The sequence below is a fragment of the Cannabis sativa genome, chromosome 2, assembly GCF_029168945.1.
Source record: "Cannabis sativa cultivar Pink pepper isolate KNU-18-1 chromosome 2, ASM2916894v1, whole genome shotgun sequence".
NCBI lineage: Eukaryota > Viridiplantae > Streptophyta > Magnoliopsida > Rosales > Cannabaceae > Cannabis > Cannabis sativa.
In genome coordinates, this window is record NC_083602.1 from 14,472,309 (window position 1) to 14,544,397 (window position 72,089).

The window sequence follows — 72,089 nt, forward strand, 5'->3', positions numbered from 1 at the left end:
AAAAAGCTTCCTACCTCATATCGAAAGCAGTCCTAGAAGTATCATATTCTCTTATCCTCAATTAGTGATAACTAGATCGAAAATCTATCTTAAAGAAGACAATTTTTCCTTGTAATTAATCAAACAAATCATTAATCATTCATAAATAATTACTCTCAATAGCCAACTTGATCAGCTCTCTGTCATTAATACACATTCGTCATAAATAACTTTGGTGCACCTCAAAGGGAAAATTTTGGTCTAGTGAATCCTAAATCAAATATCTCTTGTAATTGAATCTTCAGTTCTTTTAGTTATGTTGATGTCATTCTTTACAATGCTTGAAAATTGATTTTGTCCCGGGTGACAATTCAATAACAAATTTGGTTTCTAAATATGGAGACAATCTCGTAACTCCTCGGTAAACACATCCAAAAACTCCCAAACTAATCTTGTATGTTCTGATCCAATAAATTGTTACTATCTCGGTACGTAGTATCTACTACGGTAGTTAAAAATCTCATACGAACTTCTTGTAATAGGTCTCTAGCTTTAAATGTCAAAATCAGAGGTACACAAATGGTGCAATTCGAAAGTCACTATTTTCTTCTTAAGTTTATGGTGAAATTGTGCATAGCCAACTAATTTATTCCCAAAAATATATCAAAATCATCCATATTTAACTCATTTAGATCAACAAATAGTTCTCTACTCTCAATAAGATCTAACCCACCTCCTAGGAATTACCAACTTTCTAGAAGGTACATTTTTACCAAAACTCCAAATAATACATCACATGGTCTACTAAAATTATGTATAGTTCTACTTACACATAAAAAGTGTGCAGCACCAAAATAAGTCAATGCAGAATACATAGAGTCATCAATAGAATTTTGACTTCTATAAATAATTCTGCTATGAACACCTATGAGAATAAGCCAATAACAACAATAATTCCAATGTGATGCTATAGTTATAACCAGGCAAACCAAATAAATCATATTTAACAAAATTGCTAAAAAGCATATCTTATATTAAATGACTAAACATACCAACAAATATATAACCATTGTCATGCACTCACATTATTATTATTATTATGAAAAATTACATTATTTAATTCTTAAACAAATACATATATATTTAGTATTCTGATTTCTATATATATCCACACCACAGCAAATAAATCAACAAACGTGAGAAAAAGCTTTTTTCTATTTTCCTTTTTCTAGTGTGTGATGTCTGTCACTCAAGTTGGCCATAAAAATGGGTTGGCATATAAGAATATGGAGTAGGTTATTTCTTTTTCTTTTGTTTCTATTATTTATTTATTAATTGAGATTATCTTTATGAGCATTCCTATTAATCACCTGTTAATATACACTAATGCAACGCTCCATAATTAATTAACAGTTTTCATATTATTTATAATCAAAATATATAAAAGTTTTGATAATATATTTATATATATATAACCCCATATTAAAATACCCTAAGCATTTCTCTTAAATTATTTGAGTGAAAATATACAATGTGCACACATTATTAAAGTTGGGCAGCCCTTTGAAAAAAAAAATATTTTGGGATGCTCACAAGTTGAGTACAGCCATCGATTGGTCGGTTGGTAAGATAAAGTATAAATTAATTAAATAAAAATTGATTATGCTTTAATTTAAAGCCTTTAAATCATGCACCTATATAATTATATATACCAAGTTAAAGACATGTGGTGTATATATAAATTATAATTAGTGACGAATCCAAAAATTTATTCCAGATCTGTTATTATTATGACATCAAAAATTAGACTCCTTAGCTTATATATAAACGGAAAAAAACAAATTTTCTTACTACGAAATTTTTCTTGAAAAATAATTCATCATATTAACTTGGCAATATTTTTATAAACTAAAAAAGTTTAGAAGGTTATAAATTGTACATTAAAAAGAAGAAGATCAAGAAGAAGAAAAATGTAAAATAGAAGAAAATCAACTTCATACGTACATCAATTTGTGCTCCTCCTCTCTCATATGGCTTTTGAAGGTTACAAAGAGAGTTTTACATTGTTAATGTGTGGAAAGATAATAGAATATATAAGATAGATGGATTACTCCTTCCATTGCCAATTAGTTTTGAGATGAAACCACATTCACTTTATCTCAAATTCTAACAATTAACAACAAATACCACACATATAAGGCAAGGTGACTTTGATTGAGAAAATTCTTAATGAAATTAAAAATTAGCCAGCCAAAAGAGGAAGATGAAGAAAAAGAATGATTTTGACGAACTAAAGGTTTTGGATATTTCCATGTGCTAATACTAGCTTGATTAATACAATAAAAAATATAAATAAAACCATTGTGAAAGAGGCTATTAATATAACAAAAGAGCTGTACTGCATTGTAGTACTAGGTGTGACTGTACGTACCCAAATAATAGTTTAAAGTGTACTAACCCTGCTTTTGAAGGAGGCCAGGGTGATGTAGACTTTGATTTGGAGTGGTAATTCAGTTTATGTTTGTGTTATGTTGAGGTATAAGTATTATAAGCAAATGTCAAATTTAAATTTGTTTTATTTATTATTAATCTTGTCAAAAATTAAAAAATAAAAAATGAACTGATTATAAACGGATTGACATGATCTCACCTATTTATATAAAAAAATTATATTTAATTTTAGTTAACTTATCAACTTATTAATATGTATATAACAAATTTAGCATGTTTGTAATATAATTTACATATGTAACACATTTATAAAGAATTTAACATGTTTATGTCCTATTAAATTAAAAAATATAATTTACATATAATAAATTTAAAAATGTGTATTCTTACATGAGTCATTATCATATTATTTTGGGTTAAGTATGTCAATCCAAAAAATGACGTGTTAATAAATAAGTGAGTTGTGTTAACCTAAAAATGACTTAAATTCATTTAAGGCAAACTCAAACTCGATTATTTCTTGCAAGTTTCAAGTCGTGTTATAAATTGCCACCCCTATCTTTGATCTACACTTCTCTTACTTTTTTTTTTTTTTTTGAATGGACACTTCTCTTACTTAATTTCAACTATAAGTGACATTATATTTAGGAAAAATAGTGGCAAAATTCACTAAATTCAGTTTGTACACTTTAACTCCCTATATAAAATATTTAGTGGCAAAATTCCGTATCTTTAAAAATTTGTTGCAATTCACTTAATATTAATTCAAGTGTTAAATTTAACTAAAATGACACATGTCAAATATCATAATGGTAAAAAAAAATTTTAACATATAGTTATAACAAAAATTAAATCAAAATATATGTAAAAAATACTATACTAAACAAAAAAAAAAATCATATAATTCCTAAATATATATAATTTCTAATTTTTTAAAGGAGTATACTATACTTAAAATTAAAATTAAGTAAAAAAATAATTTCTTTTTTAGTATTTAATTTAATATTTTTTACTTTTTTTTTTCTTGATTTCTAGATTGAAAATTATAATTTATTTTTGTTTAAATTTTAGATTTATTATTTAATTTTTAAAAATCTAATATTTAAAAAATAATTGATTTTTATAATAAGTATTGAATGAAAATTGTTTATAGGCCAATATGATGGTGACATGTGTCATTTGACTTAACAACAATGAGTCTATTGCTACAAGAGAAATGCTAAAGGGTACCAGTGGTGTCTGGCACCCTCCTATGTGTCAATATCGCTATTGGTCCAACTAAGTATCGGGTCCCATATAATTTAATATAATAACTTTTAGGGAGTATCGCTAGCAAATCGCAACGCATCATATCGAGAAAGTGCTAGATACCACTAGTGCCTAATAGCAATGCTCTTGCTACAAATTCCCAAACGTAGTAAATTTTGCCACCAAATATCTTACATATTACAAAATGAACTAATTGGGACTTTTGTCACTACTATCCCTCATATTTTATCACCAAAGAATAAAATAGGGTTACTCTAATATTAAAAAAAAAAAATTATTATTTTTCTCTTACTTTTTTTTTTTTGTATTAATTTCATTAATAATAAAAAAATTGTCTTGCTTTCATTTTTAAAAGGCTAATTAGTAATTTTTCTTTGACATGTACTAAATCGTGCCCCCTGAACTTTTTATGCCGTTAAAAATTCCCCTCGAACTATTGAGATTGTTAAATTTAAGGACTTTTGTCTAATTTTAGTAAAAAAATTCTAACATGGATGAAAGTTCAAGGGCATGATTTAGTACATATCAAAGTTTGAGGGGCATGATTTGGTAGATATCAAAGTCTGGGGAGCATGGTTTAGTACATAAACAATCACTGAAACAGTAAAATTGAATGAAATTAGACAAAAGTCCTTAAATTTAACAATCTCAATAGTTCGGGGTGAAATTCTAACAGCCAAAAAAGTTCAGAGGAAAAAATTATTAATTAGCCTTTTTAAAAAAAAATAAAAAATGTACGTTTCGTATTCACTATAATAAGGTTTTATATGTTTTTCGTTTTAATTTATTTTTCTTAAGGGTGGGCTGCTACATGGGCTGGGCTGATCTAAGAATACTTTGGGAAATTTACATGGTATACTAACTTTTGTCATTTTTTTACAAAAATACTGCCAGGCGGTAGTTTTTACTTTTTTACTGTGTTTTTTTATAAGTTTCATACTGCAGTATACTGTGTTAAGTTTTCACTGGTGTTCTATTGGTGTTTTACTAGTGTTCTACTGTTGTCTTGAGTTGTTCTGCTTTGTGTTTTACTGGTGTTTTATAAAAACACAGTATTTTTGAAAAAAATTCCGTGTGACAGTATTCTTGTAAAAGTTAACCCGAATTCTAGTATTTTTGTAAATTTCCCAATACTTTCCATCAGCTCTATATTAGCCCAAATGCTACTTTTCTCTTCTTCTTTTTCTCCTTTAATTTCGGCCCAGTAGTACAATTCTCCAAAATTCCAAAGTTCATCCATAAACAATTTTGCATCACCCCAAAAATCATAGATTTTTTTATGATTATTATTTTTTACATTCAATTATACTCATGGAATTTAAGCATCAATTATTTACCAACACTCAAGCAAAAAGTGAAGAAAAACATGCAGAATATCATGAACTCACCTCCTAAGAAATTGATTTAATTGAAGCTTGCATTTATTAGAGGTTATCTTAAATAAATTTTATTATTTTAAATGAAAAAGATAATATTCAAATTTAAAAAAGATAATATACTTAATGGAATAAAATTGACCAAACTGTAACAACTCAAGACAAGACCAGAGAAGGCCTCGCCTCACAGCGACGGTATTAGCTCTATTGTAAGAATTTAATAAAAAAAATAACTATTAAATAATGGTTAAAATATTTGTACAAAAGATTACGAATAACTTGGAGAAAATAGTAAAATAGTACAAATAATTTAGAACAAGAGCATAAAAATATAAGAACAATATGGAAGAAGATGATTTGAAGAAAAGAATGTCACACTTACACAACTTTTTAAGTTATAGTGGAAATTACCAACTTGAATAAGGTTTAAAATATTTGTTTAAAATTTATTTTCTCGTACTCTCAAAATACACTTAGGGGTTTGGTTGATTTTTTATATTTTTTAAACCAAATCAATATAACGGTTTTTGAATATTAGAAATCTAAACCTACCAATAAATTTCTTAAACTAAACCAAACCCTTAATAATGGTTTAGTTTGGTTCGAAACCACAGTTTGAACAGAATTTATAATTATTTATTTTTTTCTTAAGTAATTATACAATTTTCTCGATTAAATTAATAAATTAAAAATTTTATTTTAAAAAAGTTAAAACACGAAATGTAGTATAAGTTTATAAAATTTAAAATAATTTCAAATAAATACAAGCAAAGGAAAAAAAAAATAAAACAAGTATCAAATTTATGGAAAATATTTTTCTTTATTTTTCTCTCTACTATTTTACCTCTTAAAATTTCCTTTGGTAAAATCTAAGGTCCAAATTATAGAGTATTTTGGTATTTTTTAGCTATATGCTCTCTAAATAGAAGAAGTATTATATTGAATGCTATACATCATGAAAACATATCATTGAAAAATCGTGTTTTAGCAAAAGCCAATAAATTTTTACACAATAACAGTAAAAACACATTTGTAACAGTCTACAGCAGTAGAATGTAATTTTATCACTGCAGAATACAGTTTTGTGAAAACAAACCAGAACCAGAAATAAAATACCAAAAATTAAAATACTAGCAAAAGATAAAAACACTTGATGCAAGAAAATTGTACGTGGTATCAGTGTTCTTTCAAACACTCTTAATCCATGGGGTCACGCCCATAGAATGAAATCAATTAGTAAAGTCTCAAATAATTACAGATACAATTGACTTAAATAAGTTTAGACTCCTAAATCTTTACCGCAATCCTTTATAATTCACTTCACGGATCTAATTTCGAACCACCATCAAACCGCGAATTCCCTTTGTCTTTGATGTGGGAGTGCTTACTTCCTCCCGAAATAAGGCTTGTACAAGTCTCCTCCTGAAGACATTTCTCTTATTCAACCAAGTTGTTCAAACCAACCCTAAGACCACTATAAGAACAAATACATAAGCACTAAAACCTAGCTGAACCACTAGGTTCTCACAAAAAGAACTCTCTCCTCATAAAAGAAAATTATGCAAAAATGAAAGCTAAAAGAGTTGAACTGATTGGCTGCTCTTTAGGTTCTATTGATAGAACATAACAATCCTAAAGACAGCCATAAAATCGATTCCACAGCTGTACAAATTTTCCTAAAAAAATCTTGATTTGCAACATCAGAATCGGGTTTTTGCAGTAGTAAATCAGACCAAAAAGGAAACTTGCTAAATAGGTACCTGATCATGAACATGGACTTCATACCTGTCAAAAACACTGTGCTTGATCTGATCTTATCAAGACACAATTGAACACATTAAAGAAAAAGAGCAATAGTCAAAGTTTCTAAATAAAACTAACTTTTCGTAAGAGAGTTTCTTCTCTTACAAAAAGTTTTCAAAATAAGAAAATTTACAACTGAAAAAGAATTCTTTCCTTTAAAAGAAAAGAGCAATAAAGACACAAAATCAAAGAGAACAAATCGATTTAATTGTAGAAAAAAACTACACAATAAATAAAAAATATTTTGACACATAAATTGCCAAAAAAATAACTTTACAATCATGAATATGAAAATTATTATCAATGACCTCACATGCCATAAATTTTTATTTTTTTAATTTTTATTTTATTTTTTTAATAAATATATTGTCACATCACTCAAAATACTAATTCATGATAATTTTTCAAAATATATAGCATTACTCGACATGTAAAGTGTTTAGGTATAATATTTTACAAATCAAATTACATATATCTCATAATTTTGAATTGATAGAGCCTTAATTTGTTGTTAAATAGATTAAATAAAAAAAAATTGAACTAAGCAGTTGGAACTAATCAAGAAATTTTTTAAGTCTAACGGTTTCGTGATAGCTAAAGTAAGTAATATATGACCAAGTATACCTTGGTGCTTCTTTTAAGCTTTTGTGTGTTTGATTGTAAAAACTCTCCAAACTCTTCACATACATTTTTAACTCGTCATTTACACAAAATGAATATAAAAATTATATCACAACAACTATTAACATTATTGTTGAAAAAAATATATTTTATTATATTTTCTTATAATTAATAGGTGTAATTTAGATAACTATGTGAGTAGTGGTTTGGTTAATTCCTATTCATTAGAAGATAGTGGGATGTGGTGCATGTTTACATATTGAATAATTAGTGCTCCTATTTTTTAGTATAAGTGAAGAGTTAAAAGCTCTACATAAAAAGCTTGGGTTGTATGAATTGGTGTGTGCATAAAAGCAATAAAAAGTTTTCTAATTTACTTTGTTCTATATATAAGCATATATATAAAATAGTAATAGTGGTATTAGAGCTTGGTGAGTTTAAAAAAAACGAGTGAGGTTTAAAAAAAAAAAGAGTGAGATTGTGAGATTACATGTATATACATATATAGTAAAAGCTATATTTTCTATTTCACTTCCAGTTTTGTTTTGTAGCAGCAATGCGGCTGACAATTTTATTCAATCAACAATTTTGTGTATTGATGGCCACTATATGATCATTGGAGCATGTTGATGGAGAATTTTCTGAGATCCAAGAAGTATTGGCAAGTTGTCTTCGAAGGAGTTGCTAAACCAGCAGTCGTCACAATAGTGACACATAGACAAAGAGCAGAGCTAGAAGCACAACGGTTGAAAGATCTCAAGGCAAAGAATTATCTTTTCCAAGCTATTAATCGCACAATCTCGGAGACCATTATTTATAAAGACACTTCCAAGCATATTTGGGATTCTATGAAGAGAAAATATTAAGACTTTACAAAGGTAAAGAGGCAGCAACTTCAATCACTTCATACGAAGTTTGAAACACTTCAAATAAAGACGGGAGAATCGGTGTCAGAGTATCTCACTCGGACAATGGTGATCGTGAACAAGATGCGGATCCACAGTGACAAGATAGAGGACATGACCGTCGTTGAAAAAATACTACAAACCATGACGCCAAAATTTAATTATGTTGTTTGTTTGGAAGAAGAAGCTCATAATATTAATGAACTTTCAGCTGACGAATTGCAAGGTTCTTTATTAGTTCATGAGCACAAACTCAACCAGCAGGAGAAGGAGAAGGAGGAGCAAGCCTTAAAATCATCAGTAGATAATAATTCAAAGCCAAGAGGAGATAGAGGACGAGGTGGAAGCAAAGGCTGAGGTTGAGACAGAGGTGGAAATGATCGTGGAACCCAGCAGCAATACCAAAACCAAGATAGTTATTCACATGACTCTCATGGAAGAGGACGAGGAGATCACCAATCAAATAGACCAAAGTCACCAAAGTCTAATGTGGAATGCTACATATGTCATAGGTACGGACATTATAAATATGAATGTTGTACTAATTTGAATAGACAAAGTGGAGAAAGAACTAACTTTGTAAAAAAAAAAAAGAAGAAGAAATATCACTCTTCATGGTGTGTCATGTCAAACAAGAAACTCAAAAAAAATATGTGGTATTTGGATACTTGCAGCAACCACATATCTCGATATAAGAAAGTATTTTCTGAGATGGACAAATCATTTTGCACCACCGTCAAGTTTGGTGACAACTCCACAATTTTTATCATGAGAAAAGGACAGGTAACTATCCAAACTAAAGAAAATTCTACCTACACTATTTCTAATGTTATTTATGTTCAGAATTTGAAAACCAATCTACTTAGTGTGGGTCAACTACAAGAAAAGGGGTACGGAATTTCTATCAAAGATAGAGTATGTCGAATTAAAAATGCAAATTTGGGCTTGATTGCTTAAGTTAACATGACGGCGAATCGAATGTTCTCACTTTATCTCCACAGTACCACTCATTCGTGCCTATCAGCAAAATTGAAAGATGCATCGTGGCTATGGCATTTTCTCTATGGTCACCTGAATTTCAGTGGATTGAAGACCTTGCAACAAAAGAATATGGTGACTAGTCTTCCTTTAATTAAGCTCCTGCCAAAGTGTGTGAAGAATGTATTGTTAGCAAACAACATCGTAATCCATTTCCATAAGGACAATCATGGAGAGCAAACAGACCAGTGGAGTTGATTCATTCAAACTTGAGTGGGCCAATAAATTCATCTTATAATGGAGGTAAAGGATATATAATTACCTTCATCGATGATTTTAGCTAGATGACTTGGGCTTATTTTTTGCAGAAAAAAACTAAAGCTTTTGGGGCCTTTAAAAGTTTTAAAGTGCTCGTTGAGAAGGAAGTTGGTAGCCCCATCAAAGTTCTTTGCACTGACCGTGGTGGAGAATACAACTCACATGAATTTTCAAATTTTTGTGAGACTCATGGAATCAAGAGGCAGCTCACAGCAGCATACACACCCTAACAAAATGGAGTATGCGAGAAAGAAAAATTGAACTATTATCAATATGGTGCGAAGCCTTTTGTTGAGGAGTGGACTTCCAAAATTTTTTTGGCTAGAAGCAGTCAATTGGAGTATTCATATTTTGAACAGAATTCCCACATTTGTTGTTCAAAATATGACATTCAAAGAAGCCTAGAGTGGACGAAGACCAGTGGTAGATCGTTTGAGAATTTTTGGGTGTATTGCTTATGCCCACATTCTAGACGAAAAGAGAAGGAAGCTTGATGACAAAGGATAAAAATGCATTTTCTCGGCGTTAGTGATCAATCAAAAGCCTACAAGTTATACAATCCTAACACCAAGAGAATCATTATTAGCCGCAATGTAATCTTTGATGAAGAAAGAACTTGGGCATGGAACAAGAATATTGTTCAGCAACAAATTCCAACAAATTTTGATGCTAATGAAGAGAAAAGACAGCAACAGTAGCCTGAAGAGACAATCCAACAACCAACAATAACAATCACTCAAAGTCCACCAGCTAATGAAGCACCCATTGAACAAAGGCCTCAACGAGAGAGGAAAAGGCCGGCATGGATAATGGATTATGAGGTATCTAATTGTGATGATTCTAGAGAGGATCCACTCACGCATTTTTGTTTATTTTCAGATTGCAGTCTTGTTGCTTATGAAGTAGCTGCTAAAGAATCAAAGTGGAGAAAGGCGATGGATGCCGAAATTGTAGCAATAGAAAGAAACAATACTTGGGAGTTGATGGAGCTTCCAAAAGGGCAAAAGACTATTGGTGTTAAGTGGGTGTACAAGACAAAGTTGAAGGAAAATGGTGAAATTGATAAGCACAAAGCGTGACTGGTGGCTAAAGGCTGTAAGCAAGAGCTTGGTATGGAGTACAAAGAAATTTTTGATCCAGTGGCGAGACATGATACAATTAGATTGGCCGTTTGCATTGGTTGCTCAAAACTCATGGCCTATCTTCTAGTTGGATGTAAAAGTAGCATTTTACATGGAGACCTAGAGGAACAGGTATTTATTGATCAACCCCTAGCTATGTTAAGATTGGAAGTGAGCATAAAGTGTATAAATTAAAAAACACTCTTTATGGACTAAAACAAGCTCTACGGGCTTGGTATAGTCGTATTGAAGCTTATTTTTTAAAGGAAGGTTTTCATAAATGTCCATATGAGCACACACTTTTAATTAAATTTGGAGATAGAGGTAAAATGCTCATTATTTGCTTATATGTGGATGATTTAATTTATATTGGAAATGATAGTGTCATGATTAAAAAATTTAAGCACTCCATGATGCTTGAATTTGAAATGACTGATCTTGCACTAAAGCACTATTTTTCTTGGCATAGAAGTGGTGCAAACTAATGATAGTATTTTTATTTCTCAAAATAAATATGTCCAAGAAATTTTAGACAGGTTCCAAATGAAGAATTGCAATCCTATGAGTACTCCAACTGAGGTTGGTTGGAAGCCTATCAAAGATCCAAAAGAAAAGAAGGTTGACAACACTCTATATAAGCAAATATTTGGAAGTCTGATTTAGTTGACAACAACAAGGCCAAATATAATGCACGGTGTGAGTCTTATTAGTAGGTATATAGAATGTCCAAGGGAGATACATCTTCTTGCTACAAAGAGAATTTTTCGATACTTGTGCGGTACAACTGATTTTGGGGTCTTCTACCATAAGGGAAAAAGGTAGATTTAGTTGGTTTTACTGACAGTGATTATGCAGGAGATTTGGATGATAGAAAAGCAGATTTGGCTATCTTTTATGATGGGTTCAAGAGCAGCTTCATGGTCTTCAAAGAAGCAATCAATTGTCACTTTATCAACAACTGAAGCAGAGTAGTAACAGCAACAACTAGTTCCTGTCAAGTTGTTTGGCGGAGGAAGATTCTTGAAGAGTTACACTTCAAAGAAGAGGAGGCCACCATAATTTATTGTGACAATACCTCAACAATTAAACTTTATAAAAATCTTATTCTTCATGGTAGAAGCAAACACATTGATGTGAAGTACCATTATTTAAGGGAGCGCACTGTGGAAGGTGTTATTGATCTTATTTATTGCATAAGTAAAGAGCAAGTTGTTGATATATTCACAAAGCCTCTCAAACTGCATATATTTCAGAAACTAAAGAACATGCTTGGAGTATGTGTTTTAGAAGATCAAGTTAAGAAAGAGTAAATTGAATGTTTATAAACACATCTGTTTAAGAGAGGGAATGTTGGAAAACAATATTTTATTATGTTTTCTTATGGTTAATAGGTGTAATTTAGATAACTATGTGAGTAATGGTTTGGTTACTTCCTATTCTTTATGAGATAGTGGGATGTGGTGCATGTTTACATGTTGGGTAATTAGTGGTCCTATTTTAAAGAGTTAATGTAATAGAACACAAAGTAGAGAGAAAAAGAAGAAGAAAACCAGAATTGGAGAAATAGAATCGAGTATAGAGCAATAACAAGCTAAAATAGAAAAAACTAAGTAACAAACTGTTAGTTGACGGTTTCAATGTCAACTAGCTTAACCACTTGAAGAACTAACTAACATCTTTTACATCCCCCCTCAAACTAAATGGTGTAGATACCATTTGTAGTTTGATTTTAGATAAATAAATCAATTAGTGGTTAAGGACTTAGTTAGGATATCAAAAACTTTATTTATAGCAAGAACATAACAAACTTAGACTTTTTTTCCATGATTTGATGTTGGATGAAGTGCAAATCAATCTCTATGTGTTTGGACCTGGCATGGAACACAGGATTTGTTGTAAGTGCAGTTGCACTTTGGTTGTCAACCCAAATAATAGGGCATTGAACTAAAGGAACTTGAAGTTCAGCTAGCAGAGATCGAACCCACTTAAGTTTAGATGCAGCATTTTCTAATGCACGAAACTCACTTTCTGTGCTTGAGCGAGCAACTACCTGCTGCTATTTAACTAACCAACTTATCAAATTTCCTCCTAGAAACACCAAGTATCCTCCTGTGGAGCGTCTATCATCCACACAGCTCGCCCAATCTGCATCAGAGTATGCATGAAGAGTTGTTTCAGCAGCTGGTTTGAGACAAATGCCTTCTTTGATGGTGCCTTTTAGATATCTAAGTAATCTCTTACATGCTTCCCAGTTCACTGTCGTGGGGGCCTGTAAGAATTGACTTAGTTTATTGACTACGAATGCCACATCTGGACGTGTGAGAGATAGGTGTTGCACTTCCCCTATGGTGCTTCTGTACAGAGTGACATCGTGAAATAGTTCACCATCTTTTAGAGACAGTTTAGTGTTTGCAATAGATGGATTAGAACAAGACTTAGCACCCTCCATGTGAACTTTCAACAATCAGTCAGTGATGTACTTGGTTTGAGACAAGTACATCCCTGTGTTGTCTCTGTATATTTCCACCCCAAGAAAATAGTGAACTTGACCTAAGTGTTTGAGTGAAGCATTTGTTTAGATTAAAAATTAGCCTAGTTATCAGTTTGGCATTTGGTCGAGTTACAAGAATGTCATCTACATGCATAAGGAAGATGACCAAGTTGTGTCCTGAGCCATGAATGAATAATGAACTGTCTGATCTTGATCCTTGAAATCCCCATGAGACTAAGATTTGTCTCAGCTTGTCATTCCAAGCACGTGGTGCTTGTTTGAGACCATAGATTGATTCATGCAATTTACAAACATGTGTTGGGCAATCCTTGTTTTCTAAACCAGGTGGTTGTCTCATGTAAACAGTTTTAGTTGAGGGTTCATTGAAGAAGGCATTTGTGACATCAAGTTGAGAGACATCCAATTGTTTGAAACTGCTAAAGACAATAGTTCTCATTGTTGTAAGCTTAACTATAGGCCTAAATGTTCCCTCAAAATCAATTCATGCTTCTTGGAGATATCCATTTGCTACCATCCTCAATTTGTATATGTTTATGGAACCATCTTTGTTCATTTTGACACGATGAATCTACTTGCATCATATGACATTCATGGATGGATCATGAGGAACTAATGTCCATGTCTTTTCTTTGTGAAGAGCTCCCATTTCTGTGTTCATTGTATTGTTTCAATGTGGATTATTTAAAGCATCCTTAAGATTCTTTGGTTCAGATGGCCGCATAGTTTCTGGTACGGGATGCTTAGTTGCCATGTAAGATTTTGGCTTGGAAATACCATGTTGTGACCTTGTGCGAATGTTATGTGTCCTTGTTCCTGTAACAGCCACGTGTGGTTTATTTGTAGAAGGTGTAGAAGAGTGTGGTTGAGATGTAGCTGTTGGAGCATTGGTGGGTAAGATAGTAAGTATAGTTATGTTTGTTTGTTAGTCATTAGTAATTGAAGGGAACTGTGTTGCAAGTGTAGTAATAGGATTGCTGGTTTGGGTTATGGGAGACGGAGTGGGTTCTGGTGTGGGGTTCTGATTTGCGATGGGTGGAGATGGTTGGCTTGTTGCAGAAGTGGATGGAGCATGAATAGTGGCAGTGACAAGAGTTTTATTTTTGGTTGTGTGTATAGTTTTCTCAGTGACAAATGAACCAGTGTTGTCCACATGAGGAACATATGTGTTAGGAATAGCATTAGGAAACTGAGAAGTTTGAAACACAGCAGTAGGTAGATTAGAGACAGGATCAGATTGTACCTGATGTGTTTTTGATGGTGAGGTTGCAGGAAATGTATTTTCATCAAAGATCACATTTTGTGCAATGACCAGTCTCCCTTATAGATTTTCACACAAATAGCCCTTGTGCATTGATGAGTATCCTAAGAAGATGCATTTTTGTGACCTGAACTCCAATTTGTGCTTGTTGTAGGGCCTTAAATGAGGGTAGCATGCACACCCAAATAGCTTTAGAATGTTGTAGTCTGGTATTTGTCCAAGTAAACACTCTGAGGGAGATTGTAGATTTAACACATGAGTTGGTAGCCTATTGATCAATAAGGCAGCTGTGTGAAAGGCATGCCACCAATATGTGAAGTCCAAACCAAATTGTGCTAGAATAGTAGGTCCCATTTCAGTTATGTGTTTGTGTTTGCGTTCTACCCTCCCAGCTTGTTCATTGGTTTTGGGACAGGGATGTGTGAAGACAATCCCTTGATCAACTACAAATTCGGCAAAAGGTCGATATTTCCCTCCTCAATCTGCCTATACTCTCTTTATGGGAAGATTAAATTGCTTTTCTACCATGCTTTCAAACTTGATGAACATGTCAAAAGCTTAAGATTTGAGCACTAATGGATAGATCCAAGTGAATCTACTATGATCATCTACAAAGTGAACATAGTAAATGTATCCATCTTTGGATTTAATGTGTGATGGACCCCATAAATTTGTGTGTATTAGTTCTAATGGTTGAGAAGCTCTTGAGGTGGAAATGGGAAATGGTAATTTATGGCTTTCGCCCATTTGGCAGGCCTTGCAAAAGTCTAACTGGTCTAAAGAACCAATTTGATGAACATGTTGTAACACCTTGCTTAGGACTGGTTTGGATGGGTGTCCAAGCTTTTGGTGCTTGATATTTACATTAGTAGCTTTGCTAGATTGGTAAACAACTAGACAGATATTGGAAATATCAGAAGTTGTAGCTTTATTCATTTGAGTTTGATTACAAGCATTGTCATTTGTTACATAGCTACTATCAAAATGACTAGTACAAACCATAGCCATGGGGTTACAAACATAGGCCATTTGTTGTCTTGAATTGTTTACCACTAGATCTTTGACGCTGTCTTCAAGCACATAAAGCCCTTCTTTAAATATTCCCTTGAGCAGTGTCCTTGACAAAGCAACATGTTTTATGAAATTCAAGAAACACATGATTATCACGAGTTAGTTGAGATACACTAACTAAGTTTTTAGTAATTGAAGGTACATCAAGCACTGAATTCAATTTAAGAGTTAATGAGTTGATAGAAGGTAATGTGCTTGAACCAATATGAGAAATGAGTAATTTCTTACCGTCTCCTATTGCAAGACCTTCTGAGCCAGAGTATGCAACTGTTGTTTCCAATTTTTCAGTGTCAGAGGTAATATGATTTGTGGAACCAATGTCCACGAACCATCCAGAGTCATCACCAAAGTCAAGGATGAATGAAGTGGCATACACCTGTGGATCATAGTCAAATTCGTGTTCGGTGATGAAGGCATGAGGGGAGGGGTTCGAGGTATTAGATGGTTGACTGTTTATGCCTGGTTTGGGAGGAACCTAATTCTTATCAAATCGATAATGGCACACAGGGGCAGTGTGACCAAATTGAAGGCACAATTGCAACTGAGGCCTATTGTTCTGATTGACCCCACAAAATCCACCTCGACTTCCAATCTTGGAGCATTGGGATGGTCTGTAGGAATTGGTTCTTGATATTGAGAATGCCACATTGGCTTGAAGCTTCATGTTGAGGTCTGTAACAGTGTCATGATGTTCAAGGCGACTCTCATGAGACAAGAGAAGTGGCTGAACTTCCTCAAGTTCTCTCCAATGATCAGTTTCAACCAGTCGGGTACGAGGGAGTTGACTAAGTCTAAACCAAACCTAGTACAAATGTTCAACCCTAGAATTGTTGCACTAAAAATAGTAGATTCTATATCAAATTAGTCAAAAATATACACAAAACTAGTACAACTATTGAAATAGTCTTATTGTTAGTTATCTAATTACAACTAGTAATAGGAATTTAGTTACTTGTAACTGTAACAGATTATATATAAACTCTGTTATGCAATTCATTTGTTAAATCAATGAGAATTACTTCATTCATTTCCTATATGACACGTTTACTAAACTGTAATCAAAATAATTAATAAAAAAATAAATCGATTTAAAATTTAAAATAATCAAAAACAATATTTTATTTATCCAAAAAAAAATCAAAATTATTTTATTTTGTTTATAAGTAAAAAAAAGTAACAAAAAAACTTAAAAAGTAATAAGGATGTTTTAATTTGGCTAAATTACCATGGTAACGTATAAGTATTTTTATTATATTTATTTTTTTATTTTTAATTAATAAAACTTAAAATTAAATAAACTAAACTAAAAAAGAAAAAGATTTTCCAACTTTTTATTTATTTTCTTGTGATTTGTGTGGACAACTAATTTCTCCATTTCTAAAATTTTAAAAACAATTGTATCCGAATCATATCATACAATTAATTAACATTTTCCTAAGTAAACATGCCATTAATATGGTACAAAATTATAAAATTCAAATTACATATTTAACGGTAAATAATTAATTACAATTACACTTATAAATCAAAAGTTATATCTAAGACTAGTAAAAAGTTACGTGCGAGGCACGAATACTAAATTTTATGCTAGTTTTTTTCTACGTTATTAAAAAGTGATACAATTAAAAATTTAAAAAAATATATTATTAGTTATTAGGTTCAACATCATTACCCTGTGTTCATTTTTAAGGAAAAAAAATATTTACGAAATAATAATTTGTTGCAACGCGAGTACAGGCAAAATTCAGAAAATATAGTATTTATTAGTAGAGTATTGACAATTTCAACAGTAAATTAACTGATTGTATACTTTTTTGTCTGCTAACATTAAGCTTTTGATATTTGAGTGGTGAACTCTTATTTGTCCGTTTTTCAAATTTTTTTAACACTCTCATTTTATTCTTCCAACTTTCTGTAGTTGGAGTGATGTCCTTAATTGTTGTATATAGTGTAGTCAGTTATTCACTTGTTTTCAAATAAAACAATAGATATACAAAATAAAATTAAATATAACTAAGCTCATATTAAAATCAATCTCACCTTTCAATATAGTAAAATATTTTTAAATTGATTCATTCTCACTTAATAATAATTGTGACACACCTAACGAATAATAATATTATGTTACCTAATAACAAAATAGGAATCCACCAAACAACATTATGAAAATTTATTCCAGGTATAATTATATAAATCTATTACTCATTGAAGTCTAAGAAACTCTAAAAAGCTCACAATACGAAATTTCACATCAAAAATCTAAAAATGATCAACTATGTAGCAGGAATAATAATACAATAACCATAATTGCCTAGTCATATACAGTCTTAAAACTTAAAAGAGTGGCATTATTCATTCAAGTTTCGACTAAGTGTTTCTGAGTTTGAGTTATAATATTGTGTCTTGTGTTTATGTCCAAATATTAATATAAGTGTATACTTTGTAGTAGGTCATTATTGTGTCATTTTTAAGTTAATGTGTCAACTTGAAAATAATTCATTTAATAAACAGAATGGAGTCAATCTAAAAATATTTTTCTACCTTAATAAGTAGAGCTATAGAAAACAAACTCAGTAACTTTTTGAGTGTTAAAAAATTGTAAATGGTTATAAATTCAGAGTAAGTAAGTTGTGTGTGGCAGCTGGTTAAAGAAGCCAAAATTGAGGTTTATGATTAGAAAGTAGAAGCACCGCTAGAACTTTCATTTTTTGAAATAATAGTATAATAACTAATATTTTTTATTACATATTAATAATTAATTCAAGATGAACTTTTCAAAGTATATTTGAAACATCGTGGGATATATAAATGCAATACTTTTGCATCTTTAGCAATATATATATATAATATATAAATAGTAGTAAATTCTTATTTAATTTTTAATTGTATCATGGCATCAAATTTAATATATAGCTTTTTACTTACCATGCATAGTCGACACCTCAATTGAATAGAGTCCTATTCAATTAGTTTCTATTTTTCGTGTCTTGATTTCAGATTATAAGAAATTGTTATTTTTCTTTGGACCTTGACCACTTAATCTATGATCGTATAGTTTTAGAATAAAATTCTTATATGATCGTAGATGTATATTTATGGTATTGTTTATTAATAATTAAGATATCAAATTAAATATTTTAAACCATGAATTTCTCATAAACCATTTTATTTTTATTAATGAATCATTTTATTTTTAATATAAATATACATCTACGATCATAAACTATATTCGGTTCCCTACTCATCCTTTCAACCTCAATTATCTCTTTGTGATTTACAACCAATTTTGTCATTTTTTTCACCTACAAAATTAAATTTATTTAAAAATCCACCCCATGTATATCTATTATCAAACTGTACATGTATACAAAGGCTTGATTAGTTTAAAATTCAAAAAAAGTTTTATGTTTCTGAAAATTTAAAAGATGAGTCCACACGAAAATTTTTGATTGGTTGGTAGTTTTAAAAAATCTATTTGGTTTGGTTTTGTTTTTACTTTTTAATTTTTAAAATTGTATTTTTCAAAATTAATAAACCATTTTATTTTTATTAATAAACCATTTTATTTTTAATATAAATAAAAAGTCACCCATGAATTTCTCATAAACTAAGAATTCTGTTATATAGGCACACTTTATATAGAATATAAATAATTATATAATATTCTTCGCTTTTATTTATTTATATATATCACAATTGGTATTCTTTTTTTTTCTCTCAATGCGATTCTTTGAGTGTGTTTACTGAGAATATTTAATGCTTAATAATCTCTTTTCATTCTTTCTTAGTTTACTATGATTTTGAACTATATTTGTGTTTTTGCCACTTTTTCTGTTCATTGTGATCTTGAACCACAATGAATTATTCTAAATAATATAAATAAAATGGACGATTATTTTATATATATATTTTTAATTTCTAGAGTTATAGTTGTGATTATATATAGAGTTTAAATATGCTAAATATCAATTCAAATATTAATAGGATTTGTTTTATTATTATTTTATTATATATAAATAATATTTTATTATTTTATTAAATAAAAATAAAAAATCACCCATAAATTTCTCATAAACCAAGAATTTCAGTTATATATGCACACTTTATATAGAATAGATACGGAGACATATGTCGAATTAATTACAAAAAAAAATATTATGTTAATAATTATAAGATTTTGTTAAAATTGACAGAAAAAGAAAACACAAGTTTAATATATAAAAGTATAATTAATAAAAATAGAGAGATCCATGACAAATACTTTTCACTAGTATTGCAAAGTACAAATTCAATGTCTTGGCTTAGGAAGACAATAGAACAAGTTACAAATACATTGATATTGTAGTAGTATCATCAGATTTAAATTTACATATTCTTATATTGAGGGAATGAAATTTATATCCTATCCCATTACATTGTGAAGTAAACAAACATTTTCAGCTTTAAAGAGTAAAACACCTAAACCATACCAGAGTCAGCTTAATGAATATTTCTTCATGAACAGTTTGTGTCGTAAGTGGCAAGCCCCAATAACTCTGGACCTTCGAGTCGAGGGTTGTTCTCAAAGCTAGATAGTACATACACACCAACAGAACAAAAAAGTTATTATAAGAGTCTTAAAGGGCAAAGGCAAAACAATCATACAGCTCTAAATTAAGAAAGAATAGTTCTTTTCTGTGAAGAGTGTAAAAGCAATGTAGAGCTAAAACTTTTCAATCACTTTCAACTATTATTTCGGTTTAAAAGATTAGCTTAACAAGACCCACAACACAAGTATACTTCTGTTTACATCACACTTAATATTATCACATAAAAAGGGAAAAATATATATTTGAGCACCCTTAGCCACACTCTATAACCCAAGCCCCGTTGATAAATTATTTTGTCAAATGTCCTAAAAAGGAATCATCCTTTGTAAATTTTTATTTATGCCATTGTGCATGTATGTGTCTGCATAGGAATCAGAATTTATGTTGCCAACTTCTCAGCTATACACTCACTCAATAGTGTACAGGATCTCATTTTCAAAAGAAACAAAATAAGAAAATACAATAAAATGGTTGAAGCTATAAAAATTCAAACAATAAAAGTAAACAATACCGTATAATCATTAAAGATGCAGTTCAATGAAATTTCCCTGAGATATATATACTGAATGAGTTTAACAAATGAGTTACTACTCTAATTGGTCCAACAAAGATTGTGTAGAGTGTATGTATTCGCATGTATGTGTGTGATTTTTCCTTGTAAGTAGAGGAAACAGAACATGTAACAGTTACTTATTGACACGAAAAGGCATATAACTGAATTAACTAAGACATCTACAAAAGAGAGCCCAATAGAAAGAGTGAAAACAAACAAGAAACAGAGAACACAATTATAATGAGATAAATAACATACTTGTTTAAAGGAATGTGCTCAAATGGTCCACTGGTAGGGATTGTTCCACATAAATCATTGTTTGAGACATCTCTGAAAACAAGACATTGAACAGCATGAATTGATGTTAAAAGCAATATCACAACTGGGAGGTGCAGGGAAACTTGATAACAGCACTTACACTACTTTGAGGCTTGAAATGGCAATGAGATCTCTGGGAACTGGTCCAGTTAAACGGTTGTCATTGAGACGTCTACATGTCAAACAAAAATTAAAATAAGATGAAAGCAAGCAGTGCAATGCTATACAGCCTAAATGAGACATAGACAAGCATTTCAGCATATAACACTTCAAGGACAGACTACAACAAGAATCCACCGTAAGCAGCACAAGGAGGACATATAATGTTGCTACACCATACCAGTTACATGTTGATGCGAACAGAAGCAACCCTTACGAGATTTGCAAAACGAACTCAGAAAAAACCAAACATGATACTCAAAAATTTAAATTATACTCCTAGCTTAGATCAAGCAAGACCCACTTTCCAGTCAATATAGAAAAAGATTAAGCATAATATCAATTTCATACAAATGATACACTATAAGAAAGAACAACTTAGGAATCCTACTATCCGTGTATGATGGGAAACAATACTAAATTAACTAAACTCACAAAAACACAAGTGATTTCAGTTTTCCCAATGAGGATGGAATGGTCCCAGAGATGTTGTTGTTGTACAAGTCCAGGCTAATGAGGCTCTTTAGGTTACCGAGCTCAGATGGAATGGTACCTTGAATGTTGTTTTTGTAGAGTTCCCTATACGAGAAATCAGATACAAAGAATATTAGAAAGCCTCACTAATTTAACTGCTTAGTTAACAAGAAAAGAGAATAATAAGAACATACAGATACTGCAGATGCTCAAGCTTCCCAAGTTCAGGAACCAAATGCCCTGACAAATTTGAATTTCCTAAATCCCTGCCAAATATAAGAAAATAAACTGAACAATGTCAGCAACGAATTATGAATGCTCAAACAAAATGTAAAACTAAAAGAACTACATTACAGATTTTGACCATCCAAATTCATTTTACCCTCCCTCCAAAACATATACATTATACAGGAACCACAATACAATCAATCAAAATTCCTATTTACTATAAATACAGGGCATATACATCAAGATTCAGGAGCCCAATATGCTTAGCAGATCAAAATAAAACTAACTCCAGATTGGATTAATACACAGAAAACAATTAACTATATGAACCAAATAAATTAAAACAATATTCAGAAACCACAAACAGTGAATAAATAATTATATTTCAATGCCGTAGACAGCAACAAATTAAAAGCATTAGAATCAACAAACAAAACTACTAACTTTAATCTGGATTGAATGAATAGATACAACAGGAAATACATAATTGCTCACCAAATAAGCAGAAAAATTTGTAGTTTTATTATTTAATTAATTGAATTAAATAATTAACATATAAATATACATATGTGTGTTACAAAACTGCAATTAAAAAATTAAAAAATGAATTAAGGTTCAAATTTATTAGGAAAGAAGAAAAAATATTGCGCTGATGTTTACGAGAAAATAAAACAGAAAACAGAGAAGTCCATTATAAGGCTGAAGAGGATGAAATGATAAAACAAAACGTCAAAATAAAAAACATAAGGTACACAGAGAGGTGGTAAATCCATTTCATGACATCAATAGTAAGAAGATCGTTTATCATCCAATTATATGTTATTAAAGTAAGAATTTTTTTTCCTAGCAATGAGTTAAAGTAACAAATTTTAATTGCCCACAAACTATACAATCCAAGATCGTACAAAGACATTTTTATAAGTGGATGTTATTTACGGGTTATAAAGCCATTTGATTGGAACAGCAATTATAAGAGCAAAAAACCAAATTAAATAAATACACATTATTAAAGTAATAAGATGTAACCAACTTTTACAATGGCCTAGCAGGATGCGGAAAACATTTTCTTCAATAGTACATTGAGTTTGATTAAATAGAAAGGTATATATATACCTTGTGCAACATCTCAAAATTCAAACAAGACTAGAAACATGAAAAGGATATTAATAGTGATAATGATATTAATGCAAACCATGGTGACACATCGATCTAATTGTCAAACCTTTAAGAAGAAAAAAAATTAGAACCATCGAATTCAAAAGTCCCCACCCTACCACATTGATGACTGAACTAACAAAGCTACAGCTCTAACGAAAACAAAATCCCCAGTATTTTTGTACGAAAAAACACTCCATACTGTTTAGCAATTTTGTGACAGAAGCAACCCATATACAGTTCCATTATGGCTTATATATCTCTGTAGCACCAAACGTGATAATTGCAGCCAAAGATTCATTACCCTCAAAATTCAGTTTCACTTTAAGATAAAATTCCAATAGTTCAAAACAGTGAAATCACATATAAAGTTTCACAGTGCTACGGTCCACGAATTTCCACGTTCATTTTCCGAACTAAAAGACAAAAGCTCAAATACGGGATTCAGTTGGATCAACCAAACTCTCAAAGTGAAAGATGTTCATATTCTAAACAATATGGCTTTAACAAATTATACATGAATAAACTAATAAAAAAAAACACCATATATAGATATAAATTAAAAACATATAGATAAGAGAGAGAAAAATACACTCGAGTAACGCGATTATCCTGATTGCAAGTGACGTGAAACCAAGTGCAAGGGTTTACGAGAGTCGGATCCCAGCTCTGAAGGACGTTATCTGGATCGGAGAGGCTTTTCCGCAGCGTGTAAAGTGCATCTCCTTCGGTGTTTCCACAAACGAATGGAGCTAGGGTTAGACAAACACAGAGCGTAAACACCCAGGAAGTAATCCTAGGAGCCGCCGCCGCCATTGTTGACCACCGACGAATCCTTCCCCAAAACACCAGAGAGATTTAGGGTTAAGCTGCTCTACTAGCTTAAGCTTCGATTGTTAAAACTTGTTTGTCTAGCGAGAAAAAGAGAGGAAATTTGGTGAAGAGAAAATGTGAATTTGGTGAGTGAAGAAGAAAATGAATGAAATAATAATAAGAGGAAGAGAGAGTCAAAGGGTCAAGATGAGAGAGATAGGAGAAAAAATAATAAAGGAAAGAATCGGCTTTGGGAATATCAGAAGAGTAAAACATGGCTTTTTAAACTCAATTTCTCTTTATAAGTTTTTTGATTCTTCTTCACTCTCTTTTTTGTTTTTCTTTTGAACAATTTATTTATTTTTTGACCAATAAAAAAAGTTGTTTTTATTTATAACTAATGGTTAGAAATAATATTGAGGATTGTTAAAATTGTTATTAGTGTCTAAAATCATAACAAATATCCCTAATTAATCATGAAATATTTATAAAAAACATTAGACATTACTAATGCTTGTAACAATTGTTTTCTTTATTTTTGATTATATAAAGTTTTTTTTTTATTTTTTGAACAATATAACAATTAATGATTATATTAGAATAGTCAACTGTAATTTTTTTTTTTAATTACATAAGATTATATATGTATATATTTGGGGTGGGATATTGTTTTAATTTATGTTTATTTGTTAGTACTTGATGGTGGTGTTGAATGTTATTGTTTTGATTTTCAAAATATTAATGGGTTTGTTCTTTAGTGGGTAGGGGAGGAACACACCTTCTTCCCACTAACCAAACAAGTGTAAAGAGATATTCATCTTTTCTTTTATTTTCTTCTTTGACTTTTTGGTCTTTTCGTACTCTTTACTCCTTTCTCTAAATTTTAATTTAGGAAATTTTATTTGTACTAAAAAAAATATATATATACACTTTATTTTATATAAAAAATAAAATTATCTTTCTCTTATTTTCTTTTCGTATTACACTAAAAAAAAAAGTAAATATATAAAGTACAATACATTTAAATATTTTGATTAAAAAAATCAAATAAAAAATATATTATATCTTATTAAATTAAGATATATATATATATCTTTTAGTTATCAAAAAACATATATATATGTCCTTAAAAAAAAATATGATATATATAAAAACAAGATAAAAATAACTATTGAAACCAACAAATAAAAAATGCAAAAGAAAATTATCAAAAAAAAAATTGAGAGAATAGAAATTTTGATTAATATGCAAATTGGAGAAAATAGATTACATGAAGATATAACATATAGAGCATAATTAACAATAATAAATTTACAATAATCAGGAAAAAAACTCTAACAACAACCTGAGGATCTAATAAGCTATTAGTGATCAAGCATCAAAAAAGTATGAAATATACTAAGAATCCAAACTAAATGAATAATTTCCCTTATTTATGATTTAAATAACCAGGTTGTTATGTCTAAATTTTTATCAAAAAAAAAATTAAACTTTTAAATTAATTTTTGTTTAAAAAAATGTTATTATGGATGAAAATTTGGCAGGTAATAAGCGGGGAATGCTTCTCCCGTTCTTATCCTCATTAACTATTTTAATACTTATTCCCACTTATTCTTCGTTGGAGGCGGGGACTCGTTTATTTTTTTAAAAATAAAATTATAATAAAAAAGGTAAATTGTATAAAATTTAAAATATTATATATGTATTAATAATTTAAAATAGACAGTGTTATTTAAAATAAAATAAAAATATTTAAAAATTTACTAATAATAAACTACAAAACACATAAAGATAATGTATAATAATAGAAAATAATATTATAAAATAAATAAACAAAATAAATGGATCCCCGTCAGAGCTGAGGGTGCTATCTTCATCCCCACCTGTTTAATATTTAGAGATAGAAAGTTGTCCCCATTCCTGTCTCATTTTCCATTTAGAGGAAGAGAGAGAGAGAGAGAGAGAGAGAGAGAGAGAGAGAGAGAGAGAGAGAGAGAGAGAGAGAGAGAGAGAGAGAGAGAGAGAGAGAGAGATAAAGAGAATAAAGGGTGGGCAACAGTTGGGTCCTATTACACCATCTCGGAGAATTCGTCAAGGTGATCCTTTATCCCATTATCTTTTCATTATTTGTGTTGAGGGTCTTTCTTCTCTCATTCGATATTAAGAAAATAAAGGGTGGATTAAAGGCTGTCAAGTTGCTCGAGGAGCTCCCAACATCACTCATATGTTTTTTGCTGATGATAGCTACCTTTATTGTCGGGCGCTAGAAAGTGAAGCACAAAGGATTATGACACTTCTTCAGAGTTATGAACTTGCTTCTGGTTAGAAAGTGATGTTGGGTTTTATGCCCTAAATAAAACTCATTTCAATATAATCAGATTTACTTATTAATATAGATCAGAAATAACATTTAATGTTGCATGGTTCACATGATTTATTTCATGATTATATGTACATAATGTATAAATTCATCTGAAACCCTTTTCACATACTTGATCCTGTTTATTGTGCCGTCAACACATTGGAAAGTAAACATGACTATGTGAATAAAGTTTCCTAGATTTATCAGACATAGGGTTTTACTGATATGATAATCTACAACAAGAGTTTACTTGTATTTGGAGAAATACTATGTTCTTTCCAGAACATTGGTTAAAGTAAAGCTCAGGTTGGATGCATGGAGTGTGCATCGGAAGGGACCGATATTGAACTTTGACTTAGATTTAATTAAACTTACCGTAAAATCTATTCAAGTCAATATCGCCAAGTTGATCCTAGATCAAATGATCTTAATCCTGTTATGATTAGGCTCAATCTTGAAAGGCTATTCGTGTTCCTTGAATTGTTAGTTAAGCCTACTTTTAGGTCAGGGTGATACGTACTTTTTGGGAACACGGTAGTGCAATTGAGTGGGAGCGCTAGCATAAACATTGAATCTATAGCTTCTATCTGGCGAATAGTAAGCAAAGGATGATCTCCTTCGAGCTTGACCAAACGAAAATAAATGGTGGAGATCTCATTTCACATAAGCTGAAATATCATTTATACGGGGTCAAGTGTTTTAAGGATAAAATACATAGTAGGGTGTTACGGTAATTTAATCCCTTTACTGTGTAGATCATTCATATAGAGGATCATTGATCACATTAGGATTATAACAATGGATAACTAATGATGTGTCTATATGGTGGAACATGTAGAGCATTCTACATACTGAGAGTGCAATTCTAAGTTCTATGCGTGGATTCAACGAAGAATTAATAAGTTAGTGAATTTTAGTGCTAAATTCTTGATCTACTTATTGGAAGCTCGGTTATATAGACCCATGGTCCCCCCACTAGTTGAGATAATATTGTTTGTAAGACTCATGTAATTGATTTTGATTAATCAATTATAATTTACAAATTAGACTATGTCTATTTGTGAAATTTTCACTAAGTAAAGGCGAAATTGTATAGAAAGAGTTAATAGGGGCATATTTGTTAATTATGATACTTTGTATGGTTCAATTAATAAATATGATAAATGACAATATTATTTAATAATTATTTATAGTTATTAAATAGTTAGAATTGGCATTTAAATGGTTGAATTAGGAAATTGGCATTTTTGAGAAAATCAGATACAAAAGGTGTTAAAATTGCAAAATTGCAAAAAGCAAGGCCCAGTCCACTAAGCCATGGCCGGCCACCTTTGTAGGTTTTTTAAGTTGATTTTTTCATTATTTTAATGCCATATAATTCAAATCTAACCCTAGTGGAATGCTATAAATAGATAGTGAAGGCTTCAGGAAAAACACACTTTCTGAATCAGAAAAACCTGAGCCTCCACTCTCTCTTCTCTAGCCGCCACTCTCTCTCTTCCTTCTTCCTTTGAATTTCGAAATTATCTTAGTGATTAGAGTAGTGCCCACACACATCAAGCAATACCTCAATCATAGTGAGGAAGATCGTGAAGAAAGATCATCAGCAAAGGAGATTCAGCATCAAGGATTCAGAGAAGAAGATCCAGGTTCAGATCTTGATAATACTCTGCTACAGAAAGGATTCAAGGGTTAGAGATCTGAACGGAAGGAGTCATTTAATTCCGCTGCACCCAATGTAAGGTTTCCTAAACTTTATATGTGTTTAATTTATCGTTTTAGAAAGTTCTTATTTAGGATGTTAATAAACATACTTGTGAGTAGATCTAAGATCCTGGTAAAATATTTTCCAACAAGTGAATCGTCAAAAATCGTCAATTTTCTTCAGCAAAAATACAAATTTAGCTACTCGGGACAGTATTTGTTCTATTATGGGAATGCCTGAAGCTGGGGATGATGGCTTTTATTTGGAGTTGCCTAACATCATGAAACACAATAAAAATGCGGTGTTGGGTTTCCTTAAGGATAAGATGAGGAAAAGAGTTAAAAGTTGGGATAGCAAGTTTTTGTCTCGAGCAGGAAAAGAAGTGCTTATCAAATCGGTTGCCCAATCTCTTCCAAACTATGCTATGAGTGTGTTTTTAATTCCAAAAGGAATTTGTGAAGACTTAGAGCAACTGATGTGTAAGTTTTGGTGGCGAGCTTCATCGAAGAATAAATCGGGTATACATTGGATGAAGTGGGACCGAATGTGTGAAGCAAAGGATCAGGGAGGTATGGGTTTTCGTCATCTTCATGATTTCAATATAGCTCTTCTTGGCAAACAAGCGTGGAGACTACATACAATGACGAACTCTCTTGTTGGTAAGCTTTTTAAAGCTAAATACTATCCTCATGGTTCTTTTATTAGTGCTGAATTGGGAAATAATCCTAGCTATGTTTGGAGAAGCATTATTGAAGCTAAGGATTTAATTATCAAAGGTGGGAGTTTACTTGTGGGTTCGGGGGAGAATATTTCTATTACTAGGGACCCTTGGCTTCCGGATATTGATAACCCTTTCATCACTTCTTCTCATCCTAGCCTTTGTGACAAACAAGTGAAGTGCTTAATGACTATGGATGGAAAAAATTGGGATGCTGAAATTGTTTATGACTTGTTCAATGATAGAGACAAGGATTTAATACTTTCTATTCCTATTTCTTCTTCTAATTCGATGGACACTTGGTATTGGAATAAAGAGACTTCGGGTGCCTTTACAGTAAAATCAGCATACAATTTGATTCAACACTTGAAGCCTCCCCTTGTTTCCATGACTATCTCGGCTTTTTGGACTGATTTTTACAGTTTAAAGGTGCCCCCAAAAGTGAAGGAAATGGTATGGAGAGCTTTATCCAATCGTCTTCCTACTCGGGTGCAACTCATTCAACGACATGTTCCAATTGCATCCTCTTGCCCCAAGTGTGATCGTATGCCGGAGTCAACAGCCCACTGCATTGTAGGCTGTTCGTTTACGGCTACTTCTTTGGAGGTATCTTTGCTCTTTACAATGGCAGCATCGGTGACAGTTCTTTTGGGGATTGGTTTCAGCAACAATTTCACCGATGGAACGATAACGATAAACGTTTGGGTACCATGCTATGTTGGGCGCAATTTGGCAAGAAAGAAACAACAAGGTATGGAATGGCAAGTCTGGTTCGGTTAAGAATGTTGTGGCGTTAGCAAAAAATGATCTTGAACAATGGTTTGAGCTTAAGGAAAAACTTTTTCACCCTTCTCTTCATCGATTGAAATTGGAGAAGGAGATGAGCATTGGTGTGCCCCTCATGTTGGTTATTTCAAGATTAATGTGGACGCTGCTACGTTTGCGGATAAGAACCGATTTGGTTTTGGTTGGGTACTTCGGGACACTACCGGTTGTTTCATCCATGCTAGGACCGGTTCTTGGCAAGGAAGGGTTGATCCTGGTTATGCTGAGGCGTTAGGAGTGAAAGAAGCTCTAAGTTGGATAAAGAATTCAAATATTTCCAACGTCGCAGTGGAGATGGATAGTCTTGTTACCGTCCAAGCTCTTCGGAGTTCCATAACTATGGCTTCTCCATTTGGTAGTTGCATCGAGGAGTGCAAATCTCTTCTTTCCAACTTGAATAATGTTAATTTTCCTTTTGTTAAACGATTTGCTAATTGTGTTGCTCATGCTTTTGCTCGAGTTTCATGGTTACATGCTGATTGTAGTTATTCGGTTTTCTCCATTCCGAGTAACATCTTTGATGTAATTGAGCAAGAAATGCATTAATAAAATCATCATCTTTTATTCAAAAAAAAAAAAAAAGAATCCCTACCTCATTAGGAGCGGGTACCCGCGGAACACCAATACTCACAGGCACAATTTTTATCCCTAATTATGATGTATATATAAAATCTTTGAATACATATATAATGCACTTTTAATTTTAACTTCAAACGCACCATGAAAATCCATATTATTTTCTCCTTAAAAAATATATTAACTCATATTTTCTTTCAAAAAAGAAAAATATTAACTCATATTTTTTTAAAGTTTCTTTTTATTAAAAATAACAAATTGTAGAATTAATGAGAAAACATAATTAGTATTTTCACTCCCGAACATAGACACTGTCAAATTTATATTTACAGAAATTTACTCATTCTGTTATGTTATGTCTCATTTTGATGCATATGTGTTCTTGTAAATTAGTGTAATACTCGGTTTAAAAATAGTGTTCAAAATTTATTGGAATATTAATTGTATAAAAATAATTGTCTTATTTATTTCTAGGGATATTGAGTAGAGATAATAATTAGAGTTTAATGACTATATCTCCTAAGATAAGTAATGTTGTATTATTCTCCAAGATGAAAATTTGTGATATTCTTACGAGTTAAAAAATATTTTTAGTTAAGTCAAATATAAAAGACTATTAGAGTTGTAGAAACTATTGATGGGCTTAATGATTTGCATTGGTGGTTTTAAATAAAAAAAATATTATAGAATTAAGGTTAATAATTTTGTAGATTTCGACAAATTCACATGTTTAAAAACTGTTTTAGTAAAATGATCAAATCTAGAGTTGTAAGACTCTGATTGAGGTGATTCTAGTAGTGTTAGAAAAATAATTCAAAGATCTATATATAAATTTTGTAAAAATAGTTGTATGATAATTCAAAAAATTTCTAGGTCAAAAATAAAGGATGGAAAACTTACAATTTAAATTTTAAAGTTAAATATTAATTTATTTAATAATTTATTATATAATTATTATCATTATTACTATTATTATTATTATCCATAAAATTAAACTTAATAAGAGTCATTATATCTTTTATTCAAACAACTCTAAAAGTTTTATCATTCTATTCTCACTCCACCAAACTGGTTGTTCTAAATCCTAAAGTTATCTTCAACCTCACTGCTACACTCTTTGCAAAATTTATGGTACTCTTTACTCTCATAATCAGTCACTATCATCCAATGTCTCTTAATCCAAGAAGTTTAAAGTATTTGAGATAAAAAATTCTAAGTTTACTCATTTATTGTTTTCAAATAATATTTTTAATCACATAAATTGAGAGTCAACTCATAATTATAAATTTTTATTAATCAAATTTGAATTCATAATTAAGGATGTACACAGGACCGAGAATTTGTAGAGAATGCTCCCTCAGTACTCATTCCCGTTAAAAATTTTAATCCTCATCCTGACCTATTCCTTATCGGGTATGAAGCAAAAATCCTTACAAGGACCCATTTATGTGAAACTAAAGTTTATACAAAAATTTAATTATATAAAAAAATAAATTACATAAAAATTAAAATATTACATATTATTTATTATTAAATAAACTAATTATTTTTAAAAATACAATTTAATTTTTTTTTAAAATTACTAATATACTACTAGAAAAATACATAAATATAATAAAAAGTATAAAATATTATTAAAAAAAGTACTTAAACGATTAAATGGGTTCTTGTGGAGTCCGAGAGTGTTATTCTTATCCCCACTTTATTTAATATTCGGGAATAAAAATTAATTCTCATCCCCACCCTTTTCCCATTATACAAGAAATTTCCGTTCCATTAAGAGCGGGATCCAATACCATGGAGAGAATGTGCAACACTATTTACTATTCATGATACTATAACTATAAAGATATACTAATTTATATATAGTGTAGTGAAGCGATAAATTTTGGAGGTTGATCAATTCCTAAATAAGTCTAAAAAATTAACCCAATTCAATTTTAGAAGACCAAATTTAACTCGGTCAAGAGTTCTTACCACTATCTCCAAGAGTTGAAAGGTGAATGGAGCCTTAATTTGGAGTCTGAATTATGGAGGGCTCTATGGAAAGTTAAAGTCCCTCCCAATGTTCTTCACTTTGAGTGGAAAGCTATCTTGGGGTGTTTACCAACTCGTGCCCAGTTACGTACTAAACATGTTCCTGTTGATCCCCGCTGTGTGTTTTGCAATTCCGATGAAGAAACCATTGTCCATGTTTTGGTTGGCTGTCATTTTGCACAATCTTGTTGGAATAGGTCTGGTGTGGGGTTGCAATTTTCTACAGAAGCTACCTTTGCCGATTGGTTTAAGGCGTTTCTGATAGGGGGTAGAGTGGCTTTGGTGGATGAGCTATTGATGGTGGCATGGGGTATTTGGAAAGCCCAAAATGAGCTTCTTTGGCAGGGGCGTTCTTCTCAGGTTGCGGATGTGGTTCGAATGGTTAGATCTACTCTTTATAATTAGTTGTCGACTCAGGAAAATAGGTTCAAACCGCTGTTATTTGATGTTGATGTTGCTGGTAGCAGTGTGTGTTGGGAGAAGCCGCCTGCTGAGATGTTGAAAATCAATACTGATGGGATGATTTTTGCTGCAACGACTCAATATGGTACGGGTATCGTCATTAGAGATTTTCATGGGAAGCTTATCGAAGCTCGCTCTTCTCTGCATCCTGGGGCTTGTCAGCCAGCTGTTGTTGAAGCTTTGAGTGTTAAGGAAGCCCTCAGTTGGTTGAAGATGAGGAACTTGTCGAATGTGCTAATCGAGACAGATTGTATCGCTGTTGTTCAAGCTATTAATAGCTCGGTTGCACTTCCATATGTTTTCGGCTTGTTTGTTCAAGAATGTCAATCAATTCTTTCTATTTTACATAATGTTTCTGTTTGTCGTGTTAAACGATCTGCTAACAAGACCGCACATTGTGTTGCTCGTGGTGCTTGTTTTTGGTCTGATAGTCTTTTTACTGAGAGCAATGTTCCCTCTGCTCTTCAATCTATTGTAATAGCGGATATTGCTATCTAATGAATTACTTTATTTCCAAAAAAAAAAAAAAAAGACCAAATTTAACTATTTCACTAAACACGTATTCTAATAAACATACAATTTGTAAAATAATTAAAATTAAGCAAAAATTACAATGGCCTAAAATAACATACACTTATCTATTTTAATTTTTTATTTTTTTTAAAAAAAAGATAGTATTTATTTATTTATTTATTTATTTTAATAAGATAGTATTATTTGAGTTAGGAAATTAGCAAATGAGAACAAAAGAGTAGAGTGGAGTGAGGCCCACAACACAAGATGGAAGAGGTCAAAGGGGGTTGGGTTAGGTCCAAGTTTGACAACTCAAATTGTGATATTGGAAGAACTTGTTAGTGAAAAAGGTGTAACCACTAAAAGTGGTATTGACATGAACTAATCACGTCAGCCCACTCATAAAGTTGTTATCTTTGGGTTTGGAAAGAAGTCATACATTAGATGGAGACAAACACAAACAAAACACAACAAAAAAGAAATGGTTCAATAATTATAACTTTTTCCTCAACAATTACTCACACGAGACCGCAATTATCGCTAGAAAAAAAATTGTGTTCAAAGTTGATGAGTTTTTCCCTTTTTTTTTTTTAAAACGTGAGTGAGATATGATTCTATTGCATGAAGAAGTTCGAACATAATACCAATATTATATGCTTCTTGATAGTTCCACAATCATAGCCCATGCTAAGGCTTGACTTTACTATTCATTTGATTTGTCCATGGTCAAATTCCTTTTCTTTTTTCTGTCAAATTGATCTTTCAATGGTTTTAAGACTATAATTTTATTGTCTAAATTTTTGGATGCAGTTTTGTCTTAAATGGCTCACAATTAAAATTTTTTAGCTCATGGTTTGGCAAAACATGCTTTGGTTAGACGATGAGCTATCCTAATTCGAGAAGGTTCCAGCGCTGATTGTAGTTTGCTGCATTTTTAATCATGTGTGACTTTATTCGCCACGTCGAAAAAAAAAAATAAAATAATCCTCAATGGAAAATTATGAAAAAAGACAACTACTGTCCTCAAATGGAATTCATCTATCATAGTAAATGTCCAAAGACTCCTAAATAAATATATGTAATGGGTTGTTTATATCGGATGTCTCTTGAAGGTGATCTCAAGTTATTTTGTCTAATTTTCCGAGATAACTTGGTCTTATATAAGTTGCTTTGCTTGTAGTAACTCATATTTTGATTTCGTATATATTTGGCTAGACAATTAGCTTGTTGACTGAAAGTTTTCCGCGTCGACAATTGTCATAATGTAATTCATATCATTCTTTTTTTTTTGAATAAAAAACGTACTCTGATAAATAAACCGGTTAGACCTCACGGTCGTTACATAAAATGTTAGTCGGAATGGAGTTTAACGGGATAACCCCAAACCTCTTGTGGGTAAACGCCCACTTAGCCACATTATGAGCGGCAAAATTACAATCCCTGTTAATATAAGAGAAAATACAACTAGAAAACAAATTAGAGTAACTTTTACAAAAAGAGACATAGTTTTCAATGCTCCAATGAGACTCCTTTCCATTGAGCGCATTGATAACTACCCTTGAGTCGCTCTCCACAATTACAAACTTTGCACCAATATCCTTGGCAGTCGAAATGACCAAACATCAAGCCACTACTTCACCGCACAGAGCATCAGAGAAATCGGCAGAGGACATCTGGACCCAAACCACTCTACCGAGGTGGTTCCTGGCAACAACAGAGGAGCACATGCTATCGAACCCAGTCTAACATCGCAATTAAGCTTGATCCAATCCTGAGATGAAGGAGACCAGCTCACCGTCGAAGGAGGGCTAGGAACAGGGAAAATAGTAGCATGTAAATCTGCATAGGACATACAGATATGGTCAATACACTTCTTCAAATCAACATTATAGTTATTATGTATTTTGTCATTTCGAGTGCGCCAGACTGTATCAACCACCACAGATGCATATAAAAAAAACTTCACCTGCATTAATCCCCTTGTGCTTAAGATCCCAAATAAATTTGACCCAGTCCCACATACGGATTCCGGTTTCACCGATCCAATAAATATCCCAAAGAGAAGATCACCAAGCATGAAAAGTCACATCACAAGTAAGAAAAAGGTGTTCTAAAATATATCTTTATATATTAAAAGTGCCTATCTAACGGCATTTCTTGGTTTAACAGAATATACCTTAAAAATAAAAGAATATTCTGTTAAATTTAACGATGTTAATAGGTTTGATCGTTAACAAATAAACTCAATAATTAAACCCAAAAAATTAAACAATATTTTTTTAAATTAAAAAAAATCATCTTACCCACATATCTCTCTAACAAACCGTAAAATATTTAAAATTTTACCAATAAGTCATCTGTTAACCCCTGCGTATTAAATCGCTATTTAAAAAAATCATATAAATGACTATTAATTCCTTAAATCAGGGGAACTCATGACAACGCCATTGGAAACCTAAAAAAATTCGATTGAAAAGTGCCATCGATTTGGGTGGAAACAGTGGTGAGCGTCTTTGTTTAGCTTCCATCGAAAATCCCCATAACGGGAAATCAACATCGTCGATCCTCCATTATTGATTTAGCTTCGACCTCTGGCGAAAAATCGGCCAGGTGCATCCCAAAAATATAGTACTTATATTATGCTTCTCCTTCCTTGCGATTTACTCCCCAAAAAAATTATATTGAAGCCCATAGAGAATCAAAGCTGAGGGTTTTTCTATTCTTGTGTTTTTATACGAATGGCTATTTTCACCGATTCAAGAATATGCCTCTCTCAAATTTAATGTTCTCTTTACTGTAATCCCATTTCTTCCTTTATATGATTGTAATTTCAACCATATTACATATTTCTGGGAGTCCGATTCGCATACGGCTATTTATAGGCAGTTCAACATGGCCTTTTCCCTGTCGAACAGCTTCAGGTAAAGTCTCCATAACTTTTCAAGAAAATGCCCTCTTTCAACGAGATTGCAAATGGGCATTGACTCTCTTCGCCAATCATCTGGTAAGCGTATTTATCTATATCCTTGAATCATATTTATTTCATTGTTGTGTTTAAATATCTCTAATTAGTAACACGGATTATTTACTTTTTTCTCTCTCTTTCTCTCATGGGTTCAGACTCGTCTTCCACGGTTCGTCTCAATATAAGGGAAGGGAAGTCTATAATTGATTGAAGAGCCTCAAAATGCTGGTATACTTTAATTAGCTTCTGTTGATGATTTTTGCATGTTGGAATGATGTGCATTAATTTTAGTTCAACTCAATACAAATCTTCCAAGTGGTGCTATTACTGATCATAGCCTTCATAATTGGTTTTTAGACCTTGATGTGGGAGGGAAATTCATGTATTTGTACAGCTTGGATCTTGATGCAATAATCTAAATAAATTTTGTTTTGAATGCATGACTCCACAGTTAATTGGAAGATATAACTAAAGCATGGTAATTGTCCAAACAGAAAGATCCATTTAGCATGATTTCCATATAAGAGTTTGGTCTTAAACAGGGCCGGCCCTAGGCATAGGCGGGCTAGGCCCGTGCCTAGGGCCCACTCTTTCCGGGGGCCCAAAATAAAAAAAAATAAAAAAAAATTCGTAGGCTTTTATTTAAGTAAAATTTAAGTATATTATAAGCAACAAATATTCATAGCTTAGTTGGTTGAGGTGAATGGTATAATACCCAAGGTCATTGGTTCAAGTCTCATAACACTCTTTTTTTAGATATTTTTTTTATATATTTTTTAGGGCCCCAAAATTTAATTCGTCTTGGGCCCATATATTTTCAGGGCCGACCCTAGTCTTAAAGAGTCATATGCTGCCTCTAGCTTAAGCCTTGACCTTTGTGAAATCAAAAAGTCATTTATATGATTTTTCTGAGTAAATTATGTTATCTTGATATTTATATGATTAATATTTTGGCGCCTATAAACTGTTCGATATAATTCCTTAATGACTATTAAATCGCTATTTTACCTTGATATTTAAATTATGTTAACCCCTGAGTATAGTAGTACTAATTTTGTATACAATTGTTCGTATGTTCTATACTAATTAATTTATTTTTTTTGCAGAAGAGAAAGTTTGGGATACAAGGGAGTGACTACTTTTTGCATGGGCCAAAATCAATTAGTACAAATTACATTAACAGTTGTGCATCTTATTACCTTTTCATGAAAAGTGAGATATATTTTGTATAAAATATTGTCTGAATTGAATATGAAATAACAGTGAATATATATGTATATATGTATATAAAAAGTTTTCTTAAGCTATATAAATTTATTCCTGTTAGTAATTTTAGATTGTTGTCTGTGAAAATTTGAGGCCATGTTGTAAGTTTTAAAATTTAGGATTTTAATAAGAATGAGAGGCCATTGCTACGCTTTACTTATGCTAGGCGAGAGGTAATAAACAATAGACTTTGGTAAACTGGTTTTGAAAGTGAGTACTGGAGGGGTTCCTGTCTTTTCTTGATGTAGGGTGAGCTGCTCATATAGAGTGTGAATATACTATAGGGTGATTAATCTAGAATTAGAACATTCTCAGCATCTCCTAAGCTCTTTATCATCGTAAAGACCTTTAACTTTTTTTGCTTCTATTATCAATAATAGGCATCGTCTAAATGCGTTTAAATTCTAACTTTTGGCTTACTGTAAATTAGTATTTCTTTTGTCATTAGAAAAAAATGCTATCCTATGTTCCTATTGAATTTAATCAAGCCAATTTGCAAGCATAACTATATTTATTTGTTCATATCATAAATTATAAATTATATTAGACATGTTCTTTTATTATTTATTGATTTATAATTTACATAAATTTACATAATAATTTAAAATAAAATAAAAAATAAATATTCAAGTATGAATAAATCAGAACATATAAATATTCAAGTATTTCAATAAATTTATAAACAAATAAATTAGAACAATTCAAAATCTCAAATCAAGAAAATTAAAAGTTTAGATTTATAATCTTTACAAATATGAAAAACTTAAATAGATCTATCTACCATTGCTGTTGTTGTTGCTTAGTTACTAAATTCTTAAACAAAAACCACTAGAACTTATATAAAACTAATATTTACGTGGCTCGCCACGTAACTCTCATCTAGTATATATATATATGCAATGAGAAGAATCTCTTATGCATTTGTAATTGATAGTTCGATGTATGTTATATTGTGTACTAAACAACATTGTCACGAAGTAAGAGTTGTAAGGAGATATCAATCCAACCCAGGACCAAAATATAGGGTAGTTGTTAAACACGTATTGAAATATCTCAGCAGAAAAAAAGACTATATGCTAGTCTATTAAGGTGGTGTTCTAAACCCCTTAAGCTATGCTGATTTAAATTTTTAGAATGATGTCGATGACAAGAAGTTAAATTTTGGAATGGTCTTTACTCTTAGGGTGAAGTTGTATTTTGGAAATACATGTTTAGCGAGATTAATTTAAAGTTCATATAAATTAATATTTAACATAAATAACATCAATATCATAAATTGAGTACAAAATACTTACAGAGATGTAGCACAACAAAATAAGGCTCATTTGTTAGTAAATTATTTTTAGACCTATTATATAGTAATTTAATTAATGTATTATAAAAAATTTAATTTTGAAGATTAAAATTTATTTTTCTAAAATGGTTTTAATAATGATAAATACATTTTAAAATAGTGAGTGGGAGAGGGTTGTCATTTGTTATGAAACCCATGGTCTCCATTATTAGTCTAACACCCGAGGGTATGGGAAGGGCCTCGAGACGGCTTTGTAAGGTGTTGAACCATATATTGTCTAGGTTGGTTTCCTTTTAAGGATAGGATAAAGTGATCTATTTTAGTACAATACCAACCCTTAAGGCGGCGTTACTAAGTTAGTCGTGGAATTTGAAATAATGTGTTACACACAAAGTAATGTCCCCGTCTTTGACATTAGGGGACATAACTTGACCAAACAAGCGATACTTTATTTTATAAAGAAAATAAGAGTTATTTTAGTTGCAATTTATAAAGACAAGAACAAGTCTTGTATATTATTCGATATTAATTTGACCGACCCTAAAGCAGAACTTTAATCTTTGAATAATCTTATCGTAGAATTTTAGTCCTTTTGTTTCTAAAGTTGTTTCTATTTGTACATCTGTTTCTTTTGTTTCTAAGGTTGCTTTTAGTTTCTTAGTAACAATGAGGTGGCGATATTTTGCCTAAATAGTAGATACAAGTAATAAATAAGAGAATATATTTTTATATTTTTTGGTACATAATTCTTGATACAATTTAATATTTTTTGATCTTCTTGTAGATCCTTAGAATATTTTTTTGGTTGTGAAAACCAAGGATAACGATGACCTTGGGTTGCACCAAGTCTGAAACCAAGTGGATTTATTTTTTGTCCCACAATCCCCGCTAGTATAACTACACATATAATGTATACATGTTTTTTTCTAAGTGAGCTCATGCATCATATTTAGATTCCAAACTTGATATTTATTTTTCATTTATAGAACTTATAATGTATTTATATCCTATTGCTTATATCTCGCATTATTTATTTTTTATTTCAGTCTAATAATAATAAAAATAGAGCAACAATACAACGTGCATAACTATCCCTATTATAGAGTAACTGAATTTGATGGTAACTTCCAATCCGAATGGAGAATTAAAATAGAACTTCTTTTACAAAGAGAAAATGTATTTGAACTTGTCTATATAAAAACTCCCTGGCTCATATTACGTGAACATTCTAGTTACGTAGTCAGGAGAGCTTATAACCGATGGCACCATAATAATGTTCGTGCTAGGTTTGTCTTATTGGCTTCATTCAATGAAGAGATAAGAGATATGTATGACTGTTTAGTCTATGCATGTGACATCTGGAAGATAGTACATAATAAGTACGTTGCGCTCATGACCAAGTTACTTATGAGAGAAATGCTCATCATAACAAGATGCATATTTTGACAGTTACGAAGCTGGAGAGGAAGGTAAATATGATTCGCTTTTCTTCTTGTTTATAAACAATAGTGAATTAAATTATTCTTAATCACTGACATTGTTTCTCTCTTGCATGCAAATTCGTGAATAGACGACGAATGTAATTTGAGGAAGTGAGACTTCTACAAAGTTCGAGATGGAGAAGGATTTTAGAAGAGCAATGAAGAAGTCAATTTTTTATTTTAAATTTTAAAGACATTTTCTTTTAGATTTATTGTTTAAAATTTTAGTTGCACATTTAAAGTTTGTTTTATTTAAATAATTTTATTTTGAATATTTTATGTTTTATCAATAAAGTTTATTTAATTTCAAATTTATGTGTGCAAAGTTAATTAAATAAGACTTCAACACTCATAGTATAATTTTAAAATCATGTTTAAATATCTTAATTATTTTGACTAAATAATACATAAGTAACTGTTTGGAATAGTAACGTATGTATGTTTCTATAATTAAGTTTAAAATAAATTAAAATATAATTTTAATTCAATATTATTAAACTTAGAAATTCAATGACATTTAATTAAAAGCTTTGAATGACTATTAAAACATATACATGGATATCAAATTCTATTCCAATCATGTATGGTTAATGATTCATTAAGGAATAATATAAATATTTAATTAGAATTGTCTAATTAAATAAAATCACATTTAAACATTCACTAGTTGAATCTATTTAGTGAAATAGATTATAACTAATTATTCAAATCAATATGAGATATGATTTAAATAAATTAAAAGTGTTTTAAAGTGCTTAGAATACATTGAAATTAAGAATAATTGATTGAAGTTGTTCATGGAATTAAATCTCAATAAAGATGACAATTAAAATGAGAATAAGTTTGAAGAGTTAAAATTAAATTTTAATAGTCATGACCACCAATTATATTCAAAGGTAATAAGTATTTAAGTAGGAGTATTCTACTCATTAAAATAAATAATTTAAGAAAACTAAATTGTTCTTAAATACAACAATTAGTATTTTTAAATCAAATCAAATTTCCATGGAACTATATTTCAATAGATGAGATTTATTGAAATAAAAGATATACCAAGAAGGTTTGAATAACCAACTAATTCAAATTAGTAACGCTTAGACATATAGGCTAGCTCAAGTGGCTATAGAGGGTGCGTGTGTGTTGGAGGTCTTGGGTTCGAGTCCCATGTTATGTATTGTAATATATAAACGCTTAATTCAACAAAAAAGAACATCAAAGTCTAATGAGAAAGAAAATGGGAAAGTTAATACTTTCTAGTTTTGAACTTTGGAGTCAAAATATGATTATTCAATAATCATACATTAACAGTCTCATTAATTATTCAATACATTAAGATGATATTGAATATGTATTTTTAATAAGTTAGAAACTTTTACTTTATTAAAATTGATATTGTTTATGGTAAATAATAAAAGTATATGTGATAGTTCATAAAAATATTCATTAAGAGAAGGATGATTTGGTTTTTGACTTCATAAGATGAATATTTGAATTATTATATTTAGATTTGAATTTTGATGTGGTTGAATTCAAACAATATAATAGTAATTATTAAAGTGATTGATGTCTATAATGTATAATTACTAATAAATAGTGTTACTAAATATGGATTTAATAATATAATAATGGAAATTTTGGATGTTATTGAGGTATTGGATAAATAATTTAAAATATATTTAAAATATAAAATATTAGTATTGAATAGAATAATTGCTTAACTATTAAAATTTAGGGATACTAGCATAATGAGATTAGACAAGTAATAAATTTCAAATTATAAATTAAGAAGAGTATTAATTAAATAATCAAAGACAGTGAACAAATAAGGAGTTGTCTAATTGAGTGGGAGTATCGAGTATGCCTAGAGTATATTTAAAAGATCATTCAATAGGTGAATCCATTTGCAACGAGTTGTTAGAATTTAAGATTAAGAAAATATTTAATTTAAGAATATATAAATTATAGTATCGTTTGTGAAACGAGAAATAAATATTCTTATTAATTATATAATTTTAAATAAAAAAGTCACTTAAATGTGATTGATTTAAAACGAGAAAGGATGTGAAATGAAATTTTTCATTCCAAATATCTGACTTAATTAGTCATGGAATCTATTGAGTTCATTAATTATCATAATTAAAAGAATCAATTAGATGTGGCTAATGGAGGGTTCTAGATTAATATATTTAAAAATAATAGTTTTGAATGAATAAATATTTAATATTGAGAATATAAAATGATTAATCAAACAACATGAACCTGAAAGAAATAAAAAAATGAATGAATTAAATATACTGTAATCAAATTTTATATATTTATCCAATGATGATATGAAGGTCTCTGAAATCTAGAACTACAGTATGTGGAGGGTCTCGTTCATATGACTTAGCCTGAATAGTCGAATGTGATACAACGTCTATAAGAGTTATAGAATATGTAAGGAGACCCTCCACAAGTGAGAGATTGTAATATCAATATTAAAATAGTATTTAAGTTTTTTTTTCTCTCCTTGGGATATTAATTGTGTGAGGATAATTATCTTATATATTTGTGTTGTTAGTGAGTTGAGATTATTGCTTAGATTATTGTACCAATTTTCTAGAGAGAGTTAAAGTTATATTAACTACGAAAGTAAAATACTATGGTATTTTTACAAGGTAGGTAATCATTTAATTAAAGCTCAATATGAAAGTTTATTAGGGTTTTATAAATTATTTAGTGGATTTTAATTAATGGTATAAGTGATATCAAATAACATTATTATAGAATTAATGTTAAAAATTCGTAGGTTTGGATAAATTCGCAGGATTAAAAACTGTTTTACTAAAATGATCATATCTGGAGTTCTAGAGCTCGGATTGAGGTGATTTCAGTGGCGTTAGAAAGATAATTCAGAGATCTATCAATTATGTAGAAATAGATTTATCATAATTTTAACTTTATTGGGGTCAAAATTAAGCTACAAAGTGACGACCTGTTAAGTTTAGTATAGAAACCCTAAGTTTTAAAATTCAAATTTAAAACTTATATCTAACAAATAAGATTTTTATTTATTTTCTATTTAGAATTAAATTAGCATCAGATTATAGGGGTTATTTTATTATTTTCTTTTATAGGTTTAATTAGATTATAAAACCTAAATCTATCACATTCTTGATACGTAATATGCAGAGCCTCTAACCCTGACAAAAATAAAACTCAATCTCAATCTCTTTCTTTAACACAATTCTAGCCTGAACACAATTCTTAGAAAAGACACTCATAAAATCCTATACCCTACAAGTTATTCATCTGGCTATCTATCAAATATTTATAATTTTCCTTCTTGTTTCGTTCTCTTCGCCAAACAACACTCATGATTTTCATCAACATAAGATTGAGATCATCATCACCATTCTAATAATTTGAGATTTCAAGATCTAGCACTGATTAAGAAGAGTCATCAAGAGGTAAGAGAGTTCTTCCACTTATTGTTGTGAACTTTTAGGTTAAACTATGAAATCTCGTTTTTTATTTTTTTCTGAAAATTATTGTCTTAGTAAAATAGTCATATCTCTCTCAATATTGATCCGTTTCCAGCGATTTTTATATCGTTAGAAAGCTTATTCGATGATCTAAAATTTTTATGAAGAAACTATTCACCATTTCGGTGATATTCTATGTCGAAAATTATCATCTTTCTGATATTGTTGTAAATCATTTTTTTCATATTCCCAGAAAAAAGTACTTTCACTTAAAATACCATAACTCTCTCAATTCTCATCCATTTTTAATGATCTATATATGGTTCCAAAGCTTATTAGATTTCCCATAAGCTTCATGAAGGAACATTTTGTTAATTCGGAGTTATACTATGTCAAAAAGTTATTTTCCTTCTGTATTATTTGCTTCGTTTCTTGAATCTTGTTCTTCCAAAACTGTTTTGATAAAATTGCAATATATCTTCAATATAATTCCAATTTCAAAGATTTTGGTATCATTGGAAAGGGAATTTAATTTCCTAAAACTTTCATGAGGATGTTATATTCTAGTTCTGAACCTTTCAATACAAAAAGTTTGTATTTTTGCTAAGTTGTATAATTTGTTACTCTATATTCCTTCTCAGAAATAGTTTCAGTAAAACAATCATAACTCCCTCAGTTTTAATCCATTTTTAATGATCTTTATATCATTAGAAAGATAATGGAATTTCTTATAATTTTTATGAAGACAACTTTTACTGAATTAGTGTAGTTGTTAGTCAAAAATAGTGATCTTTCTGCTGTACTGTAAGAGTACGAATTTAATATTAGGGCCTTGACCCCTGTCTTATTATAGGTAGTAGTGACGAGATAACAAGTCTTAAGCAGCGGGATTTGAGGTAAGGAAATTAAGTAGTTTTATGTGTTTAACTGCATAATTTAAATTATTTGTCTATTGAAATATTATTTGTGATGTATTATTATGAATGTGTATATAGTACTGAGAATGTGTGGTATGGACACAATATGAGTTTGTGAATCGATATATATATATATATTATAGTTGGTACGATTTGTATGTTGTATGTTGTATGATGTATGCTAACGTCTCAGGTACAAATGAGGGGCCATGGTGGGGTATGATACACGAATCAGACAAATGTTGTATGTTGTATGTTGTATGTTGTATGATGTATGTGGTGTGTTGTATGTTGTATGTTGTATGTTGTATGCTAACGTCTCAGGTACAAATGAGGGGCCATGGTGGGGTATGATACGGGGTAAGGCCGTTGAATGTAGAGATACCCTACCCTACATTTGTCTGATTCGTGTATGACATTGTTATGGTGGGGTATGATACAGTGATGTTACTGTTGAATATAGAGATACCCTATCCTATAACAATGGTAGGGCTACATAGGCCCAGGTTATTATATGGGCAGATTAGGCCCAGGATATTGTAGGGCCAGGCTAGGCCCGGGTTATGTAAGTAATGACTATGATATGCCAATGTTATGGTAAAGACATGATATGATTGAAATAATTTTTATATGTTATTGCTATGATTGTGCTATGAGTATGATGTCAGGGTTGTTGTCCCTACATATATGTAATGGTTTCGTTTAGTACAAATATATGATATATGATATAGCTTTGCATATCTGAAGTTATTTAAATTACAATTATGATCTAAGGTATATACTATTGTTAAGACTGGATACGTTAATGTTATAAAGAATCATATTTTTGTGAATTTTAAGATATGTTTAGTGTATTGAATGCTATTGTATGTTAAGCATTTCCTTACTGGGCTTTTAGCTCACCCCCTTACTTTCCCCCTACAGGAAATAGACAGGGAACATTGAATGTAAGTTTGATGAGATGGGTCGGTTACGGTATGTATCTTGCGAGGGGCTATGGACGAGCAAACGATGCAGAACGCCGGTGGAGCCTTGGTTTTGTTTTTTTTATAATAAAGTAATCTGAGCTCAGTGGGATGTTATAAATTTATTTTTATTTTTTTAAGAAAAATACACTCAACTACTTATTTTGTTTTAATATGAATGATCATTCACCTTTTTGCATATTTATTGTAAAACCCACTGTGTATTTTCAAACAGCTTTGACTCTTTTTAATTAATGCATCAAAATTAGCACTTTGTAAAATAAGGTAAAATATTGGGGCGTTACAGTTGGTATCAGAGCCGATCGTTCCTTAGCCCGAAGGATACTCACAGTATACATACAGAAGACTGAAAAAAATCCCTCTCACTATAATGTAAGTGTTAGTTTCAATATGCTTAGTTTTGCCATTAATAGTTTTATATGTGATACATAGATTTTTGTTAAAATATGTTTCCTATAATTAGTGCCTCATCTGTAGTGGGTGCTTAGAGAAATTAAGAGTATATTACCTGCTATGATCGATTACACTTTTTATGAAGAATATGAATAGGTTTTATTTTTCTTTATTGTCTTGAATTGAAACTAGGAAGGACAATGTTCCTTTCTTTAAAATTTAGAATAAATTATATTAGGAATTCATTAGACTTTGTTTGATAAATAGAATATTACTAGTTAAGCTTGACAACATTAAGTTTAGATATATTCATGGAATCTTCTCTCCCTATAATTGAACTCTTTTGTTTCTATTAAATCAACATTTCTTGTAAGAGCTCACACATGCAACTAGAAGATCAGTTAGAATCAATGTGAAAGGAACGACCAATAGAGGTGGGGGCTAAGGATGTGTGTTCCGCTGACCCATAGATGGCTGATGTTCCAGAGAACCCAATAATAGTAAGGCTAACGATCTAATAGAGGCATTGGAAGGACTATGAGCATGCTTAAGATGATTTGTTGAAGAAGTTTTCACAGGCTCAGCGCAATAGATCACCAACACTAGTAGTGGAACTTGAAGCACATAATGAAATGTACCAATAGCCAACTACGCATATATTTTCACCTATCTATGAATGGTTGAAGAAGCGGTCTCTGCACCTAGCTATGAATGGAAGCCCAACATATAGGAAGTAGGGATGACTTAGAATAGTAGACGTTACTCATATCACAACGATGACCATAAGTAGAATAACTTGAATCATGAGTATACATGAACTCATGTTTGTGTTCATTGAGTTCTTTGATTCACTTGTTAAAGTTTCTCAGAGAAGATGATTCTTACAACTTCTGTTTTGGGAGCTTAATAACATGAGTGGTTGGGAACATGTTATACACCAAAGCAGGGCCGTCTTAAACATTTTGGAGGTCCTGTTCCAATCTTAAATTTTAGGCTCCTAATAAAAAAAAAACTATTTTATTATAATAATTGTTATTTATTTCATTACAACTTTAAGTAATTATCAACCTTCTATTTAAAAAAAGCCATTCTTCGCATACTTTTTGAAGCGAATTCATCAACCATCTCTTCATATTTTACAGTTTCTAAAACATCATTTTCAATCACGATCAATGCTAATCCATTAAGTCTTTCTTGTAACATGGTAGACTGCAGGTAGGACTTTAACAACTTCAATTTTGAAAAACTTCTTTCTGCAGAAGCAACTATCACAGGAATAGTCAATAAAATTATGTACGCAATAATTGTATTAGGAAAACAATCTACGCCTTTCAAAAATTTCAATATATCAATAGCTCTCATTTTTTCCCTAGGCAAGATTTCTCTTAATAACTTTAACTCCACATATAATACATTTCCATCAATATCATATTGTTCATTATGTTTCAATGCCTTTTCAAAATGACTACAACAAGACTTCAAACCTGTACTGTCTAATAATTGGAGCTTATCAGAAGTAAACAAGCAACCAAGAATATTTTCATATTCTTCATATTGTTCAAATCGCTTAGTAAGAGAAACAATGGCTTGATCAACAAGGTAAAAAAAATAATTAATTCTAAAAGATTCTTCTCCTGATAACTCAATAGATGGGGTATTCAAATTCTCATCAAATTGTCTTTTTCTTCGAATTGTGCGTCTTTGAGGAAAAATTGGATCAATATTCATATCAATAGCAATTTTCTTAGCACTATTTAAGGCATCATAAAAACCTGTTTCTCTATATTTTTCAAGAAAATAAATTAACCTTTTTATTTTTTTCATAGCAACATCAATAAGCATATCTTTTGATTGTAAAAGCTTGCTAACTAAATTAATAGCAGATAATATTTCAAACCAAATAATAATTGCTATTAAAAACTTAAAATCTCCAAAGTCATTTGTTGCCAAGGATTTTGCTTCACTTCTTATTTTAGAATCAAGTCCATCTTTTTTTGACAGTTCAAGTAAGCTTCTCTAAATTCTGATATTTGAAATCTTATAGCTTTAACATTATCTACACGACTTTCCCAATGAGTGGATGACAATGATTTTGGAGTCAATCCTTTCACATTATCTTTCAAAATTTGCCATCTCTTAGTAGAATTGGCAAAAATCGTATATATGCGCTGGATAACTTCAAAAAAATCTCTAGCTTTACTACATGATTCAGCCATGTCACATAATGTCAAATTAAGACTATGACATCCTGTCAAGGAGTATAAAAGGCTCTTGGATTTATGTCTAAAAAATTTTATTGTACACCTTGATGTTTTCCTATCATATTTGACCCATTATTATAACCTTGTTCTCGCACATCAAATATGTCAAGATTAAGTTTTTTCAACTCATTTTTTAAAACATCAAAAAGTCCTTGACCAGTTGTATCATTCACATTTAAAAATCCTAAAAAATATTATTCAATGTTAACCGAATGTGAAGAAACATCCACATATCTCAATATTAAGGACATCTGCTCTTGATGACTAACATCAAAAGTACAATCAAGTATCACAGAAAAATACTTTGTTTGTTTGACTTTTTTAATGATTTTAGTTTTGATTGCAGAAGTAAGCAAAAGTATTAACTCATTTTGGATGTTATGTCCAAGATAATGATTGTGAATATCATCATTTGTAATGCGTTTAATATGTTCTTGGACAACAGGGTCAAACTCTGCCAACATTTCAATTAAGCCCAAAACATTTCCATTGCTATTTTGATACAATTTCTCATTAAAACCACGAAAGGCCAAGTTATGTTTAGCAAGAAATTTCACTATTAAAATAATTCTTAGTAAAAACTTTTTTCCAATGATCTTTTTCTTTTTCAATTAGCCTTTGAGTAGTTTTATCAATCGTTTGATTCTTTTTAAGCCTTAGACGCAATTCATACCAAGTGGTCATATATTTAACATGTTCCATGCTAATCTCATGCTCTTTAAGTCTTTCACCAATATGCGTCCAATCACTAAAGCCTTCATTTGTTAACATGCCTCTACCAATCCCACTTTTAAAAACTTTTGCAACAAAAACAAAATATGTTAGGATTTATAAAACACTTAAGAAATATATAAATCACAGATCTAAACATATTCATAAAGTGCTTTAATATAAAAAAACCCTAATTCATAAATCTATAAAGCCTTTGCTAAATTAAAGAAGAAGATGAAGATAAAAGATCAGCGGAAGCACTAACCTGAAGCCATTGTTGGAGATTGCAGAGAAGGTTTTGATCTTCCAAGAATACACTATTTTCTAGAGTATTTTCTCTGATGGGGAAGGAGAGAATACAGAAAACCCTTGTGTTTCTTGGGGACCACTACCTATTTATAGAGTCATCTTAGAATAACTCTTGGGTATTTATAATTTGGCCCCTCAACAAATTATAAATTAACTTATGGTATCTACACATTAATTCCATGACACTTTAATACCATTTGGATACCCATAACATAATTGGTCACTTAATTTTGTATCACACTTTATAATAGCATATACATTATACATATGTGCCCACAAAAGATTTTAATCCAACAATCTCCCACTTGGGCAACATATGTTACCTGATAAATGTATAACCTTATGAGCTCAAAATTTGCTATTATGTAAAGGTATTTACAACAATCTCGTCCATCAACTATACCCATATAGGATCAAAGCGATTTTCGTCATATCAATCATGACTAAACCCATCAATGGTCACATATACAAATATAGCCAAATGACATAGATCAATCATGGATGTGTAGCATGGAAATTACATGCAATGTGAACCGAACATGCCTATTTCCAACTGGTCCTCCTAAACCAAAATGAGGTCAAACTTAAACATAACAAAACAGAGTGAATAAACTGAAAAACTTTATTTCTGATCAGAAAATAACCAAATACATAAATGTCTTAAACAAACATAAAGCAAAGAGAATACAAACTCCCACTAAATCATGATATCCTCAAGCAATACTACACCCATATGAGCAGTGTGCTCATGAAAGACCTTGGGTGGTAATCCTTTTGTGAGCGGATCCGCTATCATGGAGTTTGTCCCAATATGCTCTATGGAAATCTGTCCACTCTGCACTCTTTCTTTCACAACTAGGAACTTTATGTCAATATGCTTTGACTTGGATGAGCTCCTATTGTTGTTGGAATACAGCACTGCTGATTTATTGTCACAAAATATCTTAAGTGGTCTTTCAACATTCTCCAAAACACGCAGCCTAGTGACAAAGTTTCTCAGCCATATTCCCTGATTTGATGCCTCATAACACGCTACAAATTCAGCCGCCATAGTGGAAGAAGCTACAAGTGTCTGTTTGACACTTTTCCAGGATATAGCTCCTCCAGCTAACAAGAAAATGTAGCCTGATGTAGACCTTCTGCTATCTTGGCATCCAGCAAAATCAGAATCAGAATACCCTACGACCTCCAAATGATCTGATTTCCTGTATGTGAGCATGTAATCTTTTGTTCTCTGAAGATACCTCATAACCCTCTTGGCTGCTATCCAATGGTCCATACCAGGGTTGCTTAAATATCTGCCTAACATCCCAACAATGTACGCAATATCTGGACGCGTACATACCTGAAGATACATTAGACTCCCTACAACTGATGCATAGGGAATCTTTTTCATTTCCTGAATTTCAAGGCTGCTTTTAGGGCATTGTCTAAGACTGAATTTGTCTCCTTTAGCAACAGGGGTATCACCTGGTCTACAATCTTGCATGCCAAACCTTTTGAGTACTTTATCGATATAGCTCTTTTGTGATAATCCAAGAATACCCCGAGAACGATCTCGACGTATTTGAATTCCTAATACAAAAGAGGCGTCACCAAGATCTTTCATCTCAAATTGCTTAGATAAAAATCTCTTGGTTTCGTGCAATAAGCCTATATCATTAGTAGCAAGCAATATGTCATCGACATATAGAACCAGAAATATGTATTTACTCCCACTGAACTTGTGATATACACAATCATCAATAATATTCATCTCAAAACCAAATGAGATAATTACTTGATGAAACTTGTGATACCACTGACGAGAAGCTTGCTTGAGTCCATAGATGGATTTCTTTAATTTGCAAACCATATTCTTTCTTTCATGGTTTTAAGTATCCACTTACAACCAATTGGTTTTACACCTTCTGGTAATGGGACAACTTCCCAAACTTTATTGTCTTGCATAGACTTATTCTCTTCATCCATGGCATCAATCCACTTTTGAGAGTTAGAACTTTTCATGGCCTGATGCAAGTTGATTGGATCATCTTCCATCATTCCAATTTCATCCTTATGTTCTTGAAGAAATACAAAATAATCATCTGAAATAGCATTTCTTCTCTCTCTTGTGGACCTCCTTAATGGCTCTTGTTCTTGAGGGTGTTGAATTTGTTCTTCTGGAACAATAGCCTCATTTTGATTTGGGAGTTGTTCAACATTGTCTTGTTGAGGTTCCGGATTCATTTCTTGATCAATGACAGGTGTGGAAGCCTGAACATTGTCTAAAATGATAGTAGGAACTGAGTTTGAATTCAATTCCTCCTCAAAAACAATGTCTCTAACCTTATTTCTCCCCCCAAATTCAACATCCTCAAAAAATGTTGCAGTTCCCGTCTCAAATATATTTCTGACAGTGGGATCATAAAACTTATAGCCCCTAGATCGCTCAGAATAACCAATAAAGTAGCTGCTAACTGTTTTGGAGTCCAATTTATTTTCATGTGGCCTATAAGGCCTTGCCTCAGCTGGACATCCCCAAATGTGGAAATGCTTTAGACTAGGCTTTCGACCTGTCCAAAGCTCATAAGGTGTTTTTGCAACTGCTTTACTTGGTACTCTATTCAGAATGTAAGCTGCTGTCTTTAATGCTTCTCCCCAGAGGGACTCAGGTAAGGTAGAATGAGCGATCATGCTCCTTACCATATCTTTAAGAGTCCTATTTCGTCTCTCAGCAACACCATTCATGCTAGGTGATCCTGGCATGGTGTACTGTGGGACAATACCACAGTCCTCTAGGAATTTAGCAAATGGTCCTGGACGTTGTTCACCTGAGCCATCATATCTACCGTAGTACTCACCACCACGATCAGATTTGACGTTCTTAATTCTTTTGTTGAGTTGATTCTCAACTTCAGCTTTGTAAGCTTTGAACACGTCCACAGACTGAGATTTTTCATGAATGAGATATAGGTACCCATAACGTGAGTAATCGTCTATGAATGATATAAAATATTGTTGACCATTCCAAGATGCCGTAGGGAATGGCCCACAAATATCTGTGTGAATCAATTCTAAGACTTCTGAAGCTCTATTGGCACCTAATCTCTTAGTTTTGGTCTGTTTTCCCTTGATACAATCTACACAGACATTGAAATCTGTGAAGTCAAGAGACTCTAAAATGTCATCAGACACAAGACGCTCAATTCTACCTCTTGAGATATGACCTAAGCGTTTATGCCATAATGACGCTGAATTTTCTTTATTTAATTTGCGTTTAGTACCTCGTGATTCCACATGCAAGGTTTCATTATAGGATGCAATTGTTTCTAACAAATAAAGATTGTCATAAGTATTCAAATAACCAGTTCCAATAATATTTGAATTTAAAGACAAAGTAAATTGATTGTTTCCAAATGAACAACAATATCCAAATTTGTCCAACAAAGAAACAGAAACTAAATTCCGCCTAAAAGACGGCACAACAAAAGTGTCTTTCAAATCCAAATAAGAACCAGTTCCTAATAACAATCTGAAATGCCCAATTGCTTCCACTTCCACCGATTGACCATCGCCCACAAAGATGTATCTTTCACCATCACTTGGCTTTCGGTAGCTCAGGCAACCCTGCATAGAAACACTTATGTGAGTAGTAGCACCGTAATCTATCCACCAAGTGTTTCTAGGTACCGAAACTAAATTAACCTCGGAAACGTACCAAAGCAAGATTAATACCTGTCTTTACACGCCATGCGTGATATTTGGCACAATCTTTCTTCACATGTCCAGGTTGGTCACAAAAGAAACAACCCTTAGAATCCCGTTGTTGTTTCTTTTGAACCGGACCCTTAGCGACTTCATTCTCAAATTTCCGTTTCTTGCCCTTATCCTTAGGAGTAGTGGCCAAATGAGCACTTTCGGTTTTGTCCTTTTTCAACCTTTCTTCCTCTTGCACACAATGAGAAATAAGCTCGTTGAGAGTCCATTTCTCCTTTTGACAGTTGTAACTAATTTTAAATTGGTTAAACTGTGGAGGAAGCGTTAACAAAACCATGAGTACAAGTACATCATCTGAAAGCTCAATCTTAAGTGTCCTTAATCTTGAGACAATATGATGCATTTCCATAATGTACTCCCTTACATTTCCTTGACCCTTATACTTCATGTTCATTAAAGAACCAAGAAGTGTTGTCATTTCAACCTTATCGTTTTTAGCAAAACGTTCCTCAATTTGTTCAAGGAAATTTTTAGCCATAGTAACCCCTTCGGATTCTGTGCCCCAAAAAGCTTCTGGAATGCTGTGTTTCATAATCATTAGACTCATGCGATTTGAACGATCCCACCTCTCAAATTCCCTTTTATCATCATGGGAACTTTCCTTAGTGAGAGGTGCAGGTTGTTCATTCCTTAGTGCATGGTCTAAATCCATACATCCCAGAACTATAAGTAGGTTCCTTTTCCAATCCTTGAAATTGGTCCCATTAAGCATAGGAATAGAATTAATGTTAGCAGATATTGAAGCAGCAGAAGATGAACTAGCTGGATATAGAACAAATAAAACAAGCTCACATTAATATGCATAATTAAACAATAAATTCAAAAATTGGTTAATCCCATCTCAAGATACCAAACACACATTAATATCAAGTCTTTGGACAGTAATATTAACTGTAAGCGGTACTCTTGGTGTAGCAATCAAATATTGACAATAAAAACTGTGTCAAACAATAGGTCAATCTTTGGATTAACGTATTGCTCACACAAAATACCTTATAATTGTCACACATTTATTGCCACAGGTATGTTTGAAATCTAGCAAAATATTCACTTACCTTTGGGCTAGTCAATATAAGCATCAATTACAAACACACAACCAACCTAATATTTAAATAAATTAATCTACACAAAAGAGGTCACTTTGGCGACATATTGTTTCAATTAATTTACTCAAAATATTAGTCATAAACCAACACCAAAATTTGAATTAAATTGTTTGTACCAAAATACATATTTACCAAACTATATTGTAACATCTATTACACATTGAAACATATCATATATAAATATACTTAAAATAAATCAATGCGTAACCTGCTCAATAATTATTCAAAATATATATCTAACATGACAAAATATACATATCTTAATTAAAGCCCAAAGGAAAAAAAAAAAACAATGAAAACCAATATACTGTATATATGTATATGAATCCACAATTAAAAAAAAAATGTCAATCAATACGATTGAAAACACTGATGTCCATCACGATTGAAATATATATATAATTCAATCAGGAAAAAGTAAACCTGTACCGTACTTTATGAAAGCATATAAGACAAGACCAGACAATTGATGAGACAAAGAACCATATATCTTACCGAAGCCATACAAGACCAGACAAAGAACCATATACACATGAGCTTTTATTAATTAAATCCAAAAGAAAAAAGAAAACAAAATTACATATGTACATACGATTCATTACGAGTCGCTTCAGTGTTATATATACATAATTGGTTGCCGATCACACAAGCCCACAATTATGATCATCACATAAATTAAAATTTAAACATATGTGACTGAATCCAAAAAAAAAATTATGGCAGCAGTACAATTCAAAGAAAATCAAAACCCTAATTTTCAAAATCCCCAAATTTTATAAACCAAATCATCAGATCTTCAATTAATTCAACAAAGGTGGCTCTGGTACCACTTGTTAGGATTTATAAAACACTTAAGAAATATATAAATCACAGATCTAAACATATTCATAAAGTGCTTTAATATAAAAAAACCCTAATTCATAAATCTATAAAGCCTTTGCTAAATTAAAGAAGAAGATGAAGATAAAAGATCAGCGGAAGCACTAACCTGAAGCCATTGTTGGAGATTGCAGAGAAGGTTTTGATCTTCCAAGAATACACTATTTTCTAGAGTATTTTCTCTGATGGGGAAGGAGAGAATACAGAAAACCCTTGTGTTTCTTGGGGACCACTACCTATTTATAGAGTCATCTTAGAATAACTCTTGGGTATTTATAATTTGGCCCCTCAACAAATTATAAATTAACTTATGGTATCTACACATTAATTCCATGACACTTTAATACCATTTGGATACCCATAACATAATTGGTCACTTAATTTTGTATCACACTTTATAATAGCATATACATTATACATATGTGCCCACAAAAGATTTTAATCCAACAAAATACTCTATCTAACTCTTTTGAATAAACAAGACAATCTCGATCACACTTCTCTCCATTTTATAAAACTCTAGTATACAAATTAGCAGTGAATCGTCTAGAAAATTTAGTTTTAGAACCACTCATAACAGAAAAATCTTTTTTTGGACCCTTCAACACTAATAAATCAAGAAATTATTACATAAAAAATATAAATTGACATTTTATTTACAAAAATACCTCCATAAGGTAAAGACAACATTTATACCTTTTATGTGATTTTAATTACTAAAATACCACTTACACTATCAATTATTTTTGAATCAAGAGCATCCCAATTTCTTGGATCAAATATATCAAGCAAATGTTCAAATGGGTTTGATTGCTCTGCATTGTTATCATCATTATCCTCTAAAACATCTTCGTTTTTAAGTGAATTATTCAAATGATCATCATCACTATTTGTAGTATTATGATTTAGATTTTCCATATTATCATTTTTAAATGACACATCATTATTATTTTTGACATTAACATTTTCAATAGGCACATCACCTCTTTTTTCCACATCAACACTTTCATTTTGATTCTCAATACTAACATTTTCATTAGGAACCATATTTTCACGAATTTCAATATCAACAATGTCATAATTATGATTTTCTAAAGAAACTGATGGTTCTTTTATAATAAATTTATCAAGAGCTCCTTTTTGAGATTGAGTTAACTCCTCAATTTTTTTTCTTTTTCTTACGTTTTTCATACCCAGACTCATGTTTTCTAATATTTGGAGGCATAGTAAAAAAAAGAGCTAATATAATATTTCAAAGAACAATCAAGAGAGTAATAATTAAATTAGAAGTGAATAAAGGAACATAAGAACCTGGTATTTGTTGCTATCACAAATTCAATGTCGCCAATTGCCCAATACTACAATCACCAAGTGAAAAAAAAAATAACAAATCAACCACCAAATGAAAGCTCTAATCTAATATATATATATATATATATGTATATATATAAATATATATATTAGAGAAAGAGAATACACATAAATAATATATATACATTATGTAACATTTATATTATAATATATATATAATATATACCTGGCTTTTTTTTTATGAGAATTGATGGCAGCCAAAAACTAAAATTGATTTAAAAATATGAGAAAGGAAGAGAATGATACTGATTTTTTTTTTAAAAAAAAAGAATGAGAGAAAGAGGAAGAATGAGATAAAAATGGGAATGTCAATTGTGTATTTATATAATAATTGTACATAACATTAATATTAACGTTATGCTATGGGAAACTACTAAAAACAACCTTTCCTATTCTCAATATTAATTAACATCTTTTTATATTTTATATAATAATAATAATAGGCCCCTATTATTTTAAGGCCCTGTGCAACTGCCCATGTTGCACAGGCTATTAGCCGCCCATGCACCAAAGGAATCCAAGGTTTTCTAACGAACCGAATATTAATTCCCTTATAGTGTTAATTCTGGGAGTGCTAACAGTTATATTCAAATCTATAATAAGTTATAAAGTAACTGTTCACATTGAATTAATGGTACATAATGAGTCAATAGATAATTAGAAGGGTAAAATGGTAGTTTTGACCAACTTTAATTATGAACTAATAATTGGAGGGCAAACTACTTATATTGATTATATCGATGGACTACAAGTAAGAATTCTGTAAATATAATTCTATATTGTCAAAGAGTGCAATTCCATAATTATAGTGGAGTAATAATAGAATTAATAAACCAGATTATTCTATTGATGAGATCGATAATAAACAAATGTTTAATGGAGCTTTAAAATATAGGTCCATGGTTTCCAAATCACCTCTACAGAACAATGTACAAGAGAAGGTTTTATATTATGAGTAAATTTGAGTGAGAATTAATTTCTATGAGAAATAAATTCTTAAGGGTAAAAAAGTAATTTATAAAATTATTATTTTGAATAATTACGACAATTGGGAATTGTATAATTAATAGTATTAAACTATTTAGTTTTATTGAATAAAACTATATTAATTAGTTAAATATAATATTATTCGTAAATAATATTAAAAAGAGGAATATATTATTTTAAAGAAAATGATATTTATTTTTAACTCTTGTGAAATAAGAGATTAATGAGAATTAATCAATTTTTATTTATTGACAAAATAAATAATAAATATTATTTATGGTAAAATTGAGAAATTAATTTTAAACTTTAAAATATAGCTCACACGTATAAAAACATATAAAGGTCCATGTTAATTTTGTTTGATTATTTTATTGATTAAAATAATTCAACAAAATTAATTAATTATCTTTTGAAAATTGAATTAAATATATTATTCGATAATTTATTTATTTAAAAAGATAGTAACAAAATAAAAGGATGTCCATGTGTGCATAGGGTCGTGGCATCCACCGAGTCCACAAGCAACGAAAAACTGTGGCTTGCATGGACACATAGGATTTGTTTTGATGAAAACTAAAAGTTAAACTCAAGAAAACAAGAAAATAAAACAAAACAAAACCAAACTTGGTTATAAACGATCTTTTGCATGGATCGCTGGCGCCCATGTGTACATAGGGTCGTAGCATCCACTGAGACCACAAGTAGCAGAAAACCGTGGCTTGCATGGCCACATAGAAATTGTATGGATGAAAAAAAAAGTTAAACTCAAGAAAAAAAAAATAAAACAAAAAAAAGCCAAACATGGTCGAAAAAAAATCTTTTCCATGGTCTGTAGGGGCCCATGTGTGCATAAGGTCGTGGTATCCACCAAGTCTACATGCAACAAAAAATTAAGGCTTGCATGGCCACATAGGATTTGTTTGGATGAAAACACAATTTAAACTCAAGAAAACTAGAAAACAAAACAAAACAGCGCTAAACATGGTCAAAAAAGATCTTCTACATGGACTGTTGGTGCCCATGTGTGCATAGGGTCGTGGCATCCACCAGTCCACATGCAACGGAAAATTGGGGCTTGCAAGGCTACATAGGATTTGTTTGGATGAAAATAAAAAGTTGAACTCAAGAAAACAAGATAACAAAACAAAACAAAGCCAAACTTGGTCAAAAAAGATCTTTTGCCTGGACCGTTGACGCCCATGTGTGCATAGGGTCGTGGCATCCACTGAGTCCACAGGCAACAGAAAATTGAGGCTTGCATGGCCACATAGGATTTGTTTGGATGAAAACCAAAAGTTGAACTGAAGAAAACTAGAAAACCAAACAAAACAAAGCCAATCTTGGTCATAAAAGATCTTTTGCATGGGTCGCTGGCGCCCATTTGTGCATAGGGACGTGGCATCCACTGAATCCACAAGTAACGGAAAATCGTGGCTTGCATGTCCACATAGGATTTGTATGAATGAAAACCAAAAGTTAAACTCGAAAAAACTATAAAACTAAACAAAGCAAAGCCAAACATGGTCGAAAAAAAATCTTTTGCATGGTCTGTAGGCGCCCATGTGTGCATAAGGTCGTGGCATCCACCGAGTCCACAGGCTGAAAAACTGAGTTTTTGCAAATGTCAATAATATATACGAAAATATAAAACTATATACGTCTGCAGAAGCAGAATATAATTCTGATACTATAGAGACCAGTTTTGCAGCGACAAAACAGAACGTACGTAATATAAAAATAATTGCAGAAAATTAAATCACTTGACACAAGAGATTTGTACGTGGTATCAGTGTTCTTTCAAACACTACTAGTCCACGGGGCCACGCCCAGAGAATGAAATCAATTAGTAAAGTATCAAAGATTACAAAAGCAATTGACTTAAACAAATTTAGACTCCCTCTAGTGATTTGTCGCAACCCTTTGTAATCCACCTTGCTAATCTGATCTCTGAAACACACCAAGTAGTGAACTCCCTTCAGCTATTGATGTGTGCTTACTTCCTCCCGAAGTAAGGCTTAAACAAATCTTCTTCCGAATATATATGCTCACTTCCTCCCGAAATGAGACTTGGAAAAGTCTTTTCCCAAAGACCCACGCTTGTTCAAAGCTTCTCTTCAACCTATTCTAAGAATATTATGAGATCATAATAAGAAAACCAAAACGTAGTTGAACATTCTAGGTTTTTACAAATGAAACACTCTTCTCACAAAGAAAGATATGGAAATATGAGACTAGAAGAGATGAAATCGTTTGGCTGCTCTCTAGATCTTATTTATAGAACATAGCAACCCTAGACACAGCCACAAAAACGAGTTCCCAGTTGTACAAAACTTTCTTAAAAAAATTCCTGATTTGCAGCATCAGAATCGGGTTTCACAGTAGCAGATCAGGACCAGAAAGGGAACTTTCCAAATTGAACCAAGATCACGAATTTGGACTTCAAACCTGCCAAATAAAGATAATTTGATTTGTTCTAATTAAGGCAAAATCGAAATCATTAATTAGAAAAAGGGAAAGTTAAGTTTCTCAAAATTAGATAACTTTCCATAAGAGAATTCCTTCTCTTACAAGAAGTTTCTTAAACAAAAAAGAGACCAGCTGAGAAGGAATCTTTCCTTAGAAGAAAAGAGTAATTAAATGCACAAAATAAAACAATTTAAAAGCTCATTAAAATGCACATTAATTAAAAAATATTTTGACAACTAAATTGTCAAAAAAGGACCTAACAATCTCTCCCTTTGGAACTTTTGATAATCAAAATATTTTTAATTAACCAACACCTACAAAACAAAGTTAGCAAAACAAATAAAACTCCCCCCGAGAAGCACAACATTAAACCAAAATAAAAAGCTAACTTTGACCAAAGATGAACACAAACACAAACCTCAACTCCCCCTGGACAGTTGAGTATACAATTAAAAACCCAATTACTCCTCCTTTTTGTTTATCTATAAGGGCCAAAGACAAAATAAACCAAGATTTTCCAAAAATTAAAATCTGAAAACCAATCATGATCAACAATTAAACAAAATATAAAGAATAAGAAATCAAATTTTAAGAGGAAACTCATCAAAAATTTACTAAATAAAGCACATGTTGATACTTACCAAAAGAAAGACAAATGACCAATTTTTCTTAGCCCAAAAGTCAAGTCACATGACACCTTTTTTTTTTTTAAAAAAAAAAAAAATCGAAATAAAAAAAAACAAGAGACTAAAATATTTTATACAAAAATCAAGTTATTCTAATGCATGCATCTTTCTAAGTTTCATAAAAAGAACAAATAACCATGTTATGCTTTTAAAAATAGTAAGAATTTAGTGTCTCAAATACAAACCATACTTACTAGATGTTGAGAAAAAATAGACAAGCTACATAAAATGTGAACCAGGATTTTTTTTAGTAGAGGAGACTTACAAACTTGTACACACTTATCAGACATTAGTGTGTGCAGTGAAAATAGGATCATTGTCCTTGGCAAGATTTTTCTTTTTCGCCTTTTTCAATTTAATCCCGCAACTGGATGCTATCACACCATACTGAAGGTAGCCCTTTTCTATGGTAGTGCATCCTCTTCATAACTCTTAATTACAAAGTTTCAACTTACTTAAAAGATGGCTTTCACACCTCAGTATGGGTAGCTCTATTCCAGCAAGGGGCCTTACAAGAAACTGAAACAAAAATCGCTCAACTCTGTACAAAACAAAGCCAAAAATGGTCGAAAAAAGTCTTTAGCATGGTCTGTAGGCGCCCATGTGTGCATAAGGTCGTGGCATCCACCGAGTCCACAGGCAATAGAAAATTGAGGCTTGCATGGCCACATAGGATTTGTTTGGATGAAAACCAAAATTTAAACTCAAGAAAACTTTAAAAAAAAAAGCCAAACATGGTCAAAAAAGATCTTCTACATGGACTGCTGGCGCTCATGTGTTCATTGGATCGTGGCATCCACCGAGTCCACATGAAATGGAAAATTGGGGCTTGCAAGGCTACGTAGGATTTGTTTGGATGAAAACCAAAATTTAAACTCAAGAAAATAAGATAACAAACCAAAACAAAGCCAAACTTGGTCAAAAAAGATCTTTTGCTTGGATCACTGACGCCCATGTGTGCATAGGGGCGTGGCATCCACCGAGTCCACAAGCAATGGAAAATCGTGGCTTGCATGGATACATAGGATTTATTTGGATAAAAACCAAAATTTAAACTCAAGAAAACAAGAAAAAAAAAACAAAACAAAGCCAAACTTGGTCATAAAAGATATTTTGCATGGATCGCTGGTGCCCATGTGAGCATAGGGTTGTGGCATCCACCTAGTCCACAAGCAACAGTAAATCGTGGCTTGCATGGCCACATAGGATTTTTATGGATAAAAACCAAAAGTTAAACTCAAGAAAACAATAAAAAAAAGCCAAACATGGTCTAAAAAAATCTTTTGCATGGTCTGTAGGCGCCCATGTGTGCATAGGGTCGTGGCAACCACCGAGTCCACAGGCAACGGAAAATTGAGGCTTGCATGGCCACATAAGATTTGTTTGGATGAAAACCAAAATTTAAACTCAAGAAAACTAGAAAACAGAACAAAACAAAGCCAAACATGGTCAAAATAGATCTTCTACATGGATCGCTGGCGCCCATGTGTGCATTGGGTTGTGGCATCTACCGAGTCCACAAGCAATATAAAATTGGGGCTGCAAGACTACATAGGATTTGTTTGGATGAAAACTAAAGCTAAACTCAAGAAAAGAAGATAATAAAACAAAACAAAGCCAAACTTTGTCAAAAAAGATCTTTTTCCTGGACTACTGACGCCCACGTGTGCATAGAGTCGTGGCACCCACCGAGTCCACAAGCAACATAAACTGTGGCTTGCATGAACACATAAGGAACTTCCCCTGAAAATAACCCTATTGACCGGTTCTGCTATACTAGAACCAACCGATCAACCAGTTTTGGCAGGCATGAAATTCTAGGTTTTTTTCCTCCAAAATCAAACCAAAACCGCTTCAACCAATATCCAATTTCACCAAAACAATATAATATCATAAATACAACATATTCAAAGCACCAATTCGCAAAAATTCATCACAAAGCTCAATCCACCATGTCAGAACCAAGAAATTTAGTTCTTAAATTAAAATTCCTAATTCTAGGCCGAACAATCCATAAAATAATTCAATTAGAACATAAAAAAACTTAGGGTTTAGTGTTTAGGGTTTATGGTTTTAAGGTTTAGGGTCCATGCATGCCACGATTTTTAGTTGCTTGTCGACTTAGTGGATGCCAAGACCTTATGCACACATGGGCATCAGTGGTCCACGCAAAAGATCTTTTTTGAACAAGTTTGGATTTGTTTTGTTTTGTTTTCTTGTTTTCTTGAGTTTAACTTTTGGTTTTCATCCAAAAAAATCCTATGTGGCCATGCAAGCCACAATTTTTCGTTGCTTGTGGACTCGATGGATGCCTCGACCCTATGCACACATGGGCGCCAACGGTCCATGCAAAAGATCTTTTTTCATCATGTTTGGCTTTGTTTTGTTCTGTTTTCTAGTTTAATTGAGTTTAAGTTTTGGTTTTCATCCAAAAAATCCTATGTGGCCATGCAAGCCTCAATTTTCCGTTGCCTGTGGACTTAGTGGTTGCCACGACCCTATGCCCACATGGCCACCTACAGACCATGCAAAAGATTTTTTTAGATCATGTTTGGCTTTGTTTTGTTTTGTTTTATTGTTTTCTTAAGTTTAACTTTTGGTTTTAACCCATACAAGTCCTATGTGGCCATGCAAGCCACGGTTTTTTGTTGCTTGTGGACTAGGTGGATGCGACGACCCTATGCTCACATGGGCACCGGAGATCCATGTAAACGATCATTTATGACAAAGTTTGGCTTTGTTTTGTTTATTTTTCTTATTTTCTTGAGCTTAACTTTTGGTTCTCATCCAAATAAATCCTATGTGTCCATGAAAGTCACGGTTTTTCGTTGCTTGTGGACTCGGTAGATGCCACGACACTATGCACACATGGGCGTCAACGGTCCAAACAAAAGATCTTTTTCAACCAAATTGGGCTTTGTTTTGTTTTGTTATCTTGTTTTCATGAGTTTAACTTTTGGTTTTCATCCAAAAAATTCCTATGTAGCCATGCAAGCCACGATTTTCTATTGCTTGTGGACTTGGTGGATGCGACGACCCTATGCACACATGGGCGCCTACGGCCTATGCTGAAGATCTTTTTTGTTTTGTTTTTTTTTTTCTATTTTTCTTGAGTTTAACTTTTGATTTTCATCCAAACAAATGTTATGTGGCCATGCAAGACTCAATTTTCTGTTGCCTATGGACTCGGTGGATGCCACGACCAAATGCACACATGGGCACCTACAGACCGTGCAAAAGATTTTTTTCGACCATTTTTGGCTTTGTTTTGTTTTTTTTTTCTTGTTTTATTGAGTTTAACTGTTGTTTTTCATCCATACAAATCCATTGACATCATGCAAGCCATAGTTTTCTGTTGCTTGTGGACTTGGTGGATGCTACGATCCTACGCACACATGGGCCCAAGCGATCCATGCAAAAGATCTTTTATGACCAAGTTTGGCTTTGCTTTGTATTGTTTTCTTGTTTTCTTAAGTTTAAATTTTGGTTTTCATCCAAACAAATCCTATGTGTCCATGCAAGCCATGCTTTTTCGTTGCTTGTGGACTCGGTAGATGCCACGACCTTATGCACACATGGGCGTCATCGGTCCAAGCAAAAGATCTTTTTTGACCATGTTTGCCTTTGTTTTGTTTTGTTACTGTAAAGACCGCTTAGTTTAATTTGGAAATTAGTAAATATATAAGGTTTAATTATGAAAATTATTTATATATATTTAAATAATTATTTATGTTGTTATTTTTGAATTCTGAATGCATTTTATGTCATATAGTGAAATTTCATAATTTTACATTTTTGGTGCCCGGTAACATGGAACGCGGTGTATGGCTCAGTAGAATCACAACTTAGTATTTTAGCATGGTGCGACGGTTTATTTAGACATTGGGAATGTCGGGATTAGTCGGGAATTTAGAGTTTTCTCAAAATACCCTTAAGTGCTTTTTAACCCTTTTAGTGTGGGAGGGGCAAAATAGTCATTTCGCCCCATAAACCTTTGTCCTTTTGTGGACTTATTATTTAGTGATAAAGTGATTTATGTAATGTTATTTGGCTGAAATAAAGCATAGTTTACGCATTTTCATCACTTATTCAAAATTGGAAAATTTGGAAATTAAGGAAGTTTTTCCCTCAAGCTCTCTTTCTCTCTTTCAGTTTGGATTGGGGCTGCTAGGGCTGGGAATTTTCTTGCAAACTCAAACATTTTCAGCAATTCTTAGAGTAATTCTAGTGGAGGTAACCTTTGTTCAAGCTTCTCTTTTAGTTTCTTGAAGTTTATGAAAGAAAATGGTTGCATGCTTGGTGGTTTTGGTGTTGTGATTGTTGTAGTTGTTTGTTGTTGCATTCAGAAGCTTATTTATGTCTAATTGAATGGATTTGAACTGATTATGTTGTTAGTTGTTGGTTTTATGCATGTGTGAAGCTTTTAAACCCAAAACTTTGATTTTTAATGGTGAAATGGTATTTTTGCTGCTGTGATCTTTGTGTGTGCTTGAGTTTGATTTCTGGATGTTTCTTATGTTGTTTTAGACCGGTTTAAGCTAGTTGTAGTGGCTGGTTGTAGTGTTAGCCAAGCTTTGAGCTTTGAAGCTCAAGCTTGGAGCTCACATGGTGAATTTTGTTTTGATGCATGAAGCTTTGTTTTCTTACTTTGAGAATGTTCCTTGGGGTATTTAGAACAGGTTTGGAAGGTTTGATATGGTTTGGGATCGATTTGCATGAGATATGAATTTTTGATAGTTTCTTGCACTGAACCGAAATTCCGGTTCAGTATAGCCTGTGGGAACCGGAATTTCGGTTGGTGTTCTGGGTTCCTCCCAGAACCGGAATTCCGGTTGGAGAAAAATTAGGAACCCTAGTTCTTCCCATTTTTGTGTTGTTTAGGGTATTGCCATGCTTTTTATCGATAGGGAAACTTTTAGTTTCTAGTTTAAGTCCCCGGGAAGTGATTTAGTGTGTCACTTATCAGTGTTGTGATTATTATGGCTTAGGAGCCTGTAAACCGCCGAGCAGTTTGTTCCACTCAGATTGACCGGCACACCTGAATTCGGAATTGAGGTAAGATTAGTATAACAGTATGTATTTACATGTTTAGCGTGCATGTTAGGAAGCCTGTTAGATTACATTAGATATGATGTTGGCTTCGTACCATCCGACAGTATCACATCGGTAAGGCTAGAGTATGACTAGCGGTTGGAGTATGACCAGTGTACCGAGTATAGACTGATATTATGGTCGTTGGTACTGTACTGTTTGACTGTATCACATCAGTAAAGCTAGAGTATGACTAGCATCTAGAGTATGACTAGTGTACCGAGTATAGGCTGATACTGTAACACATCGGTAAGGCTAGAGTATGACTAGCAGCTGGAGTATGACCAGTGTACCGAGTATAGGCTGTTACTCTGTCAAAAGTACCGTCGTACGAACGTTCGAGACTCCGTGTGGGACACGGGGATTAGGATTGTGGTCAGGGGTATGGGCGTCTGATCATAACCCGGGATTTATGTATGTTTTATGATTTATGCTTTTCTTACTGAGTCTGTCGACTCACAGTGCTATGTTTATGTGTAGGTAAGGGCAAGGCCAAGGCTGAGGAACCGTGAGGACGAGCCGATGAAGATTGTAAATGTCGGGGCGGTTAGTCCTGGAGCGTACGATCCTCGGGACGGCAGCGCTTTTGTAGTTAGTCACTGGGCGACACATATTTTGTAAAGAATTATTTAACTTTTGTAAAGTATTTTGTAATCGGGATCCTGAGTATTTTGTATGAAATATTATAAGTTTTAATTAAAGAAGCAAAATTTTAATTAATCACGATTTCCATAAACCTCGTTGATCAGCAACGAGCTGCACAGTACGTTTAAAAATCACGTAACACGCCTAGTCTAGTTAGGGTGTTACAATTTGGTATCAGAGCCGCCAGGTTGTCTTCCGAAGATTGTCACGACATGTACAATCATCATTAGCAGTTAGCTCGTTCTACGGTTCAGTAAGCTTTTATTGCTTTAGTAGTTTATTTAATTATTATGAATTAAGAAAAGCCTGTTAGGAAGCATGTTAGTAGCCTGATAGTAGAGTAGGCGCATGTTTTTAATTTTCAAATTAAGCGGCATTAGTAAGCTCTCGTTGATCATGACCTGATATGCCAACTCTTGGTTTTGCAGGCTGTTCCGACTAGATGGATGGAAGGCGAAATACCAGGAGTCAGGGCAACTCAGTCGGGTCAAATCAAGGTCAGGGAGCTTTGTTTCCCCTAAATGCTCGGGGCCGAGATAGAGGTCCCAGGGGCAGGGCTCATGGTCGGGGTGATGTTAACCCGCCACAGGCTGCCGAGGCTGCCCAAGCCAATCAGGAAGCCCAGAATTGGGAAAATAGGTTTGCAGAAATGCAAGCCAGAATAGAGGAGCAAGATAATGAGATCCAGAGATTGAGACAGCAGGGTACTCCTGCAGTGCCTGTTCCAGAAGTTCCAGTGGCACCTGCCCCTGTTGTCCATGTCGAACCAGTAGTAGCGGTGAATAGAATGGAACCCCTGTATGAAAGGTTCCGCAAGCAAGCACCTCCAGTTTTTCTGGGAGGTTCGGATGTCATGAAAGCCGAGCAGTGGCTAACCGTGATTACGAAGATTTTGAATTTTATGGGTGTCACCGGGAATGACAGAGTGGTGTGTGCCACATTTCAGTTTCAAGAGGACGCTCCGGTCTGGTGGGACATGGTGTCTATGATACATGATGTCACAACTATGACCTGGGAAAAGTTCCAGGAACTTTTCAATGCAAAGTACTACAATGAGGTTGTTAGAAGTGCCAAGAGAAAAGAGTTCACTCACCTGACCCAGAAAGAAAATATGAGTGTGACAGAGTATACGACGCTATTTGATTGGTTGGCGAGGTTGGCCTCGGGAATTGTGCCAACCGATTTCAGTAAGAAGGAAAAATACCTTGATGGACTGAATGTGAAGATCAGGCATGGCCTGATGATTACTACAAACGACAAGACCACCTATGCTGAGATGGTGGAAAAAGCACTGCGAGCTGAGGGCACAGTTGGGTGTATGACTGAGTCAGCTAGGACTCCAGTGAGTGGCGGGGCTCCTACCCCTCCTGCATCAGGCTTTAGCAGGGGAGGTAGTGGTTCAGCCATGGACCAGAAGAGGAAAACATCCACTGCATCTGGTGGCTCAGGTCAGAACAAGAGGTTCTAGGGGAACCAGAACCGAGGCAGTCGTCAGGGTGGTTCTGACACTCGTTTTTCCTACCCAGAGTGCCCTAGTTGTAAAAGGCACCATCTGGGTGAGTGTAGAGGGCAGGGGTGCTTCCAGTGCGGCATGCGAGGACATTACAAGAAGGATTGCCCTCAACTCAGAACAGAAGCACCGAAGGCTCCGGCGAGACCCACTCCAGCTAGGGTGTTCGCTATTACTCAGGCTGATGCAGAAGCCAGCCCTTCACTGGTGACAGATCAGCTCTCAGTTAGCGATTCTTATTACTCCGTATTGTTTGATTCTGGGGCCACACATTCTTATGTGGCGGCCAGAATCTTTAGTAAATTGGATAGACCGGATGATAGTTATGAATAAGGGTTCGGAACCCTATTACCTGGCGGAGAGTTAGTTATCTCCAAAAGGTGGATTAGGTCTATGCCGATTAGAATAGACGGTAGAGAGTTAAGTGCTGACCTAATAGAAATGAGCTTAGTAGATTTTGATATTATTCTAGGAATGGATTTCCTATCTAAATATTCAGCCAGTATTGACTGCAAGGGGAAGATGGTAATCTTCCAACCAGAAAGTGAAGAACCGTTTGTTTTTGTCGGTTCGGTTCGGGGATCTCGGATCTCGGTGATTTCGGCCCTGTCAACTAGGGAATTACTGCGTGGCAGTTGTTTAAGGTTTCTGGCCGTGGTGGTGGACACCACTCGGCCAGATACCATTCGGCCAGAGGACATCAAGGTGGTTCGGGAATTTCTAGATGTTTTTCTCGAAGAACTTCTGGGTTTACCACCTCAGCGGGAGATTGATTTTGTTATTGATTTGGCACCTGGAGTGGAATCGGTTTCCAAGGCTCCTTATAGAATGGCTCTAGCTGAGCTTAAAGAATTGAAGATTCAACTTCAAGGGTTACTTGACATAGGGTTTATTCGGCCTAGTGTGTCACCCTAGGGAGTTCCGGTATTATTCGTCAAGAAGAAAGATGGGTCTATGAGAATGTGTATCGACTATCGGGAATTGAACAAGCTAACAGTGAAGAATAAATATCCATTACCTAGAATCGATGACCTTTTCGATCAACTTCAGGGAAAGACGGTCTTCTCCAAGATTGATCTCCGATCGGATTATCATCAATTGAAAATCCGAGAGGAGGACATTCTGAAGACGGCTTTCCGTACTAGGTATGGACATTACGAATTCTTGGTTATGTCGTTTGGGCTAACCAATGCTCCTGCAGCATTTATGGATTTGATGAATAGAGTATTCAAGGATTTCCTCGATATCTGTGTAATTGTGTTTATCGACGACATCCTTGTGTACTCTCAATCAGAAGAGGAGCACGAGTTACATCTTCAGATGGTTCTGCAACGGCTTCGGGAACATAAGCTTTATGCCAAATTCAAGAAATGTGAATTTTGGCTATCTCAGGAGTCTTTCTTAGGGCACATTGTTAGCAAGGATGGGATTAAAGTGGATCCAGGGAAAATAGAATCCGTCAGGGATTGGCCTAGACTGAAGACAGTGACGAAAATTAGAAGCTTCTTGGGTTTAGCCAGTTATTATCGTCGGTTCGTGGAAGGGTTTTCTAAGATCTCAACACCCTTAACCGAACTTACAAAGAAGAATCAGCGATTTGTGTGGTCAGATAAATGCGAAGCTAGTTTTCAGGAGCTGAAACAGAGGTTGATCACAGCTCCAGTGTTAGCTCCGCCTTCCGACAAAGAGAAGTTCGTGGTTTATTGCGATGCATCTAGATAGGGTCTGGGGTGTGTGCTGATGCAAGCCGACCGGGTTATCGCGTATGCCTCCCGTCAGTTAAAGGATTATGAACAGCGATACCCGACTCATGACCTAGAATTGGCCGCAGTAGTTTTTGCGTTGAAGATCTGGAGGCATTACCTTTATGGAGAAAGGTGTGAAATCTATACTAACCACAAAAGTCTCAAATACTTCTTTACTCAGAAAGATTTGAATATGAGACAGAGACGTTGGTTAGAGTTAGTGAAGGATTACGATTGTGAGATTCTCTATCACCTCGGGATGGCCAATGTAGTGGCCGATGCCCTGAGCAGAAAGGGTCCCGGGCAGGTAGCTAGCATGATTCAGATCTCACCTTAGTTAGCAGAGGACATGGTCAGATCTAGCATTGAGTTTGTGGTGGGCAAGCTTCACAACTTGACGCTGCAATCTGATCTGTTAGAAAGAATTAAAGTCGCTCAGATGACTGATCCAGAGTTAGTAAAAATTAGAGACGAGGTTTCAGCGGGTCAAGCCAGGGATTTTTCAGTGTCAGACAACGGGATGCTATTGTATAAAGCTAGGGTTTGTGTTCCGGATAGTGTGGAACTCAGGAATGAAATCTTTGAGGAGGCTCATTCTACCCCTTATTCTCTACATCCCGGCACCACCAAGATGTACTAGGATCTTAAACCCTACTTCTGGTGGAGCGGAATGAAGAAGAATTTGGTAGAATTCGTATCGAAGTGCCTAACCTGTCAGTAGATTAAGGCCGAACATCAGAGACCAACAGGGTTGTTACAGCCTTTAACCCTACCTGAATGGAAGTGGGAGGATATCACGATGGACTTCGTGGTTGGATTACCTAGAACCATGGGTTTGTTCGATTCCATCTGGGTTGTGGTGGATCGATTCACGAAGTCTGCTCATTTTCTGCCTGTTAGAACAACCTACTCAATGGACGAGTTGGCAAAATTGTATGTTAAATAGATAGTAAGGCTTCACGGGGTACCGAAGTCTATAGTTTCGGATAGAGATCCGAAGTTCACCTCCAAGTTTTGGCAGAGTTTGCAACGGGCAATGGGTAAAAAACTGAAATTCAGTACAGCATTCCATCCTCAGACAGATGGACAGTCCGAAAGGACGATTCAGATATTGGAGGACATGTTACGAGCCTGTGTTATGGATTTTGAAGGCTCTTGGAGTAAATATCTACCGTTAATAGAATTTTCATACAACAACAGTTATCAGAGTACGATAGGGATGGCTCCCTATGCGTTGTTATACGGTAGGAAGTGTAGGTCTCCCATCCACTGGGATGAGACATGGGAGAGAAAATACCTAGGTCCAGAGTCAGTGCAGCAGACCAATGAGGCAATTGAGAAAATTAAAGCTAGAATGCTTGCCTCTCAGAGTAGACAGAAAAGTTATGTAGATCCGAAACGCAGAGATGTTGAGTTCCAAGTAGGGGACCATGTATTTTTACGGGTGTCTCCAATGAAAGGGATCAAACGTTTCGGGAAAAGAGGCAAGTTGTGCCCTAGGTTTACAGGACCTTTCGAGATTCTCGAGAAGGTTGGTCAAGTGGCATATCAGTTAGCATTGCCTCCAGCTCTTTCAACGGTTCACAACGTATTCCATGTCTCTATGTTGAGAAAATACGTTTCAGATCCTACTCATACTTAGTTATAAGAGTCTTGAGCTGCAGCCAGACATGACATATGAAGAACAGCCAGTGCAGATCCTGGATAAAAAGGATAAAGTCCTTCGGAATAAGACCATAGCATTCGTCAAGGTACTCTGGAGAAACAGCAAGGTGGAGGAAGCCACCTGGGAGCTAGAGTCAGATATGAGAGCTCAATATCCAGAGTTGTTCAGGTTAGATTTCGGGGACGAAATCCTTTTAAGGAGGGGATAGTTGTAAAGACCGCTTAGTTTAATTTAGAAATTAGTAGATATATAAGGTTTAATTATGAAAATTATTTATATATATTTAAATAATTATTTATGTTATTATTTTTGAATTCTGAATGCATTTTATGTCATATAGTGAAATTTCATAATTTTGTATTTTCGGTGCCCGGTAACATGGAACGCGGTGTATGGCTCAGTAGAATCACAACTTAGTATTTTAGCATGGTGGGACGGTTTATTTAGACATTAGGAATATCAGGATTAGTCGGGAATTTAGAGTTTTCCCAAAATATCCTTAAGTGCTTTTTAACCCTTTTAGTGTGGGAGGGGCAAAATAGTCATTTTGCCCCATAAACCTTTGTCCTTTTGTGGACTTATTATTTAGTGATAAAGTGATTTATGTAATGTTATTTGGCTGAAATAAAGCATAGTTTATGCATTTTCATCACTTATTCAAAATTGGAAAATTTGGAAATTAAGGAAGTTTTTCCCTCAAGCTCTCTCTCTCTCTCTCTCTTTCAGTTTGGATTGGGGCTGCTAGGGCTGGGAATTTTCTGGAAAATTCAAACATTTTCAGAAATTCTTAGAGTAATTCTAGTGGAGGTAACCTTTGTTCAAGCTTCTCTTTTAGTTTCTTGAAGTTTATGAAAGAAAATGGTTGCATGCTTGGTGGTTTTGGTGTTGTGATTGTTGTAGTTGTTTGTTGTTGCATTAAGAAGCTTATTTATGTCTAATTGAATGGATTTGAACTGATTATGTTGTTAGTTGTTGGTTTTAT

The 72,089-nt window shown here is 32.8% G+C and overlaps 4 protein-coding genes and 1 long non-coding RNA gene across 6 annotated transcripts; 2 read left to right on the forward strand and 3 right to left on the reverse strand.

Annotated features, from left to right (window-relative positions):
* The first annotated feature begins 8,128 nt into the window (after nucleotides 1-8,128).
* On the forward strand, nucleotides 8,129-8,761 carry LOC133034139 (uncharacterized). The gene is made up of 2 exons (XM_061109166.1): nucleotides 8,129-8,260; nucleotides 8,378-8,761. Exons 1-2 carry the CDS (start codon nucleotides 8,129-8,131, stop codon nucleotides 8,759-8,761), a joined length of 516 nt encoding a protein of 171 aa, XP_060965149.1.
* A 4,116-nt stretch (nucleotides 8,762-12,877) lies between these two features.
* Nucleotides 12,878-13,270, reverse strand: LOC133034140 (uncharacterized mitochondrial protein AtMg00810-like). Its single transcript, XM_061109167.1, has one exon. It carries the CDS (start codon nucleotides 13,268-13,270, stop codon nucleotides 12,878-12,880), a length of 393 nt encoding a protein of 130 aa, XP_060965150.1.
* Nucleotides 13,271-19,913: 6,643 nt separating this feature from the next.
* On the reverse strand, nucleotides 19,914-24,317 carry LOC133034762 (leucine-rich repeat protein 1-like). Of its 2 annotated transcripts, XM_061110132.1 has the most exons (6): nucleotides 23,731-24,317; nucleotides 21,950-22,021; nucleotides 21,717-21,860; nucleotides 21,223-21,294; nucleotides 21,063-21,134; nucleotides 19,914-20,229 (listed from the first exon to the last, which is right to left on the reverse strand). In XM_061110132.1, exons 1-6 carry the CDS (start codon nucleotides 23,952-23,954, stop codon nucleotides 20,157-20,159), a joined length of 657 nt encoding a protein of 218 aa, XP_060966115.1. In that variant the 5' UTR covers nucleotides 23,955-24,317; the 3' UTR covers nucleotides 19,914-20,156. The 2 variants fall into 2 exon arrangements, with proteins under 2 accessions (XP_060966115.1, XP_060966114.1); XM_061110131.1 differs by having other exon boundaries at nucleotides 19,914-21,134; nucleotides 23,731-24,249.
* An 11,227-nt stretch (nucleotides 24,318-35,544) lies between these two features.
* Nucleotides 35,545-37,445, forward strand: LOC115716274 (uncharacterized). Its single transcript, XR_009686126.1, has 3 exons — nucleotides 35,545-36,153; nucleotides 36,270-36,342; nucleotides 37,221-37,445. It is a non-coding gene; the product is annotated as an uncharacterized LOC115716274 (long non-coding RNA).
* A 9,541-nt stretch (nucleotides 37,446-46,986) lies between these two features.
* Nucleotides 46,987-48,131, reverse strand: LOC133034141 (uncharacterized). Its single transcript, XM_061109168.1, has 2 exons — nucleotides 47,915-48,131; nucleotides 46,987-47,687 (listed from the first exon to the last, which is right to left on the reverse strand). The coding sequence occupies exons 1-2, from the start codon at nucleotides 48,129-48,131 to the stop codon at nucleotides 46,987-46,989; spliced, it is 918 nt and encodes a 305-aa protein (XP_060965151.1).
* Nucleotides 48,132-72,089: the final 23,958 nt, after the last annotated feature.

Excerpts from the sequence above, each read along its gene's own strand:
- LOC133034139 (XM_061109166.1), top strand. The coding sequence starts at position 8,129 with ATGGAGAATTTTCTGAGATCCAAGAAGTATTGGCAAGTTGTCTTCGAA. Across the intron at positions 8,261-8,377 it reads AACGGTTGAAAGATCTCAAG|GTAAAGAGGCAGCAACTTCA; the intron begins GCAAAGAATTAT and ends GACTTTACAAAG.
- LOC133034140 (XM_061109167.1), bottom strand. The coding sequence starts at position 13,270 with ATGGAGGGTGCTAAGTCTTGTTCTAATCCATCTATTGCAAACACTAAA.
- LOC133034762 (XM_061110131.1), bottom strand. The coding sequence starts at position 23,954 with ATGGCGGCGGCGGCTCCTAGGATTACTTCCTGGGTGTTTACGCTCTGT. Across the intron at positions 21,861-21,949 it reads CTTGAGCATCTGCAGTATCT|GGAACTCTACAAAAACAACA; the intron begins GTATGTTCTTAT and ends TTTCTCGTATAG. Across the intron at positions 21,135-21,222 it reads ATTTCAAGCCTCAAAGTAGT|AGATGTCTCAAACAATGATT; the intron begins GTAAGTGCTGTT and ends TCTTGTTTTCAG.
- LOC133034141 (XM_061109168.1), bottom strand. The coding sequence starts at position 48,131 with ATGGCTGAATCATGTAGTAAAGCTAGAGATTTTTTTGAAGTTATCCAG. Across the intron at positions 47,688-47,914 it reads TAGAGAAGCTTACTTGAACT|GTTTTTATGATGCCTTAAAT; the intron begins GTCAAAAAAAGA and ends ATAGAGAAACAG.